The 72,089-nt window shown below is 38.6% G+C and overlaps 3 protein-coding genes, 1 long non-coding RNA gene and 2 pseudogenes across 8 annotated transcripts in view; 2 read left to right on the top strand and 4 right to left on the bottom strand.

Annotated features, from left to right (window-relative positions):
* The window catches only part of LOC117160581 (translation machinery-associated protein 16 homolog), a 3,777-nt gene extending 1,475 nt beyond the window's left edge, over positions 1-2,302 (bottom strand). For both annotated transcript variants that reach the window (XM_076626639.1, XM_076626640.1), the window contains exon 1: positions 2,186-2,302. In XM_076626639.1, coding sequence (XP_076482754.1) covers positions 2,186-2,230 — 45 coding nt within the window. In that variant the 5' untranslated portion in view covers positions 2,231-2,302. The remainder of the gene's footprint in view (positions 1-2,185) is intronic.
* Positions 2,303-21,073: 18,771 nt separating this feature from the next.
* On the bottom strand, positions 21,074-22,665 carry LOC143304262 (uncharacterized). Its single transcript, XR_013061007.1, has 2 exons — positions 22,094-22,665; positions 21,074-21,096 (listed from the first exon to the last, which is right to left on the bottom strand). It is a non-coding gene; the product is annotated as an uncharacterized LOC143304262 (long non-coding RNA).
* Positions 22,666-24,781: 2,116 nt separating this feature from the next.
* LOC143304265 (omega-amidase NIT2-A-like) lies at positions 24,782-70,070 on the top strand. Its single transcript, XM_076626671.1, has 5 exons — positions 24,782-24,860; positions 29,455-29,639; positions 30,020-30,188; positions 30,384-30,669; positions 69,994-70,070. Exons 1-4 carry the CDS (start codon positions 24,782-24,784, stop codon positions 30,521-30,523), a joined length of 573 nt encoding a protein of 190 aa, XP_076482786.1. The 3' UTR covers positions 30,524-30,669; positions 69,994-70,070.
* Positions 41,129-43,622, bottom strand: LOC143304244 (survival motor neuron protein 1-like). 2 transcript variants are annotated; one of them, XM_076626633.1, is made up of 4 exons: positions 42,102-42,210; positions 41,954-42,033; positions 41,602-41,784; positions 41,129-41,476 (listed from the first exon to the last, which is right to left on the bottom strand). In XM_076626633.1, the coding sequence occupies exons 2-4, from the start codon at positions 41,996-41,998 to the stop codon at positions 41,375-41,377; spliced, it is 330 nt and encodes a 109-aa protein (XP_076482748.1). In that variant the 5' UTR covers positions 41,999-42,033; positions 42,102-42,210; the 3' UTR covers positions 41,129-41,374. The 2 variants fall into 2 exon arrangements, with proteins under 2 accessions (XP_076482748.1, XP_076482747.1); XM_076626632.1 differs by lacking the exons at positions 41,954-42,033; positions 42,102-42,210 and adding an exon at positions 43,343-43,622.
* Positions 42,973-44,799, top strand: LOC117163149 (adrenodoxin-like protein 2, mitochondrial; annotated as a pseudogene). The gene is made up of 4 exons (XR_013060947.1): positions 42,973-43,282; positions 43,698-43,810; positions 43,975-44,103; positions 44,469-44,799. The product of XR_013060947.1 is annotated as an adrenodoxin-like protein 2, mitochondrial (transcript).
* Positions 46,577-69,999, bottom strand: LOC117163147 (uncharacterized; annotated as a pseudogene). The gene is made up of 5 exons (XR_013060948.1): positions 68,777-69,999; positions 50,255-50,340; positions 49,361-49,401; positions 48,916-49,017; positions 46,577-47,852 (listed from the first exon to the last, which is right to left on the bottom strand). The product of XR_013060948.1 is annotated as an uncharacterized LOC117163147 (transcript).
* Positions 70,071-72,089: the final 2,019 nt, after the last annotated feature.

The raw sequence follows: 72,089 nt of genomic DNA, 5'->3' as shown, positions 1-72,089 counted from the left end.
AAACTTCAAAATTGGTTTCTTTTGTTTCAAGATATTTTTAGCTATTTTTTTTAATCTTATAATGATAACCTATTTTAAAATGTGCAATGTTTGATAAATGTACATTAGTAAAATTTCATACGAAGAAAGTTTTTGGGAATCCGTATTATATCCAGCGAGCAGAAAACGAAGACTTGACGGAAGTTGACAACAATGGAGATAAAAGTCTTTATCGTAATATTGTTTTTATTGATTTTAACGTCAGATGGAACGGGTTTCGACAGAAAACGATCCACCAAATTTCAAAGAGGTAACGAGCAAACTTCAAGTAAAAACGAGCAGAAGTCAACACCCGATTATTATTATTACTGCGACTCAACAGAGTTTGGAGTAGTATTATACAAAAGATTCCGTATTTGCGTTCTTGTTCGCCGTGCGACATGATAGAAATTGATTTCTCTTCCGCTTGTATCAGATGCGGGATGTTGGTTGATCCTTTTTCACCGGTCTCGATTATCCTATTTCTCTTTATTCGCCTATTTTTTAAACACAAATATAGATTTTTTACGATTATTTATATTGTTCATGACATCATTTGACGAATTCTTCGAGAACTTCGCAAGGGAACCAAGACATAAATGATATTTAAAATGTTTATAGCAGTTCTGAAGTAAAGAGAAGCGATATTAGTTTGAAATGATGGATCATTTCAATGACTTTATTATTTATTGCCTTAATAGCTATCTACATATTATTTTAGTTGCGTTTTTCTTTTGGATCGGAAATGACTATCCTGTGTTTCGTCAATAATTTGTCTTGCTTCTCTTGGTGCATTTCTAAAAGTAGTATTGACATAAATGAATTTTTTACTGCAAGAGTCAACATCACTTTTTTCGACTTCTCTTTTAGGTTACAAGAGTACAAAGCTATATATAGGCCAAAACATGTATGTATTTTTCGATAAAAGATAAATTTTTATTCAAAACCTACGAGACTGCACGCAGATATTTCAAATTGCAGCGAATATTATCACGAATACTTCGCGTTAAACATGTTATATCTTTTAACATTTTCAGAGACGCGTAAACATCTGCAAGCTATTTATCACTTTATTCGATTGCATATTGTAGCGGCATATGAGTCATAGGACGATGCGAATCGAGAGTAACTCATGTTGTTGTTTTGCCTCGGGGCATTGATACCGTCTCGAGGTACGAAACTTGATAATAAACAAACTCCGGACAGAACAATATCGCCGCTACGCGCAACCGTCAACCGAAGTTGAATTTAAATTCGTTAGAGGGAGATCGTTAGAAGAGTACTGCCGATAGTTTTAAATACATTTGACTACACCAAATATCAACTCGTCTCATCACTATATACACCAACGCGTTTAATCAACCTCCACATAATCGAGAAATGATTTCAAATTTGACCCACGTTTCTATCGACTTCGCTTTCTTCTTTATTTTGGAAGAAATGCACATTCACTATTTATCAGCTAAGTGAACTCGAAACGAATGAAAATTCCCAACCACCACGTAGACCAAAGCCTATCAGCCTTTTCCGAACCTGTAGGTTACAACGAGATTCTTAATTAATTAATTCGTTTCTTACAGGCTACAGAGTCTGAGAATAAAGAATTTTTTTGACCGTTTTGTTACGACCTATGTTAAAACCACATCATAGGAATAAGATAATAATACAGATCGTAATCATTATATATCGGCACATACTATCAAATTGATTGTGCAATTAAATAACATAATATCAAAAGTAATCAAATGTTGGGATACTTTTGCGCGATAGTGTATATGTGTAAAATAATATGATTCTATAAATTCATTCACAATAAATCAAAAACAATGTTGTGTTGCTTATTCTAGTAAACAATCCAACCATTTAACTGTAAGATATTTGGAAAGTTCATGTAACAAGCATACAATATGCCACCCGGAAGGTACCAACTACGTTCCTCTATAAAATTAGTACAAATGTTTCAATATTATTAACATTTCACGCAACGTTTTTATAAGATACGTTAATCCGTAGAAATGACCCGTCGCAGTAAATTTATACATAGATCAGAGTTAGAAAATACAAAAGAACGATATTTTCTCTGAGTATACGAAGTTAAAATGGTGTTGGACGCAAATTAATTGGTTGGAAAGAGGCGCCTTGAAGCGTACTAAAAGAGGTAGCTTACCTCGTTGAAATACCATGGAACGAAACCCTGTTGGGCAATGGGCATTCTGCTGTAGCCTGGAATTCCTTTTGCTCCCGTATTCTTCTTCTGTTTTCCGTGGTTTTTGTTACAACACTCGCGACGTTCTCATTCAAACGAACACACAACGCATAAACGGAGAAAAATAAACGTTGAAGGTTGCGTCGCGTCACGCGAATCACTGACGCTACACTTATACGTTGGAAACAGGAACGAAACCGACGCAGGTGCAACACGGGGCCCGTGAAATGTAAACTATCGAACTACGTATAATAGCACACGAAAGTATTTCTATTGTTTGTATATATATATGTGTGTGTATATTCGTGTGTGTGTGTGTGTGTGTGTGTGTGTGTGTGTGTGTGTGTGTGTGTGTGTGTGTGTATTCATATATATATTATAAATTGGTTATATATATATATATAACCAATATATATATAAATCTTATATATATATATATATATATATATATATATATATATATATATATATATATAAGATTTATAAAATGAATGCTCGGTAAAATGTCTGTGATAAATAATACCAATTAAAATGGAAAAATTTTTAATTGCATTGCTTCGACTATACATATACATATACTTAATGTGACTTACTTTGTATGAAAAAAATTCTGTTTGTCAATTCGATATCGAGAGCTGATAATGCTAACATACGATGAAACGATAACAGAAGAATCCGAATATTCAGAACTTTTCACGATATATGTTAAATAATATTATGAAATAAATTAAATAATTACCCCGCATTGCTTCCAGCGTACGTGTTCACGATTCTCGGCGAAATCGAATATGGCAGCAGGAAATCAACCAATCACAACTTCGGAAGAAAGTAAAGCGCGGGAAGAAATCGCGGCATCCAGCTTCCTGCGAATCTATTCTCGATCTCGATCTAAGCAGTAATCTTTCGATAATCGTTTTGCAAAATGGCGTGCCTTAAACGAAGTGTATAGTAAAATTCGTATTTGAGAAACGCATAAATAAACGATATCAGGCTATTTCCCGCGAGAAATTCACGTTCGGTTGCAACATAACATGTCACGTATGTATTTTCGTCGAAAACTGATTTCGAGGGACGTGTATATGTACGTATCAAGTTACTTGGCGAAAGTTCAACGACAGACTGTGACTTTAAAACAGTAAGTATGTAAGCCTATGTTTGTTGTCCGAGAATTGGAAGAATCTGTCATGTTTTGTTTACGTCGGCTGTAATGGAGTGGTGTTTTTGTCTTGTGGTAACTGAATGTCTCAAACAACAAACTCGAGATTTCAATCGATCTTCGAAAAGAAGTCATACCCATTGGCCTTGGGTGAGTTGTGATTTCATTAACTTTTTAATTCATAATTGATAACATAAGGTTATTGTAAGACCGATGAAAATATGGATAGCAACCAATTGCAATTGAATATCTGGCCCGTCTTGCACTATTGAAATTTTGCAAGTCACTAAAGTTACCAGCATTAATATGTTCCCTTGCACAAGTTTGACGATAAAACAAATGAAATTTTACTAATTGCAAGTTATTTGATTATTCTATTTAACGAAAAATTATAAAATCATAAAATAGAATTCTATATAACCTGTAAATCGTAACTTGTCAATCTACTAGTACATATATTATAAATTGGTAAACTTTTGTGTGTGGGGGAGGGGGTGCTAGATGTAACACTGATGCGACATTTTGAAAAAATATTTAATTATAATCATGAAAGGCGTTATTGAAATATTGAATTTTTATTAATGTTCCTTGCAACTTCGAGTTTGCGTACTATATTTAAAATGTACATAAGATATAAAGTATATTGACAAGTAACAGTCACAAAATTGTTTCAAATGAGGATAATCATCCTAATATCAACTTATCAATTGTGATCTGATAAACAAGAATTCAAAATACAGTTAAACTGTGTTCTACATACAATAATCTTTTTCGGATGAGATTTAAATATATGAACATATTGTGATATTTTGTCCATAATAACATTAATAATATAAAGTTTCGTATTACATATACTCTATTTTTTAATATATTCTGCATATCTCATTTTATGACAACAGACAAGCAAACTATATTCCCATTATAAGCTTCGCTCTAATTTCGCATCGTTTCACCTGAATATATCGTGAAATTTCATCCCGTCAAAATTTTGCGTCAATCTTTTTTATCTTAAAGGATTAAAGACAGTTGCAAAACGCCACGGTGTTTCGGGGTTTGTTTAAATTTCCGCCAAATGAAAAAGAAGTTTCGCGAAAAATGGTAGTTACTAACGGCACGTCTGGTTACAATTTTCGTTTACAATACTTTTGGCGAGTAAATATGACGTACTGGGTCGATACTAAGTAGTCGGTTGTCCCTGAAATTTGAACTGTTGAGAACGAGGTAATAACAGGGCGACTGGTTTGTTGCTGTGTAACGTATACACGTTTCTGAATAGTTTTCTACTTTAAATGAAATTAACTGCTACCCGACGGAGTTTCGACGTAGCGATAAACACGCCACTGAAAAAAGCGACGAATGGGAATGGAAAATACGTAAAGATTTTTTTGACAAAATAAAGAATCATTTTGTCAGATTTCAAGAAGAGTTTGGGTAAATTCAATTTATGCTCTTTGCTACTTGACTTATGTTTATAACACTAAAAGTTATCTTTACAAGCAGCGAAGTGATTTAGTTTCATCCGTAGTTCGGTTGCTTCCAATTTTTTCATTTTCACATTGTGTAAATTTCGACCAATTGCGGGGAGACGTAATCGCGAGGAGAGACGTCAACGGGGGTCGTAAATCCCCGCTACGATTATAACAATCGACACCACGAATTGATCGATCCCCTGATTTCCGTTGAGATAATAGGGGTGATTGAATTTGTATAACACTGTGATTCACAGAATTATAAATTATATATTTCCAACACTTAGATTACACTGACGTAGAGAAATAAATAGTTAACAACTTGTCGCACGAAGATGCGATAGATATGTACGCTAGAGCAGGGCTCTTATAATGGAAATTAATGTATTAATGGACTTAGCACTATAATATATTTAGGAGAGAAGATGTGTGTTCGACAACACCGAGAACCGACAAAAGATTTGCGTGAAGTATGCGACTCTCGCGCTATGTGTAGACTGCCGCGTTAGGCGTTAGTTTTTAGACTGTCTGTCGCTCTTTTTCTAATACGGAAGAAAAGTTCGGTGTGGGTGTGCCCCTGTGCCTAAAGAACGCGGATTCGTTGTTCCCACTTTCGTTAGGAAAAGTGAGGGCAACGAACCGCGGTGTCGATTGGTCATGACCTGCACTACTGCTCGAAGGGATGAGTAGGGAGTCTCCTACCATCGTGGTGGATAGATGACTGTGTGCGTGAGAAAAACCTAGCTTGTTTTATTACAGGGCTATTCGGATTTTCCTAATGGGTGCATACCCGCTTTCTCCGTGTTTTAAGTGCGACTAATAAACCCAAGGACCTCTCTAAAAACCGACTGTGTTTCGAGAATATTTTTAAGCTTTAGAAATTCTTCAAGACAAACGGATTGAAGACACATGGCGAAACAATACAGGGAAGTGAAAGTTATGGTGGGTCCTTAGGTTTATTGAGGGTCGAAGTGACGTTACGCAGGTCGGTTGTTGTCCGGTCGCGCGGGCTGGCGTGCAGATGTTTTAGGCGGCATAACATCCTCCCCCCGTTGAGAGGGCACCGATCAAATTCTGGCTGTGGAGTCAGGTGCGTCGTTGGTGACCTCCTTCGCTCCGTGTGGACGTTCGGCTTCGTCTGGATCTGGGTGGATGGGTAAGGGGACCAGTCTTTTGACACCGCGGTCCAGGATGCTTATTGCCGTCCGCACGGTAGCGGTCCGGATGATTCCGTCGGCTCCTGAATGGACCTTGATTACGCGGCCCAAAAGCCACTGCATAGAGGGCACGTTATCCTCCCTGAGGATTACTACGGTGCCTTCACGAATGTTATGTTTGCCCTTGTCCCATTTGTTGCGGCGGGTTAGCTCATTTAGGTATTCTCGATACCATCTGCTCCAGAAGTGCTGCTTAATCTGGTGAATGCGCTGCCAACTGGATAGCCGGCCTGATGGAATTGTCCTGAAATCACGCTCCCGTAAACTGCTTAGTGTGTCACCGATTAGAAAATGTCCGGGAGTGAGAACAGGAGGATCTTTCGGATCGGATGAGATGGGAGTCAGTGGGCGTGAATTGAGAATGGCTTCAATTTCGATCACAAGGGTGTTGAGGTGCTCAAAGGTCAGGAGCTCCGTGCCGACCACGCGGATGAGATGGCGTTTGAACGCTTTAACCGCGGCTTCCCATAAGCCGCCAAAATGTGGTGAGTTCGGAGGATTAAAACGCCATTGTATTTGTCGGTCGGCGAGAAAATTCTGTACCCTATCCTGGTGGTCGTCGGACTGCAATAGGGTCCGGAGTTCTTGCAGCTCCCGATTAGCCCCGACGAAATTGGTGCCGTTGTCGGTGAGGATCGTTGCGCAGTATCCTCGCCGCGAGATGAAACGGCGTAGCGCGGCCAAGAAGGCGTCGGTGGTTAGGTCGCTGACTAACTCTATGTGGACCGCCTTTGTCGCCAGACAAACGAATATGGCGGCGTACGTCTTGATTTTACGTCGGTTGCGGTCCCTCCTCTCCTTCATGTAGAATGGGCCGCAGTAGTCGATTCCGACGTTCGTGAACGGCCGCGATTCGGTAATACGCGCCTCTAGCAAATCACCCAACAAGTATTCCACTGGTGGAGGGTTGGCTCTGCAACAGCGGACGCACCTTCTGAGAGTGCGCCATACCTGGCTACGGCCGTCGATCGGCCAATAGCGCAGTCTCACCGCGTATAGTGTAGCTTGTGTCCCCGTGTGATGATTGTTCCGGTGCTCTTGCTCTATAATTAGCTCTGTCACCGGGGACTTTGGTAGGATGATCGGGTGTTTTTGGCTGAAGGGTATGGCGGAGTTGGTTAGTCGTCCTCCTACCCGGAGTAGCCCATCTTCGTCGAGGAAGGGGTTTAATGGCTGTAGTTTCCCTCCAACGTCCTCGCTTCGATTTTTCTGGAGGATCCGAATTTCAGGCGCGAAATGACTGGATTGTAATATTTTTATTAGTCTGTTGTGCGCTGCAGTCAGTTCGTCTGTGGTGAGATGGGCAGATCGGTGTTGCTTATGTCTCCATCGAAGACACCGGGCGACGATTCTTATTAGTCTTGGCCAAGACGAGTAACGATGGAGGAGTGTGTTGTCGTTAATATTCAGACAGATCGTCTTCTTTTGCTCCGGGAGGTCGACTACCGGTGTCGGGCTCCAGACCGGCCAATAGTTTTCGCTTAGCAGGAGCCACCTTGGCCCGTTTTTCCAAATGGACGGACATAGGAATTCCTTGGGCATCTGGCCTCTGGAGATGAGATCCGCTGGATTATCGTCGGTAGGCACATGACGCCAGTCGGAGATATTGGTCTTGGTCTGTATCTCAGCGACTCGATTCGCCACAAATGTTTTCAAGGTGTGCGGCGAAGACCTGATCCAATGGAGCACGATGGTGGAGTCAGTCCAGTATACTATCCGCGATATCTTGGTCGTCAGGGCCTGTCGTATTGACGAAATCAAGGACGTCAAAGGAAGTGCCCCGCTTAATTCGAGACGTGGTATGGAGAGCGATTTGAGCGGCGCTACCTTCGACCGCGCCGTGAGGAGTCGAGTCCAAATATTGTTCTTTCGGTCCGTCGTCCGCACGTAGACGCACGCCCCATATGCCCTTTCGCTAGCGTCACAGAATCCGTGTAGCTCAATTTTCGTTGCGGATTCTATGACGGTCTTCCGAGGGAACCTTGCCGCATTTAACAACGGCAATTGGGTGTGGTATTTGATCCATTCTGTGTGTACGTCTGTCGGAAGGGATTCGTCCCAATCTACCTTCAATGTCCAGACTTGTTGCAAAATCATTTTTGCTCGAACGATTACCGGCGCGAGCAATCCTAGTGGATCATAGATTTGTGCGATGACTGAGCTGATTGATCGCTTTGTGACTCGGGAAGTGTGACTGTTCGTCTTGACCAAATATAGTATGGCATCGTCGGCTGAATCCCAAAAGACGCCGAATGTTTTTAACACGGATGACTCACCGAGATGTAATTTCTGGTTGGTGTCCTCCTCAGGTAGCCCTCGTAGCAGATCCCGATCGTTTGATGCCCATTTGCGGATATTTAGACCGGCTAGCTTAAGTAAGTTCGTGAGATCATTCCTGACTGATAACGCTTCGTCCTTTGTATCGGCTCCGGTCAACGCATCGTCGACATAGAAGTCTCGCCGTAGGATCTGCGCTGCTCTCGGAAATCGAGGTCCCTCGTCTTCTGCCAACTGTTTGAGACATCGGATGGCCAGATACGGGGCTGCGGATAGACCGAACGTTACGGTGTTGAATCGGTATGTTTCGATCTCTCCGTTGTCGGCACGCCACAGAATCTTTTGATAAGAACGATCTTCTGGACGTAGGATGAATTGACGGTACATTTTCTCGATGTTGCCGGTAAGGACATATTGAAATGACCGGAATCTCAATAGGATGTTTCTCAGGTCTTCTTGTAATTTCGGGCCCGTATGAAGGGCGTCGTTTAGAGACACTCCCGTGGTACTTGATGCTGAGCCGTCGAACACAACCCGGAGCTTGGTGGTGTCGCTCGATTCCTTAATCACGCCGTTATGTGGTAAATAATATCCGTGGTCGGTGGCGTGATCCGTGTTGATCTTCGTCATGTGACCCAAGTCTAAATATTCTTGGATCACAACATTATACGCGGTTTCATATTGTTTGTCGCGTTGGAATCGACGATGAAGAGAGGCGAGCCTGCTCATTGCAGCGGCCTTCGATGACCCTAGTGAGGAAAGCTTTTCGTTGAATGGTAATGCAACGATGTATCTGCCTTCCTTGGTTCGTCGGACATGGTTTCGGAAATGTTCTTCACATAGTCGTTCAGATTCCGAAAGATGAGTAGTGACCGGTCCCTCGTCGATCTCCCAAAACCGTGCGAGGTCCTCTTGCAGAGCCGTTGTGGTTGCGTGGAACGTATTTATCGCGGTTTGGGACGTTGGACTCCCCCCGATTACCCAGCCGAACCGTGTTTTTTGTAGACGTAGTTCAGGTTGGCCTGGTTGCGCCAGATTGACCTGCCCGATGCACAGCGACGCAAATGTTGATCCGGTACTAAGTAAGACATCGATCGGGGCTGGGCAATGGAATTGTGGATCGGCTAGTTGAATATTTCTGGGTAATCCCAGACTCGAGGGGTCGATGGGCTCGCTTGGTATGAAGGTCGATATGGCCGGGATAACAAGAAATCTCAATGTTTTCTTATACTTGCCGTCCGTCGACGTGATTGTGGCCGTGGTGTATCGTTTTGCCGTGGTGCTCAAATTGTCGAGGGCTCCGATCTGGATCGCACATCTCCTTTGCTTTATACCGAGGGAATTCGCGAGCTTGTCGGTCATGAAGTTCATGCTCGACCCAGTGTCGAGTAATGCTCGGGCTCGGATTGGTTGTGCCTGTTTGTTCAAAACCTTGATCTGTGCTGTGGCCAACAGATCATGATGCAGAGGGGTGTGGGGAGATGTGTTTGTTAGTCCGATCCCCCTTGCTGTCGTAGTCTCAGACAGTCAGTTTTGCCCCAGTTGGGTCTTGGACAAGGAGGTTGGGGTGGTGTTCTTGATCGGGGCTGAGCATGACTCGTACGAGGCATGCTCTTTCGTACCTCTTGGCGCCGAAGATGTATGTTTCCGTGAAGTGTCGGATGTTCGCCTCGACTTGTGGGACGACCGCGACTTCGATGATCCAGATGGTGATTGTTCGGTGGAGGCTCGCTTGTGTGATGAACGACTGCCCGACGACCGACCGCTCGGCGCGCGATTGCCCGACGACCGACTGCTCAGCGACCAACCGCTTGCCGATCGACCGCTTGACGATCGACCGCTCGAAGATCGACCGCTCGACGACCGTGAGTCTGCCTGGGTTTGTTCGCGGTGTAGATGAGTATGGTGTCGGTGAACGCAGATACGACACGAACCCGATGTACACTGTGTCGGCGAATGTCCTCTGCCTAGGCAATTTATACACAACGATGCCTTCTTCACGATCTGAAAACGTTTGGTCGATGATTTGGCCTTGAAGATTTTACAGTGCCTCATCTCGTGAGGTCCGTTGAAGGTCGGACACACCACCGTTCTGCTGGTTGTAGCAAGGGTTCGCCCATGCGGTATGGTTGTTCGCTGACTGTGGTGTTTGTGGGTTGACCCTTTTGATTCCTTCTCTTTAGAGAGGAATTGAGTCCCGTTCGCCCGTGTTTTGGGAAAGTCTATCAGATGCTGATAGGATGGCACCTGTTGGCGGGGCAGTGTGCGTTGCCATTTACGCAGGCTGGACGAGGGCAATTTCGACGCGATCAATTCGATAATCGCTATATTTGATGTGACGGGCTCTTTTAGGTGTTCGAGCGCCTTTAGATTTACGCTGATGGTTTCCAAAAAATCCTCTAGGGCTTCTGGAGTTTCCTTTTTGATTTCCGGATAGTTGCGTATCAAATTCCAATGGCGCATGCAGATTTGGAGGGGGCAATTGAACTTATCCTTCAGTGTGTCAAGCGCGATGGGATAGTTGGCCTCTGTGAGTTCTAATGACTGGATACTCTGTGCGGCCCGTCCAGTTATAGATGAGCGTAGATGCTGGAACTTTTGGACATTCGTCAAACTTTCGTTACGGTCCACTATGGATGAGAACGTGTCGTAGAAATAGGTCGAGTTCTCGAGGGCACCGTCGAATTGGGGCACGCGGACCTCTGGAACGGTGGTGGGCTCTGGTTTCCGGCATGTCTCGCCTGTTTTTGTTGTCGACGGGGTTGTTGCTGACATTTGCTCAAAGAAACCTAGGAACCGCATGTCAAGCTCCCGATGCTCTTGCAATAACGAAGCTACACGCACATCTTCCCCCTCATCTAACCCATCTAACTCTTCTTGAACCGCGAGTATCCTCCTCCAAAGTTCATCGAACGAGCTGCGGCAAGATGTTAGAAAGATTCTGTTTGCCTTCCCAGACGCTTCGTATTCATCGAGTTCGCGCCTTATGGTTGCAAGTCGACCGGCTAGGGTGCCTCGTCTCCGCCGTAACGTGCTGATTGGTTCAGCTTGGGCCATATTTGATTTTAATAATATGAACGATCTTACCTTGATCAAATGGACGTTGATCTGGGATTCGGTTGACAATCGTTACGATGCGGCGCGGGCTCGTGTAGATGCTGAGCGACGGAGGTGCTCCTCTCCGATGGCGGTTCCCTTAATCAGTTGACTAAGTGGTTGGAACTTGGATTTCACGCGACACTGTACAGTCACTGGTCAGTGCACTTTTTGGCGGCACGAAATCCGGCTCGAAGAACCATGTAAATTTCGACCAATTGCGGGGAGACGTAATCGCGAGGAGAGACGTCAACGGGGGTCGTAAATCCCCGTTACGATTATAGCAATCGACACCACGAATTGATCGATCCCCTGATTTCCGTTGAGATAATAGGGGTGATTGAGTTTGTATAACACTGTGATTCACAGAATTATAAATTATATATTTCCAACACTTAGATTACACTGACGTAGAGAAATAAATAGTTATATAAAATAGTTAAATAAATGCGACAACTTGTCGCACGAAGATGCGATAGATATGTACGCTAGAGCAGGGCTCTTATAATGGAAATTAATGTATTAATGGACTTAGCACTATCATATATTTAGGAGAGAAGATGTGTGTTCGACAACACCGAGAACCGACAAAAGATTTGCGTGAAGTATGCGACTCTCGCGCTATATGTAGACTGCCGCGTTAGGCGTTAGTTTTTAGACTGTCTGTCGCTCTTTTTCTAATACGGAAGAAAAGTTCGGTGTGGGTGTGCTCCTGTGCCTAAAGAACGCGGATTCGTTGTTCCCACTTTCGTTAGGAAAAGTGAGGGCAACGAACCGCGGTGTCGATTGGTCATGACCTGCACTACTGCTCGAAGGGATGAGTCCTACCATCGTGGTGGATAGATGACTGTGTGCGTGAGAAAAACCTAGCTTGTTTTATTACAGGGCTATTCGGATTTTCCTAATGGGTGCATACCCGCTTTCTCCGTGTTTTAAGTGCGACTAATAAACCCAAGGACCTCTCCAAAAACCGACTGTGTTTCGAGAATATTTTTAAGCTTTAGAAATTCTTCAAGACAAACGGATTGAAGACACATGGCGAAACAATACAGGGAAGTGAAAGTTATGGTGGGTCCTTAGGTTTATTGAGGGTCGAAGTGACGTTACGCAGGTCGGTTGTTGTCCGGTCGCGCGGGTTGGCGTGCAGATGTTTTAGGCGGCGTAGCACATTGCGTATTACAATATTGATGTTAAAATGTTATTATAGAAAAACATGTTAGCAACTTAATTTTCTATTTGTTCGTTTCTCTGTTTTCCTTATTCTGTTTTTGGATTTGTGGTGGATGATTTAAATAAGGACGTGACGAGTTGATACTTGATATTGTCAAATATATTTAAAATTATTCTAAATACAGAATTAATCGCACGGGAGACAAAGATTTTGTAACGAATCCTAGCGGCTGCCATTTGTCGTTCACGCGCTGTTGCCGATACCGGATGCGCTAATGTCACGTAAAATAACAAAATGAAAAAAGAAATTTGAGGTGTAAATAAAAAAAAGAAACTTTATTTTTTTTCTAACAACAATTCACTTTACAATCCACTTCCAAACTCTAGGCGTGACTTTCCAAGACTGAAGCTCTTATGATTTGACTTTCGATCGAATCCGATTACTTTCTTTTGTCATCCCTTAACATCCCCACCATGCATTTGCATTTGCTAGGCGTCCGCGACCGTTGCCACGTGCTCTTTTTTCTAGAACCTTCGGCGGAAGGACCGTTGGGATGTTGATGGTTCATTAGACACTTCAGCGATATTGCCGCCGATTGTCGCCGAGTGCCGCCACATCTTTATCTCCATCGTCAGTCCATCGGATTTGAAGTATGCCGGTCGTGACACTAACATTGTGGCGTCAGAGACGATGCGTTTTGACTCGCGAAAGGCGTTTTCGGTTTGCTTCGACCACTCGATTCGCCGCGAACAGCTCGTACGTATCTTTGTTCGCGGATCCGCGTAGTTTGTTGCACGGGTATACGTTTATATTGACACCGGTGTTCACAAGGAAAGAGATCCTTGGTGCCCTGTCCGTCACGAAAATGCGACGGGATACTAAAGCCATCGCCACATGCCGCGTTTACAGACGGCTGGTCTCGTTTCACTGGGTCCAGTTGCAAGGGGCCCGGCACTACCTTGCGCGGTCTCGAAAGGTCTCGTGGTAATAGCAGAGACCAGACTTCTGCGGTCTGTCCTTCGAACTTGATATCAATCTTGCCTTCCGTATGTAGAATAACGATGTGAGGTGGATAGTGGGTGAAGGTGCCCACAAGAAATACTCTTGATGTTCAACAAAAAAGTTAATTAAATTATTATCAATCAACAGTCAACAATTTATGATCAACAATTAACGACTAACGATTAACTGTCAACAACAATTAACGGTTAACGATGAACGATCAAAAACAATTAACGATTAACGATGAACAACAATTAACGATTAACGATTAACGATTAACTATCAAGAGTCAATAATCACGTATCTCTAATTGTGTTTGCTTCGCTATGACGCTTAACCTTTCGCACTCCGCAGCTCGGGGCAGAATGAATCTTTGATTCGAAACCAAATGGATTCTTTTCTTTGTTGCCCCTCGATATCTCCACTACGCACGCGTTTATTAGATGTCCGCAACGGTTGCCGCGTATGCATTCTTCCGAATATTCGGCGAAAGAACTGTAGGGTTATCAATGGTACATTAGGCGTGTCGGCCTTACGCTTTAAAGGTATAGCGCTTTGTGTCGCGAAGCCGTTGGAAAGTTCCATGGTCGAGTGCCACCACAGATGCATGACGATGAGATACAAACGCTTCCAGTATTACAATTAATAGCTGATACAATTGCAACAAAACAGATGTCCTTTATGCAAGACTACTGAAATTACACAGCTACAATAAAATAAGGAATACGTCTGTACTATGGGAAACATAAATAAATATACACATAGTAGCTTATACAACATGTATGTGGAGGACGATTAAACGCGTTGTTGATTAATGACCAGACGAGTTGATACTCAGTGTAGTCAAATGTATTTAAAATTATTTGCAGTACAGAATTAGTCGTCGTTCGCTTAGTGTTGCTCGATATGTGTATACAAGGTAATGCTTACGTTCGTTCGATATTAATTCGCTATAAGAATGTTCGATACTAACTGCCTTAACGATCGTGTTCTTTTATTTATACTCGGGGGAGTATCGAAAACTTTAAATTCAACCTCGGTTGACGATTGCACGTAGCGGCAACATTGTTTTGCCCGGAGTTTGTTTATCGTTACGCTTTGCTTGTCACGTAAAAGTAATGGGAAAATAATAATAAAAAAATGTTGGGTTCTTGAACCAGAGTTCGAGATACCTCTATTCTATAATAGGATTACAAGTGTGCGATTAAACTGTTACCGAAAGACTGAAGCCTCGATCAAGAACCAGCCCTTCTAGATGTTCGTTTATCTTATGCCTACGTGCCGAATTCATAATCCTTTATTTTGGGAGTCGATGTCGTGTGCAAGGCGGTTCAAGTTTCCTGAGTCGGTTGGAGATATTTGTTGACGTTACATTCCCCCAGTGTTAGAGTGCGGCTGGTCCTCCAGACTCTTATTTTCGGTGTAGTGCCTCCTTTTGTATGCCCTTTTGGAATCTTACATGCCTTGCTTCGAGGATGACTGAATTGGTGTCTTCAGGTAATTCTCGTAATGGTTGTATTTCAGGTGTGGAATATGTGTTTAAAGGTGCGCTAGGTGTCTCTATTGGTCTAGAGATATTGCTTATACCTGTGTCTTTTTTTTTCTTTGGTTTTACAACATAATACGCGAATACATAATTTGGAAGGTAGGCATTTGCTTATAATATCGAATAATCCTATTTTGTTAAATATACATATGTTCCTAGTAATGCTAGATCAATATAACTAATAATTTATAAGACACTTAGTTCCTATTTCTTAAGACTTCTAATTCTATGTTCATAATTAAGAGAGTTTACTTCGTTGGAAATTTGATTGAGGTGCATTCTATACGATTATACATTATTAATGATTTTTGGAGCGTTTTCAATTTTTGTTAGGATTTCTTCTAGACTGTCAGTTAAGCGTAAAGCTATAGTTTTGAAATTTGTTTTGTAAGTTATATTGGTTTTTAAGTTATTGTTTTCATCAAAAAATTTATCTATATTTTTATTCATTAATTCTAAATTATCGTTATCCAGAGTTACAAATAGACTTCTAGAAATGAATCCAACAAAATTCAATGACCCTCTTCGGTAACAAGTGTGTGTCATAAATTTAATATGCATGATTACATTGTCTATATTTCTTTTGCGAGCGCGTGTAATCATTTCATTGGAATACGGGCATTCACTTTTAAAATGTTCTGTTAACATTAGTCTAAATCTTTTAATTTCGCTGAGTTTTGCATATATATCCTTAATGTCCAAACCTATAATTACGTTTACAGATTCGCTATATAAGTATGCATGAGCTAATTTTTCTTGATATATAGAACTACCATTAAGGGGTATAACGTTTAGCTTAGCTAACTATGAAGAAGGTGAAGATCGTCCTGGAAAGTAAGGTTTAATACGGTTACCATGTATTTTCCTAATCGAGTGATTTACTATTATTTCATAATAAGGGGTTTTTCACTTTTTCAATGGTGTATGGCCCTGGCCATTCAGTATCTATCTTGTGTTCTTTATGATCGTTATGAATTAATACTAAATGTCCTTCTTTAAAAATAGATTGAGGTTTGGCAATTTTAGAGAAGTTTCTAATAAATTTTCTATAGTATCCAGCTAGCCCAAGGAATGATTTTACATCTGTAGGATTTTTTGGTAGTTTGAAATTCTTTACTGCTTCTATCTTTTTAGGGTTAGGTTTTACTCCATCTACTGTCACTACATGTCCTAGATATTCTAATTCGGGCTTTAAGAATTCACATTTATCTGGTTGTATTCTTAGACCTACTTTCCCGAGTCTTTGGAATATAATGACTAAGTTTTTAGTATGTTCTTCTATCGATTGCCCGAATATAATGATATCATCGAGATAAACGAAACAATGATTGTTAATCAAACCTCTTAACGTGGTATCCATCATTCTTTGAAACGTAGCAGGTGCGTTCTTGAGCCCGAATGGCATTCTATTATAGTGGAAATGTTCTTGTGGTGTGCTAAATGTAGTGTATTTCTTTGAATTCTCGTCCATGGGTATTTGATGGAACCCTGAGGATAAGTCTAAAGAGGAGAAATATTTCTCATTTCCTAGCTGTGATAGTATATCGTCAATGTCAGGTAGTGGATATGCGTCTTGGTCTGTTAGTTCGTTTAACTTCCTAAAGTCAATCACTACTCGCCACTTTTGTTTCCCTGATGCGTCGATTTTCTTTGGAACGACCCAGACAGGAGAGTTATAGGAAGAGTCGGAGGGTTCTATAATCTCTTTGTTTAACATTTCAGTCATCTGTTTATTTATTTCGGTTTTATGATGTTCGGGAGGACGGTAGGATTTTACGTTGATGATCTTGTTAGGTAGATGATACATTTACACAGTACACGTGAATGTGTGTGTAACCGTCAGAGGGCGTCCAGGTCTCAGTAGAGACAAAAGAGGAGGCGGTTGACAAAAGCGTGCGTGCAAGAAGGTTATCGAAGTCTTCAGAGTGTAATATATATATGTATAGCTGTTGTGTGCGAAATAAAGTAAACTATTTGTATTTTCGAATCCTCTCTATACCTTAACATGGTAGCAGAGCGTGGTTACTAGTTTTGCAAGCTATTTAGTGCGTGGTTTTTAGTCTTGCGAGTTTAGTAAGGGAAGAAACGTTCAAAGAATATAAAATAAAAGAAAAAATACTTCAAGCACGTAGGAACGCTTGAGTAAAGAATAGGAAATCAATTAAAATGGAGAGATCGGAAATTATGCTATCGATATTTCATGGTGAGGGTTACGGTATGTGGAAGAAAAGAATAACAATGTTTCTGAGATATAAAGAATGTGATATTGTTATAACTAGAGTGAAGACTGAAACAGACAATCCAGACTGGGATAAAAAGGATCTGAAGGCGATAAATATAATTTACAGTGCCTTCTCAAATAGACAATTAGAATATATTAGGGAAGAAAAAACAGCGTATGAAATAATGAAAAAGTTCGACGAAGTGTACTTGAAAGAATCGACGGCACTAGATCGTGTGCAGAAGGAGATTGGAGAAGATAAGTCTTGATAAATATAGTGATTCAGCATCGTTTTTTAGCGATCTTGAAAAATTAATAAATGAATTAAAAGGTGCAGGCGCAAAAGTGAGTGAGAGGGAAAAGCTGAATTACATGATAAATACGTGTTACGTCGCGTAACACTCTACCTAGCCCAGGCCACACACCGCGGGCAAGATGGCAACCAGATGTCTTCGGATACTCACTGCGTACCCTCAATAGTCTCAAGTATCTTCCATAAATCTTAGGAATTTCCTAGTCGAGGTCCTTCAAACTGAACAAACGTCTGTTTCCAAAGCATTTCTAAAGACCTTTGTCTACTACGGCTTGATAAGGAAAAGTCGGTTTTTCTCACGTATGATGCAACTTTCCTCCCACGAACCACTTTCTCTCGAGGGCGGTTAAGACCCTTCGTTTAACCAATTAACAACGAAGACTATTTCCCTCACTCCCTTAGTCAAAATCGTCACCAACAAATCCGATGGTCCCGTGCGCTAGACACACCCATCCTTAGCTTTCCTCCGCCACAGCATCGTCTCCGAACATCACTGATTTTACATCCTTCGAACAGTCAACATCCTTCGACCGGGTTTACACCCGAAGATCAGTCAGTCTCAATCAAGCATCTCGTCAAGCGGTCAGCAATTCGAATACAGTGAGTCGACAAATCCATCAGTATACGCGATAATCCGTCTAGAGACTCAGGTCGCACTCATTCGTAGTCATCTCATAACAAATATTCATTTTGTGTTACACCGAAGTTGTTGGTTTATGAAAATATATAATAACCTGTTAGCAACAGCGTTATCCTTCATTTAACTACCCTTATTATCCTAAACGAAATAAGGGATCGAGCGATTCGCGGCGTTGATTAGCAAATCGTAACGGGAATTTACGACTCCCGTTGGCGCGCTTCTTCGAGATCGCGTCTCCCCGCGAACGTGCGAAAACAATACGTTACCCGAAGAGTATAGCTACATAGCGGATATAATAGATGCAGTGAAAGAAGAGAAACAAACGGTAGCGTGCGTGAAGAATAAAATAGAAATAGCGGAAAGGAAAGATAAGTCTAATCGAGGAGAAATGAAAACTAATGCCTTTGCTGCAAAAAAGGAAGGATGCTTCAAATGTGGAAGAGTGGGATATTTTGCATGAGAGTGTCAAAATGGCGTCCAAGCGGGAAGCAGTAACAGTTATCGGCGTGGGTCAACACGTGGTCGCAACAGAGGAAGAGGAAACAAAGGCAATACGAACAGGGAGCGTAGAAACTTCCATCGTCAATCAGCAGCCGGCACGAGCGAATATGGCAACTCAGGAGCAGGCACATGGATGGCAACAGCGCACGCAGCACACAGCAGCGAGATGAACGAGATAAGTGGTAACGAAATAACATGCCTATTAGATAGCGGTTGTACCGATCACATTATTAACGATGTAAATTATTTTGATAAATCTATCGACCTTAAAGAACCGGTAAATATATATTTGGGCGATAATAGATCGATAAAGGCAACAAAAGAATGAAATGTTATAAGCTATTTTGAAGCATTTGAAAAACGAAATAAAATAAATATGAATAAAGTTTTTTATGTGAAAAAAATGTCCGCAAACTTGATTAGTTTCGGCAAGTTAACGGATAATAATAATATGGTTATTTCAAAAGGAAATATTGCAAAAATAATAGATGAGAACAATAAACTTACAGCTTTAGCGGTCAAAGAGAATGGTACATATAAAATGAAAAGTATATTGAAAGGAAGAAGCACTTAGTAAACAGTGGCGAACGTAGTGATGAGTAAAAAGGAAAGATGGCATAGGATGCTAGGACACGTAAATTTTAGATACTTAAATATTTTGGGCAAGTAAAGAGCAGCTAGTGACAGTCATACCGAATAAATTTGAAAAGGAATTGTTGAAATGTAAGGTGTATATAGAAAGTAAAATTCATAATTTATCTTTCAAAAATAATCGAACTAGGGCTAGGGAGATAATGGAAATTATTCATACGGACGTGTGCGGTATCTTTAAGACTACCGGATTAAATGAAGAGAAATATTTTATTTTATTTATCGATGATTATAGTAAAATAGCTAGGATCTATTGTATAAAATCAAAAGATAAGGTCTTTCATTCTCTCGTACAGTTTGTAAATGAAGTTGAGAACTTAACGGGCAAGAGGTTAAAAATATTAAGATGCGATAATGGAAGAGAATACTTAAACAATCGAATTTATAAATTTGCTAGGGATAAAGGTATCATAATAAATAATTGTCCAACCTACGTACATGAATTAAACGGGACAGCGGAAAGGTATAATAGAACAGCGATGGACATGGCGCGTTGCTTGTTAACGGAAGCGAAAGTACATAAAAAGTACTGACCGGAAATAGTATGTACAGCGGCGTACTTGAAAAATCGAAGACTAGCAAACACTGCAGAGAGAAAGACACCTTTTGAAATATTCTTCGAGAGAAAACCAAGTGTTGAAAATTTGTATCTATATGGAAGTAAAGTTTTTGTAAGAAGGCCAGAACAAAAAAGAGTTTCTAAATGGGATAAGAAGGCAGATATGGGAATTCTGTTAGGATATAGTGAAGTAGGTTAGAGAGTCCTATTAGGTGTAAAAATAACAGTAGCGACATGTAGAGGTCGTAGAAACAGACAAAAAATGTATCGGTTTTGAGGAGAATTCATTCGATGCAGTTAGCGATGATAGTAAAGATAATTTATTGGACAGCATGAATAAGGAAGAGTTAGAAAGTAGAGAATATGAAAATGATAATAGTTCTGAAAGCTTAAAGATTCCTAGGAGATCTACACGTAATAAGAAAACTCCAGTAAGGTATCCAGAAAAGGAAAACAGTAGTGAGATTCACGCAAATTATTGTAGAGTAGATATCGTTTGTACATTTGAGGAGGCGATTTGTTGTGAAAATAGTGAAGATTGGAAACAGGCTATGGATAAAGAAATAGAGTGTCTCTATAAAAACAAAACTTGGAAATTGGTAGAGAGGGTAAAAGGCAAAGAAGTATTAGATGTAAAATGGGTTTACACGAGAAAATCAGATGACAGGTATAAGGCTAGATTAGTGGTAAGAGGATTTCAACAAAGAAACGTAGTCGTTGATGACATATATTCTCTTCTCTTCTATCATATTGTTGTCAAAATGGATTAATCATTGAGCAAATGGATGTAAAAACTGCCTTTTTAAATGGCGAAGTAAGTTCGGAGGTATATGTAAATCAAGCAAAGGGATATGCAGACGGAACGAATAGAGTTTGTAAATTATCGAAAGCGCATTATGGGTTAAAAGAAAGTCCGAGGGACTGGTATGAGTGTTTTGATAGGTATGTGACGACATTGGATTTTAAGAAGAATAACATAGAGTTGTGCCTATATACTCATGGAGAGGGGGAAAATGTTGTTTATTTGCTAATATATGTAGACGATTTGTTAATCTGTAGTAAAAACAAAAAAAGGATACAAAATGTAAAGAAGCTATTACCTGATAAATTTAAAATGAAAGATTTAAGTGAAGTAAAAGAATATTTTGGAATAAATATAGAGTATGATTATATAAAAAATGAAATGAAACTAAGCCAAACGAAATACATTGAATCATTAGCGAACAAATATAAATTACAAAACAGCAAATTGTGTACTGTACACCAACGGAAACAAATTTAAAAATTGAAAACGCTGAGATAAATAGAAATGACATTGGATACAAGAACTTAATTGGTGCATTGCTGTATATTAGTACAAATACCAGACCCAATATAAGTTATAGTGTGAATTATCTTAAGTAGATTTCAAGATTGTTGTAGCGAGACACATTTTAAATATGCTTTGCGAATATTGAAATATTTGTACCGAAATATTGAAATATTTAATATTAAAGATTTCAGGTTACATTAGAAAAGGAATGAAAAGTGTGAAACGATAGATTGTTATGTGGACGTTGATTGGGCAGGAGATCATTTAGATAGGAAATCTACTTCTGGATATGTAATTAAATTGTATGGAAATGTAATCGGTTGGAAATCTAAAAAACAAAGGTGTGTGACAAAAGCCTGGACGTATGCAGAGTATGTAGCTCTATCGGAAGCGGTGAGTGAATTAATGTCTATTAGAGAAATTATGCAGGTCTTCAATGTAAATCTAGACAATAACCCTGTAAAAATTCATGACGATAACTCTGGAGTGATAAGTATAGCAAAGTACGGAAATTTCACAAAAAATTCTAAACACATTGAAGTTCATTACCACTACGTTCACGAATGCCTAAAGGAAAATAAGATAAATATAATTTAAGTAGGTACAGACGAAAATACTACATAGGTTCTCTAAGAGGTTTTTCTATGTGCGATAGTCGAATCAAAGATTTGAATTTTTCGATTTGATCTACAGTGTTTATATTTTCAATAATGTTAGAAATTTGGACTGAAAACTTACCACCATTGATAAAGCATACTGGCGTTGGCTTTCCGTCGAAGTATACAATTTTTTGAACGATTTCTCCCGATGCGAGGGTTGGTTCTTGCTGCAGCAGAAGGGTATTATTATCTAATTTTAATGTTTTATTGGAGAGTTCGAATCGATATTGATTTAAACCGTGTAAGCCTAATATGCCGTCTTCTATGATAGGGAAATTATCATCTACTAAGGAAAATTCTATCTCTTTGTTGAATAAATTTAGTTTAATTTTGGAATTGGATTCGTATTTGGAATGTTCCATGGAGAATTTCTATGTGTCTGGTATTATTGTTCTTCCTGGGTAGCATCCTCGTTTAAGCAAGTTGATTCCTGCTCCCGAGTCAACGAAAAATCGCAATCCTCGTCGTCCTGGTAATTGTAGTCGTATTGTGGATAATCTTCCTGAGGTAGCATTGTTAATTCTGATTGTTCTTGAATGTGGTTTATTCCTGGAGGGGCTTTTGTTTGAGGCGGTATTCGAAAATTTTGGCATTGATTGGCAAGGTGTCCCAATCGATTGCATTTGAAACATTTCGTTTGTGGCCTTTCGTTTAATGGTCTATTTTCAAGCTTTGTAAAATTATTCATTCTTGGTTGAATGTTTTGTGTGGGTGGAGTTTTGTTATTCATGTTACTTGTAATCGTGAAGCGGTTACCTACTGGACGAGACGTCTGGTTACGATAAGATGGTGGAGTGGTTGTTTGTCGTGTCATCCGTCTGCGAGCGTTGTCTTCGCGAAAGTATTTTTCCACGTCCATTGCCTTTTTTTCTGCATCGATGATGTTTGGGGGGGGGGGGATTAGCCAATAGCACGTGTCCTATTTCTGAATGCAGGCCTCTTACATAGTCAATCACAGAAACCATGTATAGTCGATCGTTCATCGCTCATCGAGTTAGTTCGTCTTTATATTCATTGGTAATGCTGTATTGAAGTTTGTTGAAAACACGTCGAAATCTAATGTTATAATTTTGCACGCTTTCGGTTATTCCTTGCTTTATCACTCTTAACTGATCTTGGTGTTCTCTTACTGATGCTTGAGTAGCTACGTTACGTCTTAATCCTTCGTACAGAGTTTCGAATTCGTTAATATGGATATTGCGGATTGTCATTGCGGCTTTTCCTACAATTTTCTCTATTTTGATCATTTTTAATAATAACGTTTGTTCGCTACACATCATTCTCATTTCTTTTATTTCACGAATAAAATCTTCTACACTTATATCGTTTTCTCCGTTTAGTATCGGAGATACTAAACAGCTTTTAGATTTTCAGAGTTTGCAGCTGTTGGATTGGATGGTTGGACATATGTTGGTGGCTTTTGTGGCATAGGTGGAGGTGGATTAGTATCGTGTTTTAATTCTGATATATTATCGTCATCGTCAGTCATCATAGAACCGAATTCAGTTGATTTTACGTTTATTTGTGGTAGTTTAACACGAGAGAGGTTTCTACCTAATATTTCCATTTCGTTAGCGCGTTTTCTATTTTCTTCGTTCGCTAATTTTAAAGCATTCTTTATTTCGTTAAATTGTTGTCGAAATTCTTCGTTCTGTCTCTGTATTAAGTCTAAAATTGCTCTGGTAGAGGAATCGAGTGATCCCGTTTTATTTTGGACTCCACTTGTAGAGGGTAAACTTGTCTCGGCTTTTGAGTCTTTCTTGTTGTTCATATTGTCTCTTCGCTAGAGTTACTAGAGAAACTAACTTTTCGCGTTCTATATTGTTTAAAAGAATTCCGACTTTTCTCACCTTGATACGTAAGTTCGTAGAATGAGGTTCCCTTGCGGTGTTTTCCTCTGTGGCGCGTTCAAATGTGTTGTTTGAGTGTCAAACTCGTTCTGTTGATTTGTTCTATGCTGACAGTGGCCCCGTTGTTTTGGTCCACCGTGGTAAATTATTGGCACCAAAGTTCATAACACAAGTAGTTCGAATCCTTCGATCTTCAATAATGTCCGTAGACCGAAATCGTAACTTCGTTTACACTGAAGCGAATGGATCCTGGCAGGATCGCCAAAATGTCACGTAAAAATAATGGGAAAATAATAATAAAAAAATGTTGGGTTCTTGAACCAGAGTTCGAGGTACCTTTATTTTATAATAGGATTACAAGTGTGCGATTTGACCGTTACCGAAAGACTGAAAGACTCGATCAAGACTCAGCCCTTCTAGATGTTCGTTTATCTTATGCCTATGCGCCGAATTCATATTCCTTTGTTTTGGGAGTCGGTGTCGTGTGCAAGGCGGTTCAGGTTTCCTGAGTCTGTTGGAGATATTTGTTGACGTTACATGTACGTCAAGACTGTGTAAGTGTCACGAGGCAAAACAATAATATGAGTCGCTCTCGATTTGCATCGTTCTCTAACTCATGTGCCGCTACATACTTATATAGCTATTATTTCTTACAACCTAGCGTATGCAGTTGTGTATGGGGCCTTAGGTTCACTGTTTATAGATACTGCTAGGAATTAATCGAACGAATTCAACGCAGTCGCGTTTACAGTGTTCCGTATTATCGGAAATGCCGAATTCGCGTGGTTTCGCTTTGACGTTCGTCCACGTTGACGATTGTTCAAAGAACAACCGAGTGGCCTCCGCGTCACAGCTACGAAAGACATCGAAGCCGCGACACCCTTGAGTGACTTCCCTATCTTTTCCTAAAACCAAGGATGACGCAACTCAGGCAATCGTTACAAGCGTTCGAACTTCACATTTTCTTACCATACTATCAACAAAAAATGAAAGCTGGTTTTCAATGAGTCATTATATAATTATATGTCGGAGATGAAAGAACACCGGAGCCTTTGGAATTTTGGATAATCCCGCAACATTGTAACCTAGAGTCTACTATAGCTGTAATTGAACAATTGTAGTTATTTAATTCGATTGTAATTGTTCGAGAGTTGTGATAATGAGCTTGGGCTCGAGGCGACAGTCAGTCGCCGAACGTAGCCGCGGTCGCGGGATTAACGCTTTTCCTAGCAAAGGTATGGAGTAATTCTATAGCTCTCCTTAAACGAAATATTCGTGGCGACACGCGACAGTAAGCATTCCAACGGTTTCTGTCCCGTGGCTCGCCACACGCGGACCCTATTCTTCGAGTAAGATGATTGCCAGATGTCGATGCGCCTCCGCAGTACATGTTCGGCTAGCCCGAGGGCCCGTTATAAATCTTAAGGTTTAGTTAACTAAAGTCCTTCAAACAGACAAACAGTCTTTGTCCCAACTACGGGAAGATAGGGGAGACATATTTTTCAACGAGCGGTGTCTCCCACTAGCAACTTTCCCTCGAGGGCGGCTAGCATCTTTTTCTAACCACCGATATGGAGATTGACCAATTAGCAGCAACGTCAATTTCCCTTACTTCCTAAACGAAGACTTTCCTCGACGAATCCGATGATCTCGTGTCCTTAGACACACCCCATTATAGTTTTCCTCTGTGGCATCATCGGGACGGGAAGGGCATTCTTTTACGCGCTCCCGTCGACCAAAGAGTAACGTCTTCACGCTCAGCAATTATTTTTACGAGTCAGACTTAGATTCAGCGAGAACGCCCATCTGTCATCCCGTTGGCCGCGGATTCGTTATTGAACCGGAGACCACTGTCACTAGTGTCGCGGACGTGTCACACATGAGGTGTGAGAAGTGGGCAAAACTATTGAATTGTGTTTATCTATTATTTCTAATGTTTAAGACGTCGATTTGATGTTAATTCGAATTGACGTGTCTTCAGATACCGTATAGTTTGTAGTAACTCTGTAACTTAATTACCGTACAAGAATCCTTTCCACCCTGAGCATGTTCGGCGCATATTATATCCATCAGTGATATCAGGTGCATTAGGAAATTTGGAATAAGCTATTTTGCATTCGGCGTTCTTAATCACTGGCATTTGTACTTCCATTAATGCATTACGTCGTGGTCGTCCTACGAAGAAAATAAGAAAGATATTTAAGACTGGAACTGTTTAATTTTATTATAAAATTGATATCACTTACTATATCTTAACGCTCCCCATCCAGCAACAAGGGGGTTATAGCCGACGAAGTTGCTCTTTCGTAGGGGCTCTTTCGTACAAATGGGATATACGTACCCTGAAGAATAAAAAAATAAATGAAAATGCAGGAAACGAATGACCAAAAGTATGAGAAAGAATTGTACACGCTTTATGACACAATATATGTGTACAGTAAGAAATTTCAGGATATGATACTTCAGTAATACTCAATAGCATATATATTTGAGGACTTACTCGAAAATGGCACCTCCTCCACCAAACTAAGAATGGCAACATTATGATTGTGTATGTTTTCTATTCCATCCATATGTGCACAATGTGCTGCGGTCAAAACATGCCTAGCCGATATCAGGGAACCTCCGCACTTCCATAGTGGTTTGTCTGGGTTTCGGGGATTAAGAAAACCTAATGCAGCGATCCATGGCCAAGCGCCTAAAATGCAATAGTCATAGTTGTGAATATACATAATTTTTTCTCACATAACGAGTAACAACGATTATTACCTATTCGATATTCGATCATACAGCAGACAATAAGTACATACGTACAAATACTATGAAATAGAGATTTGATAAAGACAGAAATTAAATTTTTATTCCAGCGGAATGCAAATTATTAAATAATTCTATATAATTTCTATTTGAACTATACTGAACTATAAAGTTCAAACGTGTAATTTCTGCCCTAACAGTTTTTGATCTCTATCCATATTATTACTCCTATATCAATTCTTTATTTCAAGCAAAAAGATACTCTTCCTAACATGAAGTAAAAGAAAGAAATAATTCAAGTTAATAAGTAAAGTTACTACCGATGAAATCATAGCATTATTATTTAGTCTAATTGAAATGTACATTGATGTGCTGTTTAATGCCTTTAAAGTTCATTCTTTGCAGTAAATGGCTTATTATTAATCGGAAAGAAAGACATAAAACGTACCAAGTTCAGCTGGTTTACCATCGACGAGCCTGGTATGAGAGACGTTGCTAAAACCACAGTATGATGGTCGCAAAGCCTTATACTTGTACACAGTTTTTATTAAAATTTCTCTCTTCTCTTTGTTTGGATCGTTCGGACAGCAAACGATCGTAACATTGCCCTGGTATCTGCACACTGATCGTCTATAAAAATCGGTGGCTGTACGGTACTGTATCTGCCATATTTCTTGCAGAGGTTTACATTTTCTGTAGTCAAGGCACCTGCCTTCTTGATTGTCCGGTGTGGTACATTCTGGATCAAACAATTTTAAAACATTTATACAGTTCAAAGATGCGTAAGAAAGCGACACCGATTACTCAACTTTCGAAGTAAAAAGCCGATCAAGTCCACCGGATTGCCCTACAGACACGTATTAATCCGTAAGAGTTAGTCATCATGTTGATAATAATTATCTAAAGAAACTTTTCACGTGAAAATATAAAATTTTAATTGATTAGATATTGTGTTAGCCATACTTAAGAAAGAAAATGAAAATGAATGAAATGAAAGAAAAGGACTACCTTCAACCTCATTTTTTAAATAAACACTTTGTCAGTTTTGCGGTAAATAAATTCTTAGGAATTCAGGACAGTTTTTAGTGAATCATTTTGTTTCGACCGTTCGCGGAGAGACGCGATCGCGAGATAGCACGTCAACGAGAGTTGTAAGTTCCCGTTACGATTAAATAATCGACGCCACGAACTGATCGATCCCCTTATTTCGATTATGATAATAAGGGTAGTTCAATGAAATTCCACAGAATTAACACAAATAAATTAATGTTTATTTCAACAACTTATTAACTAGAAAGATATAAATGGAACAAAAAAAAATGTAACTGCGTTTTGGTTGATAAGTAATGCGCGACATACCACATGTGTTGACGGTTCCACTTCTCGAAAAGTTCTGAACGCCTTTCGATTTTCTTCGTTTTTTCTGGAAGGCGACCCCCACTACGTTCGGATCACGCCACATTCTTTTACGCGAGGTAAAATACGGGCCACGAGTCGACGTTTCTGGAAGTCGCCCTGCTTAATGAACCACGCGCTTGCCACTACAATGTTTGTTTGCCGGGCAGACGCGACGATCCGTCTGCAACATTATAGTGGCGCGATCGATAGTTAAGAATATGACCTATGGTAAGCCGCATGGCGTAACATTCTCCCCCCGTTGAGAGGGCACGGATCAAACTAGCGAGGTGTGGTTGAAGTTCCCATCTTATTTCGTCTCGGTGGCTAGTTGTTCGGGTTTCTCGAGATCGGGTTGAATTGGCAGTGGGACAAGCCTTTTGACGCCCCGATCCAAAATGCTCTTTGCCGTCTGAACTGTAGCTGTCCGGATGACACCATCGGCGCCTGGATGAACCTTGATAACTCGGCCCAGAGGCCAATGCATGGAGGGAACGTTGTCCTCTCTGAGGATGACGATTGTGCCCTTTTGGATGCTGTGTCCACCCTTGCTCCATTTATTGCGGTTGGTTAGCTCGTTCAAATACTCCTTATGCCAGCGGTTCCAAAAATGTTGTTTAAGCTGTTGGATATGCTGCCATTTGGAGAGTCGGTTCGATGGAATGTCCCTGAAATCTCGATCACGTAAGCACATTAATGAATCGCCAATGAGGAAATGTCCGGGAGTGAGGGCTAGGAGATCATTTGGATCGGTGGAGATAGAAGTTAGCGGGCGGGAATTGAGGACTGCTTCTATTTCTATGATAAGAGTATTACGGTGTTAAGCTCATATGTTTCTGTTTCTCCACTCGCGCTGCGCCCTAATATCCTTTGATATTTCCGATCCTCTGGTCGTACGAGGAATTGCCGATACATTTTCTCGATGTCGCCAGTGAGTACGTACTGATGAGCGCGAAATCTAATTAATATACAAAATAAATTGTGAATTGAGTCGAGAATATAGGATTTCCCCATTTTCATGATTGTCGTGATTTTTGTATAAATATATTTTTTAAGATACTAATAATTAGGTACTTATAAATTAGTATTATCAATTATTTTGCATTTATAATTCCGCCTCTAGTATAAGTGTTAATTGAAAACTAACTTTATGTTTCAAAAAGTACTAGCAAAGTCGTTGAGTAACAAGCCACTGATGCTAACATAAATAGCATTGTCGTAATTAAATATTTCTAAATATTCATTTTTCATTTTGAACCTGTAGAAACAATTTATTATATATACTATTAGCTAAGTAATTGCATATTTAATTAAGTCGAAATATAAAACTTAGTTATTTTCATAATTTAAAAAATAAAAAACTGACAAACATTTCAATTTAATTTATGGTTGGAACAAAAGACAGTTATTTTTCATTAATTGAAATATTGCAATGCAGAGTACTTTCCAAAATACGCCGAGAGTATTCCTGATGGTGAAACGAGCGTTGCTTCATCGAACGCAGCTAAAGAAAACAACATCTATGTAGTTGGTGGTACGACGCCTGAAATAGAGGGCGATAAATTGTACAATACCTGTACTATTTGGGGTCTCGATGGAACTTTGATAGCAAAACACCGAAAGGTAAGTAATACATTCCTTTATGGCTTTGAATTTGAAAATATTGGGGTGAAGAAAGTGACTCTATCTAGGAATAATTTAGGAATATACATATGTACATACGTATACTATAACCAATTCTATAATTTACGGTTTATAAAATACGTTATGATACGGGAAACGCCCATTTTTGTTGTAATGTGTAATATAAATTTTTCACATACGAAAATACTTATTTTTTCTCCTTTTTAAACATTATTAAATGATAAGGTTTTTTAATAAAAGAAAGTGATAAAAACGCTGTCAGTTATTAAATAAAAAATAATTAAAGTTTAGGAGTTGGTTGATATTAAATTACAAAAGTTGCAGCAATAGAATTAGCGACTACATTTTTATGTTATTAGGTACATCTATTCGACATCGACATTCCTAATAAGATTACTTTTCGAGAGAGTGATTCACTCAGTCCTGGTAACTCCCTAACAACGTTCGATGTGAAGGGCTGCAAAATAGGTATTGGCATTTGCTATGATATTAGATTCGAGGAAATGGCACGCATTTATCGGAACAAAGGTACAGTAACTTAATCGATCAATACTTAACTAGCAAAAAATTAAATATCTTTCTTAAATATATTCTATATAAAATTAATATAATCTGTAACTCTGTATAAAAAGAAGCTTAATTTAAAAAACCAGTATATTTGCTGAAAATGAAACAAATAAAAGAATTAAAAGCACAATAAGAGGACTGTCCTCGCATATTCAGAAATGATGGAATGTGAACCGTGCAACTACGAAGTTAATTGGTATTCGGTGGCTTCATATTTCCTGCTTCTATATGACCTGCTTCAATATGACCACTGGACCACTGCACTGGTCATTACTTCAGCGTTCCAGAGCGAATGATAATCAATTATACGTTGCCTGCATATCACCGGCTCGTGTTCCTTAAGCAAGTTACGTCGCATGGGGACATACACAGTTGACCAATCCCTGGGGAAAGATTCTTTACGATTTGGAAACTCAAGAGAATATGGCAGTCACCGATATCGGTAATTTACAGCTTAAAATTAAATGCGAGAGATCCATGATGTAATTAATTTTTAGTCTCCTTAATTTATCGACTTAGCCATCTTCCTCTGTATTTGTTGAATTTATTAGTAAGCATTACTTATTACTTCGTATGTTTCTTTTTTCTATCAGATCTAAAAGTTGTTGAGGAAGTAAGGGCTCAGATACCTACATTTTCTCAGAGACGTACAGATTTGTACGACACTGTCTGTAAGAAGGAGTAACTCTACACTAAAACAGAAAATGTTTTTTTATAATATTTCTACTACGATATCCTTTTTTTGTGAATTATTACTAATTTCTTATCATTTGTACTAAATGAATGACTCAATTAAGAAAACCAAAACGTTATAAATAATAATCTGTATATCTTGTGTATCAACATGTAATTGGATATTATAATAATATAGGAATGCTATAATAATATAGGATAATAATATAGGAGAATAATAATATAGAAAAAATACATGCTTTTAAACACCTTTAATATCGATCACATAAATTGTTATAATTCACAATGATTACGCATACATAAAAGACCCCTTGATAGTAAAATTTACGATCAAAAGGCAATTACGTATCGTTTAACAACATTTAATTTATAACACCTTTTAAACATTTAGACAGATTAACACATAACACTTCTTATATATAAACATCAATTCGAAGTTATCAGCTTGGAGAAATTGGTCGATTAATACCTGTAGATTGTCTGTCTCGATGAAAGACTTAAAGAGAGCAAAAACATGATAATGCCGCTAATATAATATTCCTTCTTTCTTGTATCTGTCTGCCTCTCAGGTCGTTTTACTAATTACAATAAGTAATTTCGACTTCTTTGCGCTCTCTTTTAACGCATTCGAGACCGAAAGAAATTCATATCAGTCAGTAGGCAAGGGTATAATATAGATATTTTATATATAACTTATGTAGTAATGTATATATCATGTTAATTTCATATTTTTTTCAATATAGAATTATTATATATATATAACTGTACATAATACATTATAGAATAACATAGTATATAATTTTATATTTTAAAAATATGAGGCATACTATTTAAGATTGTCATCGATTTAAAATCAAAGTATGAAAAGGATACCCTGGAGAGAGTAAAACACAGAATCATTCTAACTAAACATTCAGATCGTACCGACACCTAGGTATCGTCTTACAATTAAATCTCGGTCTCGAATGGATTAAAATGAAATACATACTTGCAGCTTCAACATCTTCAATATCGAGGAGATTCAAACTTTACAAATAAATGTAAATTGCGATGTAGAACAAAGCGATGTAAAAAGGGAAAAAGGAGGAAAGAAGGAACAGGGAAGCAAAGAGAAGAAACGAATTTTTCATTTTCTCGAAACTGGATCAAGTTTCAATGCGTTAAAAGAGAGCGCAAAGAAGTCGAAATTACTTATTGTAATTAGTAAAACGACCTGAGAGGCAGACAGATACAAGAAAGAAGAAATATTATATTAGCGGCATTTTTGTAGCCATTATATATGGTTTCGATCGCATAATTAATCAGTATCAATTTACCAGTCTTTAACGGAAGGACAAAAAGAAGAGCAGACGGCACACAGACCGCAATCATGATCATTTTCAAGTAGAATCTCAAACTGCCGTACATCTTCGAAAACTTCGTTAGTCGTAAGGGATCAAAGGATTATGTCCGCGCTGCGGAAAATAGATGAGAAGCGGCTATTTCAACAACCACCGTGTAGGTACTGCACTAGCCAGAAGTATCTGCGACAGAAATCAGAATACACTCGTTTTCGCATGGTTGGATCAATTTCGCGTGGGACTAACGCGGGATAATTGCTCAACTCACGACTTTAACCAGCCCGCTTGATTCTCTGTAAATGCTTGAAATTGACGCTTGGATTCTTTCCAGATTAACTAGCTTTGCTCCTCCCTCCCTTTATCTATTTTCTTAGATCGACTTAGACTGCCACAACATATTATCTTTCTTCTTTTCTTTTCTTTTCTTTCCTTTTGATCTTTTAAAGCCCTAAATCGCTGACTATTTTGTATACTATATATTTTGTACACTCAATTACTCTGTAAGTCATAAGTACATATGTTTTACAACGTTATTTGTCATATTTCAGTTAAACGCCAGAAAAGCCAGAAATATATTTTCAGCATGTTTTAACGCGCCCCTGGCAAAGATCTCAAAAACGAGTTGCGGCACAATTTAAAGCGACAAATAGCATCGCGTGTCTCGTTGTGGTAACACACGGTTCGCCAGCTTTTTAAAAGCGCTCTCCGCCTGCTTTTTCCTCTCTTCCCTATCTCTTCGTTTTTCCTTAACAAGCGAAACCATTTTCGCGAGGACGAGAGTACGGAAATGACGTACTGGCAATTTTGTTTTGTGATAATACAAGCAGCTCGGTTTCAGTGAATTAAACTTGGCCCCAAGCTTCTACTTATCTACCTTCCTTTCCTTTATTTTCCCTTCTATATCGGTTTTGCGGTTTTCCACATTTCCATCACAATAAACCATGTTTTTTCTCGATTTTACATGTTAGCCAATGATTCACGGCAAAAGCGTCGACTGTAAAAATATTTGTAGTTGCAACAGCAACAAGTATGTTTTCTCAAATAGAAAATATTGGGAGCGTACACGCTGGCAAAACAATTCATGAATAGCTCGTCCTCTGCTTGTTATTTGTTTCGATACTGTTAGCAAACAAATTCATGAAACATACTGGTATAGCGTAAAATGAACATAAAAGTTTTGCGTACACTTGAGAGCTGAACTTTGGTTGTTATACGTATATTATACATATACGCACACAGTTATGTATATGTATATATATATATAGAAAATTCCTTAGAACTTTGAGCTTAATAACATATTAAAATCATTAACATTAAGGAGGTGAACTGTACTTACCAATTACCAAAGTTTCTTCCGCCAAATAATACATAAAAATTGAAAAAGATAATGTAACTAGTTTTAACTTTTTTTTGTGTTATAATTTGAATCACTCGATTTATCCGACTGAGGATGGTCGATCGCAATCTCAATTTATACGTATTCTCATCGCATGAAATAGATCACACGAGGGATTTTCAAAAGTCGATGGAATATTAATCGCGATTAATTATTTGTAGGTGTATTCTGTGCGGCTAAAGCAGTCACCTAATGAATTATTGAGTACCAGGAATGTTAGCGGTAAACAGGATTGCGGCTATGAATGATTCTCTAATGTCTATATTAGAGATGAATTTGATAATTTATCCTCATAATATGCAATCCGCTTTTAAGTGGAAATCATAATTAACAATTTCTGTTTGATTAAATATGAAGAGCAGATAAATCGATACGCTTAAATCAATATTAGAATTTCTTAACATTTTTATCAAATATTTTAGCACTGTAAAAGCGTCGTAGTAGAGAAATATTAGGTTGTTCCAAAAGTTTCTTTCGTTTTATAAGAAAGTAATAGATGTACAACATTTTTCGTTTTATATTATTTTATTGAATTACGTGTGATCCACCTTTTTCCAATTTAATGTAAAATAATATAGAATAACATAAAACAAAATATGTTGTGCATCTGTCATTTCTTTATAAAACGAAAGAAACTTGGGACAACCTAATAGGAATTTACTTTTATTATCCATTATAAAAATGGATTGTTAATCCTCTAGGAGATACGAACAATATAATTGCAATTAATAAGGAATAAGCTAGCATAACTTAAACCAGCTTTTGCAGAAAGCTATTAGCTAAAGATGTTTATTAAACAATGACAACATGAATTTTCTTAAGTACCCCATTTGGTACTTAATCTACTTCGTAAGTACTGTGTGTCCTAGCCTTCAAAGGATGCAATTTTAACCAGAATGTTTCACATTACTTACCCGTATTATTTCCTTGTAATATAATTTATATTTACATTATCTACGTTACGTTACATTCTACGCGTTAATGTAATGTGATTTTTATTTCTAATCGAAGTTATTCAAAATTTGTAGTATCTCAATAAAAAATTAACAGCCCGCAAAAACTTCACAGAAGCATTAGTATCTTCGAAACTATTGAATTCAAATGGCTAATATTCCTTAACAATATGCATTCGACGACGTTTATCGAGAGAAGTATGTGGCGTAATAGTTAAACTTTCAATTCATATACATATATCGTTTATGAAAAAGTAGTCATTCTGCTTTTGTGATCTGTGACACACTATAAATTCTCATAAGCTAACTAACGCCTAATCTTCTGTAACGTATTAATATAATATAGGTATGTATATCTCGACTTTGAGCAACCAATTGGTGCTAAATAAGCTTTAGTACATACTTCTTACACGTAACAAAAGACCAGTTAACATCTCTGCTCTTAAAAGAAAAACGAAAGGAGCTCTGAAAAGCTGCAGAGTTCAGGTCGAATAACACCAGCTCAGATAAATGACCCTCTAACTTACCTTTGTCCTCATCGACGTCAGTGATTTTAAAGCTAGTTATAAAGTGCACTTCTCAGCCAGCGTCCACGGCAGTCAATATTATTTAACGGGTCTTAACGCGATGTAAAAAGGGAAAAAGGAGGAAAGAAGGAACAGGGAAGCAAAGAGAAGAAACGAATTTTTCATTTTCTCGAAACTGGATCAAGTTTCAGGCTGCTCGCCAAAGAGTCTGTAGCTAACGAGACAAGATTAGACAAACCACGCTTTAAAATTCCCACAGAACTATAATAATCCTCGAAATCAATACGATTCGTCGATCCATCGCCTGATTAAAAAATGAGATAGGATGAAGCTCACTAGTCGGCCTTTGAACTTTCAATAGCGCTTACGGCTCGTATACTCTAGTTTGAATGCTACAATGTAAGCCAAGTCAGCTGTAACTAGCGTTCGCGTGATTGTCGCTATCTATTATTCACGCGTTACACGTTCACCAGACAAACGCGTCTACCGGTTGACATTGTTTTCTGTCCTGAGTTTCAAAGCAATTATGTTGCTTCGTGTAATCAAATCTCGCCAAACTAACGATAAGTTCTTGTTTGATCTTACACAGTTATTAAAACTATACAAGTTAAACCAATCTAGCCTAAACAAGTAATGTCGTTATATATTCTTTTTTAAATCTATATATTGTTTAATAAATCGTGTTTAGGATATAGTAGCTGACAAAAATATTCGGACAAATATATTTGTAGAAACATTTTAAGAGTGTATTATGCATAGTGGCACTATTTAATACTGTACTGTGACTATCATGGTCGTGTTGGTATTATTCGAAACTAATCTGAAAATCTGTATGGAATTTGTAAGATATTTAGTCCGAGTACTGTGCATTACTGATATGTACACAACCGAGACGAGATAACGAAGGTACTGCTCTCCATCGTTCATCGCTACGCGTTGCTAATAGCAACGTATAATGCATATATATCTCGCAAAGACCATAAAAGTACCCAATGGAACCACGTTTAATATTTGATAATAATGTCCCATTACAGTTTCGTCATTTTCAATTAATTAAACACGACCCTCTCTTTAAAAATTAGAAGATAAAATACGTAATACAAATCTACTCGAAATCTTTTAAACCTTACGGACGACCTTACGGACCTTACTTATGGTCTTTAAAAGCAGCAGGGATTAGCAGAATATTAACTGCGAATTTTTCTTGGACCGCAGCATGCAATATGAAATATGGTTATTAAAATGTACACTGAAAATTTCCATTATCCATAAGATACTCGTGCTTGTAGGACCTTGAAAATGAATTCTTAACCCAAATAGTCGACCGCGATACTCGAGAAATTTTGTGAAGCTGACGTCAATACCAATATGTACCGTCGTTGTGCTATTATTTCGTGATAAGCCGTATTGATTGCACTTCCATTTCACGGAATTAATTTTTCCACACAAAAAGTGATAACGATAATCGAAAAAAGAAAAATATACTACCACTTTTCGTATCAGCATACACAAGCGCACTCGATTTTACACGAGTATACAATTTGCAAATTCGACGGAACGATCGGATTTAATTATTTTTTCGATATTTCAGGCATCAAGTTTTATTTACACATCGAACGTTGAAATACGGCGAAATACAAAATGTACAAACCACTCTGGACATTAATTAACTTTAAACGTTATTGATTAATTAAAGAAACCAACCATTGTGTTGATTTTTACATTTTGAAAAATTGTTATCCACTTTTGCTTTGTTTAAAAATTGAAAAAAATACTTTTATTGTAAGTCACGAGTATCTCTTTTATTTATTTAAACTTTAGATCAAATATTACAATTTATAAATATATCATTTATTTAGATATACTTGTAATATCTGTTTTATAAGTTTGTACTACCATTTATCTATTTATCTATTTTATTTGCACATAATCTTTATAGACTGATTTTGTAAAGAATAAAAAATTGTGATTCTATTTAAAAACGATCGTGTCAGACTCAAGTGATAAGCGATATATATTTCAGCGATATATATATATATATATTCAGATTTCACCATCACATAAACGGTGCTATTGGAAACGTTTCACAATAGACGTCTTATAAGCGCCTGCGATGTCCGTCATATGTAAAGCTATACCACTGAATCACGGCCGCCATTTAGTGATTAAGGTCGATCACTTAGAGTTGTTAATCCGACATAATGGCGAGCAATACATCGAAGACATTATTGGAAACACAGTTACAGTTTAATTTCATTGAGCTTATTTGCAAATAAATGTGTACAATATATTTTAGAGGTTTTAAATATTATTGCTGACTAAACTTCGCGTCTGCGCATCATCTTTCTTTAACTTTTTTTGCATTTTCTTATCGACGCATGAAGACGAAATGCGTAAATTTTATTATTTATTTAAACATTACTATATTGTGCTCAAAGTAGCGGAATATCGTTCTATTATCAATATATGAAGAACTAAAAGAATTAAAAAAGAATTAAAAAAAATATGTAGTTCAATCAATACTTCGTGTATTTTTCTATCTCCACAAGACAATATCCGGACCAGTTACGCTTACAGTGTCAACAAAGATTTGTCCAGCCATACGGAATAAGTCGTACTCAGTAGTTTAAAAGTATTAACCGCACGAATTCCAGAAACACTTTTGAAGTAACTTTCGAACCAATAAATCCCCGAACTAAGAACTGTCATATTTCGTCTCTATTTATCGAATATTGTGAGAAAATGCAAAAAAAAAAGAAGTTAAATAGAAAAAGTACTTGGAAACTTAAAAGAAAAAATCTCGAAAAATCTCTTAATACTTTTTACTGTCGTCTTGAGACGCACCATATGTTAAGCTTCTTCGTAGTTACAACTTTTACCGCAGATGTAACGAACTGACAAATGCTTCGAATGGCGCGCGCGCGTCAACGCCTACACTTAAATTTTAAATAAATGTTTTTAAATAAATGTTTAAAATAATACATTAAATGTATTAACTTTCTTGCGCAATTTCATTTAATTTCTTACGATATGGAGGGTTTAATTACGTTTAAGATATCTATTTGAATCTTTTAAATTCGAAGTTTTTTAAAAAATTACCTTAAACTTTATAAAATTAAATCGTTTTTCCACTTTGTTGTATCATAAAATAGTTGCTTAAATTCAAACCTTACCGTCGTCTTGAAATATTCTATATTTTCCTCGTCTTAAAAAATCTCCCTACAGAAAGAATAAAGAAGAATAAAATCCCATACGTTAAATTTCACGTGATTGATGGAATACATAACGATAGCGAGAACTAACTAGCGACAACAAGCAACCATTAGCAAGGACAACTGGCGACTATAACTGTCGTCTCTATGATGTATGGCGACTAAGGAGAACAGCCAGCAACTACGGATGACATGTAACAACCAACTGCCCCACTTCTAAAAGGCAACTAACTTGCAAACCCTTTGATGGTTTCTGTAGCGTGATATACCCCTTGAACGTGGTTAAAGAATGTGGTCGCCGCTGGACGGCGGTTTGACAGCAGAGCGATCTCGCCAATTCAAAGCTTGACATTACAAACTACCGAGAATCATTAGGCTCGTTATCGAGCATCTAGCTTTCAGAAGGTGCTTTATCATATGATATGACTTCACGATATTTTTATAGCAAGAAGAATGGCCAACCTCTAACAAAACAAATTTTTACTAAGTGCTGCATGTGAGCTGCAGGCCGGCCTACTAGGGAAATTTGACGAATGAATAAACTAAAATATATACGAATATATTCGTTATATCATAAAATGCCCGCATTATGTTCTCTAACACCATAGAGGAAACTAAATTTATATATTAAAAAATTGGAATACCTGTTATAAGAGAGTTAATTAAATTCTAACCTATCGATGACTCCATAAAAACCTTTATTTCCTAAAAATGTATATCTTCCAAATTCTCCTTAGAAAGTCTCATAGAGAAAATATGAAACCTGAAAAGTACATCACGCTGATGCCTCGATCAACCCTCGTGTTTCGCAGTCCATGTGTCCGAGCGATGAATTCCCTCCAAACAAGGAAAAACCAAGGGGAGGTCTTCTTCGAAGGACATGAGAGGGTAAGGGAAGCAACGGGAACGATGATCACGCGATATACTGGCGGCGTACGTATAGAACGGCTGTTGCGAGAGAGTTCGCAAGAAACAAGAAGAAAAAAGGAATCGTAGGCCGACGCGACTATACGCTGTCGACGGACAAACAGCGACTGAGCCTAACTGAAACGAACTCTGTCGCAGTATGAGCACAGGCTACGTTCGCGGGTCGATCGAACACGTTCTGCGCCTTTCCTCGGCACCAGCGTCAAAACCACCCTCGACGAGCGCAATGCACTGGTGCACCTGCAATATTAACCATTGGTCTTTCCTTTTTCGCGCGATATTATATCAGCACCTATGATACCATTTCAAAGACTGCAATCAAAACATTAAATACCGCATTAAAGCCATACAATAATTCGCAATATTCATTCGTAAACGTTATTGTATATGTGCTTAATTAATCGTTATTATGTTTCGAATGATTTACTACCTCATATTCCATAAGCAGATATATGGTTCATTTTCATCTCAAGTACGATATAATTTGTAACAAATATTTATAATTCACAATGTAAAATATTTATAATTCATTGGAAATATTATTCTATCACGGTATAGTGGTCAAATTTCACATAAATCACAAACATATGGTAGTCAAAAGCTATACTCACGACATGACAAATCATGATGATGTCATGAAAAATGGCGTCCGTCCATATATATTCAAACGCAACGAACAAGTTCGAACTTTTCGAGAATAAACGATTTGTTCGATAACATCTGTCGCGAACTTCTCTTCCTTTAACGATAACAATTGACAACTAAAGCTCGAGAGGCTCGTAAGGATGAACAGCGACGAGTATCTAGAAGCTATGTACTCACCTGGGCAAAGAGACTCCAACACCAAGGACGTTGGAAGTTTCGAGAAGCGAAGATGGAAACTGAAGTAGCACGTCAGGTCAACTCTGGCAAAAACTGCTAAAGAAAGAAAAATCCAACTAATTTGTTTCCAACAATAAAATGAAATTAATTTGTTTCACAAATTATTAACTGGATATTATTCAAAAATTATTCAAAATTCGCTTCCGCTTAAACTTATTCCAAATTACTTATTAATATTAGAAGTATTCAGCATTCCATTAGAATTTTTAAATTGTACTTACTTGGCCATTAATTGTGGTGGTAAAGGAGGTGCAGGTGGCATTATATCAGTCATCGAATTGAAAGATGGTCCCGGTATGAAGTGATGTTTATACGCATTTGCTTCTTCAGAGTCACAATCCATTTTTTCTACATTATATTTTTTCGAATTTACATTTGTAGAAAAATTAGTCTCACAAGTCGCATCGTTCTCTTCATTGAATTTCTCTTCCAAAGCTTTCTTTTGTTGTGCTATTTGACTTTGCAAACCTTCTGATTCTAAAAGAGAACTCAACTCGACTTTCTCTGTATTACCATAGCCTAAACACAGAGTAAAAGAAATTTTTGTCATTTAATAGAATGACTGAGTGCCATTCAGTTACTGTCCTTACAGGCAATGTATTAGAATTTCCCGTGCATAAATGTATATGTATAAACGTTTGCCTTGATATATGTAGTAATAATCACTCGTCTAATGAGGAGAATTATATTCCAAGCAGCTAATAATGAACAATAAGTAACATGCACGTTTATGGTTCATGACCCTATATCCCACGGGTCTCCCCATAGACATTGACAGGTACTCCTGCCCAGTTAAGGACCTGCTGAATGACACTGTGATAGACTATGCGAAAGCCTTTACTTCATATATATATGTATTTTTAGTACATTTCTTAATTGACATAACCATCATGCTAAAGGTATTACCTACAAATTTTACAACACACGTGCTGTTGAGGTTATTCGGTGTGTAAACAGAGAAAACACGTGGATAAATTGTAAGGTAGAAAATATATTTAAATAGAAGTGTAATAAGTAAAAATACAATTTGAGCTGGTCCAGATCCGCACGCTAGCTGTGTTACCTAATAACTGAAAAACCCCGAAGCCAACGTCGCCTGTCTACTGTTTATGGCCTGACTTCGTCGCAGTCTTTTGTCTACACGCTGTCGATGGCTTCAGTGCTTGAGAAAACTAAAAAAGACCAGATGTAGAGTTTTCTTAGAAGTGGTAACCACTTCAACACGTGCCATTGTTTTCGTAAATTTTTGATATTATAGCTTCATAAATTTCTCCATCCTCTGAGTATATTGCACGATAAGGTGCTCCTATGATCCATTTCTATAGAGAAAAGATGTGTATACAAATAAATATAAGTAAATAGCAAAATAAAATAATTTGCTTCTTAATCAATATATTTAATAATATTCTGTATCAAATTTGTAATATTATATCAAAATCACAACCTTGTGTAATTTACTTGCGTGATTAGGCTGCTTAAGATTTTGTAGGTTTTCTTTCGGTTGAGAATTTCCAACATCCATTCCCATTCGCTTGATAACTTCTTCTTTTGCTAAATTTATTGCTTTATCATATGCTTCTATTAATGCACTATCATCCCAAACATTATCATTGGCTGTGTCTGTATCCTTTTGAGATAGCAAATTATACGTTATTAATATTGATACAAGTATTTTATTATCAAACTATTGCAAATTATCATATATGTCATTTTTCAAAAATTGACTAAAAGGTAGTGGATACTGTTAATTACTATTATGCTAAGATCTTGTACTAAAATAATGTTAAAACCATTACGTTTCCATTTCCTCGTATAAAAAGAACATTCATATCATCTGCCATTTTAAAATAACATCATTTAAATATTGAATTTGCTTCTCAAATATTAATTTGTCTCATTTCTTTAATTCTAACACATTGTAAACAATGATGACATTATACCAACTATAATACTAAAAATCTATTCCCCATTCATTCGAAAGATTATTTTTTGAAGCAAGGTTAACATTGAATGTTCCCAAACTTCAATAACTGTATTTTACTTTCTTTACAATATCTAACGATATATTAGAATACTATAAAAAAATATTGTATGCACAAAAAACTGTTTATAGCGAAATAGCAAAAGAATTAATCACATATTATAACTAAAACGAGATTGTTAAGTAGATTATATTATACTGCATATGCGTTAGTGTTTCAGCTGGTAAATATAGTTTTTATATCTGAAGATAAATAAGATTTAATTCTATAAAATTGCATAATGAATTATACATCTATCTATTACTATTCGTATTTCCCCTTAGTTGTATGTTGTCAATAGCATCAATCACGAACATATAAATAAATATAGAAGAAACCGTTCGGAAATGGAAAGGGAAAAATGAACATGGAAGACAAGAAAGTTTTCTTCAGGTTTAGCGTATGCGTGATACGCTTTGAATGTCTCAGATAAAGATAAAGATATTCTGCTCATTTCTATTTGTTCCGCAGAACGAGAAATTTGTTGTCTTTCATATTGGTTTTTACGATTCAATTTTTAGGCAGTTTTCCCTAGCGAGTGTCAGTCCCTGTTTGATATAACCAGACCGTAATTTATACAGATATGTATTATAGATATATATTTGTAAAACTGAAATCAGATGAAATAAATGTTGCCTGAGGTTTTAAACGTTTAATAAAAACAATATTTCATTTGGAAAAAATGTAAGATATGTAAAATTACACATTGATCATTTTGCTGGTCTTGTATCATTAAACGTGTGGCCCGAAGAGCACGTGTCCGGTAGAGATGCGTCACTTGTGTTAGGAATCGTTTTATAACCTATCACAGTAAAGGAACGTCCCAGTATAGCAGCCGAAGAATGCCGTGAAAGTTTTTGTACAAAGTACAATTGATCTACAATTGATATTTTCCGCAATACTTATCTGGTGTTCGGTCAGGGTGTCCCATACTCATGATATTTATGACAGTGGAATGGCGTTAGTAAATCAATTACAAAAATTTTCGAGATCAATTCTCGGTATTGCATCAAATTATTCAAAATATACAAGCAACACAACGTTGCCCTTTTTGCAGGCAACAAGAGGAATATCGACCACGCAACCACTTTCAGAAAAACAAGAGTAAGTGATACAAATTTTCTTGTGCTTTCCTTCTTTTTTTAATAGAATTTCAGTACTTACCTTCCAATATAAAATTGGTGTCAAAATAATAATGCTAATAATAATGTCTAAGAAATTTTTCTCTTTGTAGGAGTATAACATCTAGAAAAATAACATAGTATTAATAGAATAGTATTAATAAGAACAACATTGACAGTGAACAACTAAAAATATAACACTGTTATAAATATATGATATACGAATTTTATTTATGTATTATTAAGACAAGTATATCTTATTTTTAAATTATTTCTATTATCATAAGTGATACATATAATTAAGGTATAATTAAGAGAAGATTAATTGAAGAAACACAAAAAATAAAGAAAATAATTATATTGAGATAATTTTTATCTTTCATAAATATTATTTTCAGAGTAAATATAACGTTTGTTAAAGCAAGTGGAGAGAGAATCACAGCAAAAGGGAAAGTTGGAGATACTATATTAGACATAGTAGTAAATAATGAAATTGATTTAGATGGATATGGTATGTTTTAAAGAAGCATAATTTACTTAATTTAAAATAAATAATTTTGAGGTAGAAAATATTTGAAAATTTTCATTTTTATCAAGTTTAATATTCTTATTATTTTTAACTTTTGATACTTTATTATATAAGTATGTTGTAATCTTAAAATATAATTGATATAGGTGCTTGTGAAGGAACATTAACTTGTAGTGCCATTTAATATTTTCGAAAGAAGTTTATGATGCACTTCCTGACAAACCAACAAATGAAGAATTAGACATGTTGGATTTAGCATATGAATTAACAGATACGTTAGTTCATAATAATCAGTATCAAATCATTCACATTATTAATTCTATTACCTTTTAATATTTTATAAAGTGAATTTTTCTATTTAAATTTATGTAAAAACAGGTTAGTATTGGGTATTTCGAAATCTGCATCTCAATGTAGAATTTCAAATCGCTATCTCTGAATACTACGAAACTGAAATTATAATAAATTTTCATAGTTTTTTATTTATGACCCTATAATCATTACAAATATGTTGGAATTAGCATATTTACAATGTTGATTTTCAAATGGATAAATAGAAATCTTATTGTGTATTAGTATTAATTTGTATAGCAATAAATATATTTATTGACATATTCAGTTATATAATATTTAATTTCAGGTCACGGCTAGGCTGTCAAATAGTAATGTCTAAGGAACTAGATGGAATTGAGGTAAGAGTTCCATCAACAATTAATGATGCAAGAGCATAACTGAAATTATCTATAGGTTTTTGAAAATTTGTATACAATGTTATACATCTCTTGTTAAAAAACCCTTGTTATAATTATTAAAATATTGGTATTAAAAAAATATAATAAAGAATCTTGTGTTTAAATGTGAAGCTTATATATATACATATGTTATAGTATAATTGCAATTTTGATATTTGTACATTGCCATTGTAAAAAGCCTATCCAATTATGAAGAAAATATATCTTTTATTTTTAATATACAGGGTGTCAATTTTAAAACGTTCATCTAAATTATTTTCGTTACTATTAAAGATAAGAAGAAATTACTAAGGAAGACTTAAATGGTTTTAAGATGTGTATTTGGTTATGATAAAAAAAACTCTTGTGGAATAAATTTTGCAACTTCTGAAAGATTAGATAAAAGCTTAGAACCTAAAAAATAATTTGAAATTAATTTCGTTTAGATATACTGTTTGATTTCTTAGCTATGGGCAAGTTTAAAAGATCATCAAACTCATGGTCAACAAAACAACAGAAATGTACATGCAATGCTTTTTCGTTTCACAACAAGTTATCTGACACTATCATCATTTTCGTGGCACATGCAACATTATCGATTCAGTATAGTAATGTTTTGGATTAAAACAAATGGACATTGGAGCAAAATATTTCAACCTTTAAGGACTAAAATTAAAACTTATGAGTTTGTTTATAATTTTAATAGATTTTATTAATATTGTGTTTACTGGTTTATTAATTACAAGAAAGTTTGTAAAAGACTGAAGTTTTACGTAAAAAGTACAAATATTCTTTCAACAAAATTAGTCAAATCACATCATTATTTATACATATTGTATATAAATAAAATATGCGGATATATTACTTTACCCTAGAATTAAAATTCAATAATATTGAAGAATCTTATTTATTCAGATTTTGTACATTATCGCTTCTAACCTCGGATAATAGAACAACAAATTAAATATTTTTAAACAAAAAAACTTTGTTCCTTTGTTTGATTTCCCTTGCTCGCGTTTCTTAACTACTTAGATATAAAATACTTACGTTTTCGAAAATTCATACTTCACAAGCTACTAAACGCTTTATCTGTTCAAAATAATTTATTGTTTTCTTAACTAGGTACATACCAAATACATCTATTAAGTTGGTATTTCTCATAATTACCAGTACATAAAGCTAAAACACTTTTGTACTATGCTTGTTATACATGGATCTAACAAATAATTTAACTTGTGTATTGTCGTTTGTATATTTTGTTACGTGTAAAATATTCTATTTCTACACTACTTACAAATTCGATAAAGTGTACATTACACATCGTGAAATTTACATATTTTCACTTGGTTACCCTGCCCAATTCGAATATAATTCAGAACGTATGTGCTATATTTATATATTCTGCATTTGTTTTGTATATTATGTACACTGATCTGATCTTTGTAAACGCGAGTTTTACGATATTAATGAGAAATTTGCCAATTTAATGGAAGTTGTTAATTTTTTCTGGCACGTTTCACGTTAGCAGACATGTTTCTTAAGTTACAGTCGAAAAGTGTTTTTATGTAAAAGAATAGGAATGATCAAGTTATTTTAAGATGACAAGATATTTCACGTCTTCTATTTAAATATAGCGTTAAATTTTAATTCCGTCAATTCGTATATACTCATACATCGAATTTCCTTTTCTCATGTCATTTCTTTTCTTTCATTTCACATTTAATTACAAAGATAAAGTGTAAGTACGTTCCTCATAAAATTAATATCAAATGTCGCAAAATATACAAAAGTAAACTAAGAAGAGGGGTACATATTATTACACAAACTGTCGTTCATATTGCATATGTACATATGCAGTATAAAAACAATACTTTTTAGTTTTTAATCTCTTGTTTAAATAATCCTAATATCTAAATTTGTATCGGTCATTGATTCGATATAACTGCGTTTATTGGAAGTAATTAAGCTATAGTCTGCGCACAAGAGAAGAAGGAACAAACACGTACAGTATACACGCTTAAATAACAAAATTAAGTCAGTTTACGTTCAATGTGAACTTGATCAAAGTTCCAGTCTCGAATTATAGAGTTTCTTACTATCAGTTTACAAAATTCGATATTACGATTATGTACCGTATTTGAAAAACATAAAATGCTTTGTTCAATTTTAAATAAAACTAATATTTACCAAAGCGAATACGAAAAAAATGTTATCATCAAACTCAATTTTCAATTATCAAACTTAATCCAGCACAAATACAAATGTTATTCGTGCTTTTTTACTTTTACTACTTTTCAACTCTCTATAGTTCGAGATTTGAGTTCCGCTAACTTTCTTTCTACTGCGCATGCGCAACAGGAAAACTTGAATTACACGTAATAGTCAAAAATTCGAAAATCTTATTCTTTCGTGGCAGCGAAAGTAACCTAGGACTAGAGGTTCCATAACATTAATAATAATAAGGCAATAATATTAATATTAATAATAATGTAATCGAGTACTACTAACAATATTAATAATAATAATAATAGTATGGTAATGGCAAGATACACGCGGGTATAAATTAATCATTCCTTTCGTAATATCTACGACGTCTTCGGGATATTCTTTAGAAATTACTTTATTTCTGGTCAATATTCATTAACGAGCAACTTTTCTCTCTGTTTCTTATCACGATTTTTTTCACTTCATCACAATTGTACAGTTAGAAATTATTCAAAACATTGTTAAAATGTCCATGAAATATATGCAATTGCCGTATTGAATAAGCGAGTAATGAAGTTGCTGTTTCACTGAATAAAAGTGAAATCTCCAATGCGTGTGCTCAAGTATATAAGTTAAAAAAAGATTGGTACATCAATGCCTATTATTCTTAATCAATATTTATCATTTAACAATTAGGGCCGAATTTTTACAAACCAACTCTAAACCACGACCCAATTTACAAATAAAAAGATCGATGTGTAAATTAACTATCAACTATTAATCTCCAATCCTATGTGAAGATATAATGTTCGGACCAAATTTCTAAACTAACGTGGACAATTCATGCGGACTATTGGTGGTTGCTGCGCTACTTAGATCCAATGTGGCAGCCGGAAGACCAGGACTGACGCTGCCAGTTGCTTCCCGTGGCAAATGCTGCGATCTATTTAGCTTATTTCCAGGACTAGTTGTTGTTGCTGTTGTAGCTGGGGCTGGTTCTGGTGCTGTTGCAGCTGCTGCTGACGCTGCAGCTGTACCGCCGCTTCGCACTGTTCGCGCGCTAACGCCTTCACGGCATTCGTCTTCTCCTACGAAATAAGAATGATAGGTTAGGTTGTAGTCAGGGGCCATAACAAATTAAAAAAGTTATAATATAAGAATTTACATTTTAGTTGAAATGATTCTAGTTACGAATAAGTATTAAAGATGATTCAAATCTTTTTCGTTACCGATAAACATGGTGAAAACTCTTTTGGATTACTTTCAGCCATTGTCAATCTTATTGTCAATACTACATGCTTGAAGTAGAAGGAGGGGTACAGAGAAAAAGACTTTTTCTCAGCAAATATAATCGTTACTCAATTATTTTGTTCAACAGTTTTACAAATCTCCCAAAAATAAACGAGAATACGAAAATACACTGAATATCGTATGTATGGTTATTTATAAAATCCCCTTGAAATAGTTGCGATCGCGGATCACATAAACAAACGAACTTGTCATTCTACAGAGTATCTTTTTCGGTGAAATTATGCAAACGTAAATGTAACTTCGGTAGAACTGCTCGAGAACTTGTAAGCTTATATCACTCTGACCCAACCAGTCCACTCTAAAGTGTATAATTTATAAAAGGGGATTATATTAATACGCGGAGGATGTGGTAGGTGGTAAGTTTTGCATATGAATGTTTGTTGATACAACGAATGGTTAAATGGAGGTTTTCATGAATGTGATAAGGACTAGATCGAATGTTTTAACACTTATAACTAGAATGCGTATTTTTATACAAGTTTGTAGTTTTACAAACATAATCAAAGAAATAAAATTTTAATCGAGATTTGTTTTCTTATATACGTATATTTTAGCGCATTTTATGCATTTTGCACCATTTGCGTACTTTTCAATTTCGCACGAACGTATAAAGATCAGCAATATAATTATAACGCTCCTTAAAAATGTGAAAAATCCTGGTTTCCTAAAAGCTTGCAATTGATTTCAGAAAAATTTTTATGAACTCTACCAGATAAATTATGGTAACTCTGAAAAACAAAATTTCACGATAAAATGATTTCCGGGTAAAATACACATAAAAGATGATTTAGACGTGTTTGAACGTGTTCGTTTTCTTTTTTAATAGCGATATGTTCTTACCCTCTGCCACACGAAGACGTTATGGACCATTGCGCATCCACAAAACACGATGCCAAGGCCTATGAAAACCGACGTAACGATTGCCGGTGTGACACCAATTACCTCTCAGAGAAAAGACATCGACTCCCGACTGTCGGACGCCAACGCCGCGACGCATCTTAGTCCCCATCAGAGATAAGGCCCCAACCCCGACTTTCGGACTCCTTGGAATCCACACCAAACTCCCCAACATCCCCAAGCCAGGGTGTATATAAGCCGAGACTTCACCCAGCCCGGGGAGTTCTCGTTCTAGTTGCTGTTCTTGTACAACACTCCTTTCTCTGTTCAACGTTATTCTACTGTAAGTGCCAAAGTCATAATAAAGTTCGATAAAAGAGAATTAATAGTTGGACTACGACTCAGCTTTCTTTTCTCTCGCAACCCAAGTATCCATTTTACGTGACACCGGCGTCGAATGAAACTGGATGAATGTATACAATATCATACCTGAAAGCATTGTTAGAGGATCATTATAACACGTATGCCATAACAAGCGGGACAAAGAATCAGCGCAAATACATATTCTCAATACATATAATTCTCGAAGCGTAAACTATATACATATGCTTTTCATTGAAATTTTCAATACTAGTCGCAAATTATTTTTCAATTAATTTATTATTTAAGTCTTTATATATCAATTCTCGACGAATAAATTACTTAAATTATAGAGAATCTATCTTCAGACAATAGAGAATTCAATATTTTTGGTCGTTAAGTAATTTACAAATTTCTAAAACGATTACGTTCGAAGTTTTGGACAGTATTTGAAGTTTCTAACATGACATTAAAAAAAATAAATAAATTTTATGATATAATTAAAAAAACATTGTAGTCTATCATAATTTCTATTCCGTCAAATTTATTAAAACGCAGTTTTCTTCTGAACAGAGTCAAAATGTCCGTCTTGAATCGAGTTCAACAGCTTAACGATCGATCGAGCGAATGATAGCTGTGTAAACTAGCATGACACAACGTAAACTTTAGATTAGATCTCGATCCATCCACCAGCCGTATTCATGCATGACATGAATATTCTGTTTCCGCTCTTTATAAATTAATCTGTTAAAACTTCCCTAAAAGACGATCATTTTTTATTTTTCTAAGAAAAATAATGACTATTCGGCGTTAAAATTAACTTTATTTCCATTGGATTTCTAAACTGATTTCATACACTCAGAGATAGTTCACAGTATCTTTTAGATTCATGCCTGAATTCAAGAAAAATTAAACGTATAACTTATGTACTAGTATCTTTCAAAAGGTTAAAGTTGACAGAATTGAAGGAATTGGTTCTTACCAGTTAGAAAGACGGGAATGTTAATGAAAAACCCTCCGACAGCACATATCCGGCTGATGGATGATTTTTGCAGGTACTTGTTACTCCTGAAACAGACAAAATTTGAAGTGAATGTCAGTTTCACGATTCTATGATAATTGAGCGAAATATAAAGGAACCAGTTTTTTGTTTAACAGCCAAGAATCTTTCAAAAATTCTACTGTAATTGATACTTCAAATATATTTAGTCAGACAAAGGATAATCATAATCGCAACGTTAATCTTAACTTTAATTCAAGGATCAAACAGTATCATTATACATATAAAAGTAAACATAAAGTCTATCCACATTATTGTTATTATTATTATTATTATTATTATATGTTATTCTATAATTGATTTTTATTTCTTTATTATCAATATTATTCTATTTTCTATAATGATTCAATTATAGATCTTATTTTTTGTCAATCATATTTCACTGAAAAGATCACTTTGAAAATAATCTAATAGTAAAAAATGAAAAATAATCTTTTTCTACCTTGTCTTCATTTTTTACAAACTCTGTCCACCGCCGTAAACCTATTAAATGCATGAAACGACAAAGCAAAGCTGCTTCACATAATTCCCCGCTCACGCAGTGTCGATCAGCTCACGACCGCAAACGATACTGCTAATTTCCAGCGACCACGAACGATTTCACCGTAATTGCCGGTGTGAAATTTACCAATACGTGCTCGAATTGGACAATAATGGATAGAGCGCTCTTGCACACACTAATCTACCAACAAATAATATTGACTCAATTGAACAACAGCGCATAGATTAACGGACAAACCGCATGTTCCAAACAGATTTACAATCACGGCAGAAAATACATGCCGCTATAGATGTTTCCTGGTCAAGATTAATTTCCATGCGTTAAGAACATTGTAACCGGAATCTAGGAAGAACTAGCACTTCCTGGAATAATACTATTGTGTCCTCGATGAATGTCTCTCCGCAATGCCCTCGAGTGAGTTGTTTTTGTCTTTGGTCGTACGACGTCCGGGATGAGAATTCGGGGAACGGTTTTGCGCTGCTTTAATACTCGCACAATCATCCATCCATGGGACTGCATCTTTTTAGGAGGACCAGTGATTAATCTTTTCCCACTCATTTTCATCTCTAATTTCTCATGAGGCTAAGATTCCTGCATCTTTTATCATAATAATTTATTAACACTATTAATAAATTGAGACAATTTTACACGTCGTATTTTGCGTTATAAGATGACTTGTAATTTGTAAAATTTACCTGTAAAATTCCTTTGTTTGTTTTACCGAAGCAATAGTTGGCATTTCTATACGACAATAAGAATTTGTTAATACTAATAATTTGTAAGGTTATCATGTTATCATTCTTCTAATGGATAGTATATTATTGAAACTTTTTTAATATTGAAACGCGATATTTTTTTGGAGAAGAAGTGCATAGTAGTAAAGAGTTGAATTTTACGGACGTAAAAAGTGGACATAACATTTTCTGTACATGGAGTCGCCTGGCCTAAACATTTTATGATTTCCGGGCAAAATACAGACGAATCCAGCGCTGATTTTAAAGCAGCTTCATCCAAATAAGCCACAATAAGAAATTCCCACGAAACAGTTGCGTTCATCCCCTTTCGAGGTCGCCGACCTCTTTGAATGCGTTTCAAGAGCGTCGTACCAATGAAACTTCGAGTTCTAAACTAATTTCTCAGCCGTTTGCGTTAAATTTAACCTTCCGCGTTAGTGTATTTCGGACGAGCTCCTATTTTACGCTTTCGTCGACTTCACCAACGTAACACGCAGCATCCGCAAGTAAAACTGTCTCTTAAATTTGATGTGACACCGATACACGACGAGAAGAATTACAATGCCATTTTTATTCCACTTCGTTAATTTTTCGTCGTAAGGTTTAGCTGTAAATAGGATTAAAAAAATTTAGATTAACGAGGAATTTAAAATTGATCTGTTAAATCAACAATTTCCATTAGTTGTCAATAGATTTTATAAGCCTCAGATTACTGAGAAATTATACACATTGCAAAATATTTACCATTGGTTACCCACGCTACACGTAAATTTGATCAATCTACCAATGCACTAACACTGCAATAAATTTCTATTGCAACATTCCACGCTCCTTTGCCGCACCTTAAACTCCTCGCTAGATTTATTCCACCTTAAAGTGTCACATAACTCCTACGACACCGATATCAAATCTTAAACTCCACCAAATTCCAGAGAAACTTGATTTCGTCGAAAGTAAGAGATTAAACTTAAAAAGCAATTTATTTCATCTTTAAACTATCCCAAACTTCTTAAATATAATTTATATATATAAAATATTATACACTTATTGTGTGCATTATATATTTCAAGAACTTTGCAATAAAAAATAAAACTTATTACATTTAAGATATGGTTATATCGCACAGGCTCGAATATGATAAAGAGGTTAAATAAATGTCTCGAATCTCCGCAACAAACTCACACAAACCACCTAAAACACGTATACACAATGTGCATTCACTACGAACTCGACTCCCATTCCCTGTCAAAATCACAGGCATGCAGAGTCAATTTCACTGCTCGAGCTAGTTGAATAGGGAAGAAGGTCGAGAGCTGGAGTGAAGGAGCATAGTTGGTAAAGAATCGCGTGCCGCCGCGCCATTAAGATCAAGCCCACGATCTCAACAATAAATATTAGGCGGTTCTCTGACCTGCATTTCGCGTGCGACTCGGAACGATTCAAAAACGCGTAAATTTCCCATGAGTCGAATCAAACGTTCGCGATTTATCGCATTTAGGTTATATCGATATTGTCCACGAGTGGAGGCATTCAAACACAGATTGCTTTGTGTCACTCTATCGTAACTGCCCGTAATACATGATAATTTAATTTCGAATTCTTTCGAATATATGCACGTAACGAAAAATTTGTATTGGTTAGTCAATTGCAGACCAACCAGTTGTTAGCCAGTGAAAATAATGTAGATAATAATAGTGAAGAATTAGCTCGAGAAGAGTAAACAAACAAGGCGCCTTAATAAAAGGCACAATGTGGGTCCGCAAAGTGGTGGGATTTCGGCGCATGCGCATTGTTTCGCATCAACTTACAATTAGACATGCACGAAAGCTTCATTTCTGCCGCATACATACTTGGATTCGCGTGCATGAAATTCACAAAGTAGGTTATTGCTTGAAAAACAGCTTTAATCGAGCGAAGCTTTTAACCAGACTGAAATCAAGTCTTGGTTTCTTTAGAAATTCAGATGGAATAAGAGAAACCTATTTTATCTGTGGATAAAGGTTAGGCTGCATCGGTTGGCTTATATGACTTTCCGGTGACTTTGAAGGGTAATACGGCGCCGGCGGTCGAGAAGGTAACTTCTCTATTGAACGAGATCTCATTGATCTCGTCTAAGCAGGAAGAGTCTGTCGGCCCTTTGATTTTATACGAGTCTTTCCATTCACGATCGTGCGAGCTGGCTACAGGCGACGACACGGACCCCCGACAAAACTGTCTGAGCCTATTCAAGGCGACGTCAAATAGTTTCACTCGGAGAGATGAATGGAGATAAGAATCACCGGAGCGCCTCTGCGCTTCGATGACAATGATATTTGGTAAATCCTTTTCTTGTTTCTCGTTTTGAAAGAAGGTTGTAAAGAAGAGTGCTACTAGATCGTCTAGGGAAATCACACGGTATATATTGCGTAATGCTATTGATTTATCAAAAATAACAAGAGGTTAAGGAGCTTTGGGAAGGTTGATTCAATTTTTTATAACCTGACATCTCTTTGAACAAATATCTTAAGAAACGCTTGAATAAAATGTTAAAAAAATAATAATCTTTTAATGAAATAATCATCTAAAATGAAATCTTTTCCTGTATTTTTAGACAATAAGATTTACTATATCCTACGCCATAATAAGAATCAATTTGCTATGAACTGGTATCTCGGAAATTGTAAGAATTCAGAAAATATAAGGAGGCCGGAAGAGGTAAATGAAATCCACAGAAACATTGACCCAACCTCAGCCCAGTTAGCCAACAAACTAAAATATCTCGCTGCCTTTTCTATATTTACGACCAGAACGTGGTCATTAATTGAGTCTAGCGACTGCACCGTAGACGAGTCACTGACCGATGTTGCTTTAATGGATATGCGGAAAATCACGTGTTCCAGGTTCCAGGGATGTAGTTGTTTTCATTTCCGGAGAATACGGTCGACTCGCGTGTGTATACCAATCTATCTGAGGATAGGTGTTCGTTAGAATTACTAACTATATTACTTTCAACCTTGTGATTAAAATTTTTAAACGTCACTTAATAGCAATTCAGTCGAGTAAGTACAAACTTTCAAATGTCCTAATTTTCAAATCTTTATATTTTTTAATCTCAAAGATATTTTATTATTTGCCGTAGATCAAGCTTCGTGTTACCGGTACTGTAACATTACAATCCTACGAGAAGCAGAAAATAGTGAAAAAATCTGACCTAATAGATAGTAGTCAATATTCCTTTGACGCGTCTTATGCGAACCGCAGTTAGAGGAAATGCAAATAAGCTCTTGCGAAACGGTTTGCCGCACGACAAGCCTACGAACAACGCCCAATGCAAGTTCGGTGGGAGTTACAGGAAGAGGGACGTCTAAAATCAACTAGGAATCCCTATTCAATCGTCTAATTTTCGATTCCGGCATTGAACTTCCCGAAGAAAATTAAATACAATTCCGACTCGAGATTTAATTTCAGTCTCGTAGCTAATGCAATCTAATCGCGTTTGCAAGGCTACGCTTCCGGTCAGAAGCCACGCGCTTCGATCGCGTACTTTCCGCATCGGAAGCGTACGCTTCGGTACGAACCGCGTCGATTTTCAAAGGAATCATTGGACACCGGAAGAAGAAGGAGGAGGAAGAATAAAAGCACGTAAACCGGCAGGAAGTCAATCGAGACAAAATCGATATCGTTGAAAGCCGAAAAAAGACCCGAATTTAGGCTACAGTACATATTCGAATTGAATATATTCAAGGTTTAGATTTTCTTCTCCTGAAAATTATAAACATAAATGAGTCGACAAGCGATCTTGAAAAGCGTCTGTTCCATCTAGATTATGTAAATTGCGTGAATTACCGTTAGCCATAATTCATAATTTATCGAAAAAGCGCGCTTCTTCTCAACCACGCTTTCCCCTACCAGCACCGACATTATCGGCAGATCGATAAGTATCAAAATACCACAAAGATATTAATCTCATCTTTCTTCTAACCGCGAAAAAATGCCGCGCAAATGATAAAACAACAGATCAGCCAGAAACATCGAATTCTCCACGCTTCCGACTGCAAGAAGAAAAACAAAGTTATTTGTGTATGATGGAAACGTCTCTGGACGATGCTCTTGTCACAGACGAAATTCGAGCAGCTGTATATAACAAATCGAAATTCCGAACGCCTTATCGCGTGTGACCGTCCGGTCAGCATCCGTTCTCAGCCGTCTGAGTGGCATTCGATCACTCCAGCCGTTCTCCGAATTTTACACTAAGTATAAACAAAACCTTCTCCCACTCCAACGAATGGAAGAATATAAATGCTCCCTTCAAAATCATCCAGTCAGTCTAATAAAAAAATTCTTAACTAATCCAAGTATCGAAAGTGTATCATCGCGAACCGAAAAAATTGTATAAATTGAGTAAAAAATAAAAAGAACTTTATCTCCTTGTCGGAAATTAACAAGTTCCTTACTTTTTACCTTAATTTTACACGACACTCTTAAGCGGTCGAGTGCGCGCGAGAATAGCATCGCGGATCGGCATTTCCACGGTGAGGAATGTAAAACGGTTACGCAGATGATGGATCATACGCATGGACCGTAGAGACTATCGTGAATGATGGATCAGACACACATACGCGTTCTTCGCTCTTCCGATATTCTTCGTAACAACTGCTGCGATCTCGTCATTGGAAACGATCTCGGGAAATTCAATCGAATATCGAGGAAATTTATAGAAAGCTACAGCTGTGTTCGAGTATTATTCTAGAGAAAAGTGGTTAACTCTATGAGACTAACGATACAATACGTCTCAAGATAACTTTTAGGAAAATGATTGTACCTTTAAAATTCTTTCGACACTTTTCGGTATATTCTTGTCATTGATTCTGAAAGTATTTGATTAATTTGCTGGTTAATAGGAAGTTGGTTAAAACCGAAGTTAGTTAAAGAAATAAGTAAACACGAAACCCGTGGATACTCTAGACATATGATTCTACCTGCACGCGACAAAAATATTCATGATCTGAACAAGGAAAGAAGTATTGTTAGATTCGCGTCATGCTGCAAATGAAAGATTTACAGCTCGAACCCAATTATCTGCTACATTACATTCTCGGGCACGTGTAGGCTGAACGTCATGATATATGAACACAAGTATAGAAAGAACAACATGGATATTTCGCGCGAAGGAAACGAAGCTTCACATATATAGTGTATAACCACTCGACAGTATTTGCTCACGAAAAATACGAGTTGTTAAAGTCTAACAAAAATTACGTATACAGTGGCAAAGAAGAAAACTGTTATGCCGTTTACTCTTATTTCTAATCGACAGAAAGTCGTCAACGAACAAAGAGCGCTTTTTCTTATTCTCTGTACCTTCGCGAAGCAATCACAGAAATTCTCCAAAATGCTTCGTGTCGACTAAACAAAGAAAAAAAATGACAGCTGCTAAGAGCAAACTACCTCCGGAATTTTCTTCGTTTCTAAGTGAACCAGGAAGAAAGAAGGGAAGGGTTAATGACGCCGAAACTGAAGGGTGGCCACGGATCGTTTGAAAGGGGTCACGACAACCGTTACAATTTAGTCGCACCTGTTCCTCTTCCTAGTTACCACGCCGAACCATTGCGCGCTTTTACGAGCGTTCCCGCGATAGTTTCCTGGCACTTGCTCGTCCTTTCAACGAAGGGTCGATCGGTTAATTTAAACTCTCGAAGGCTTTGTCCAGTCGGTAACATCGATAAGCTTAAGTCGAAATACGGATTTCTCGTAAATTCAGAATTTTATTGCCACCAGGATGTATATGGAGGCGACAGATGAAGAACACGATGTAAATTAGATTTCTTGCTTTTATAGAGAAGCAATTTTTAAATTGAACACCAGTCGTCGATCGGTTCTGTAGATCGTTTTTAATAACAAAATAAATTTGGTTAGTCCATAAAGGTTTGTTCGTGTGAATCTTCCCATAGATCATCCGTAACGTAACTACCGCTATAACCGGCTGCAGATACATTTTCCTTGAACATGTGGCGACACTTGACAGTAAACTTCCCAACAGTTTACGTCGCGTGACGCACGACACAAAGACCCTATACCTGCGGACAAGATGATTGCCAGATGTCGATACATTCGTACCGAATATTTCCAGCTAGCCTAAGGACCGCTATAAATCTTAGGATTTATTTTAGCTAAGGTCCTCCAAAGAGACAAACAGTCTTTGTTTATCAGTCTCGAAGTCGACCACCTACCACGGGGACACACGAGAAATCTGCTATCTCTCACGTACGACGCTGCCCGCTAGCAACACCCTCTCAAGGGCAGCTAGCATCCTTTTCCAACGACCAACACGAATTAGCCAATAAACATTAACGTACATTTCCCTCACTTTCCGAACCAAAGCTTTTCTCAACGAATCCGATGCCTTCGCATCCTTAGACACATCCCAACGAGTCTTCCTCCGCAGCAGCATCGCGACAAAAATGTCAGTCTATTACCGCGAGTTACCGCAGTATATCACGATCGTTATACTTACACGGTTCGAGCCGAATAATTATCTAAGTTCTCGACATCTCGTGCAATCATTGTCCGCACTCGCAGCGTATCTCGAATCGTAGCTATCCAAGCTCTATCTTATAACCGCGCATTCGCGAACCGAATACAATCGCGAATCCTGCATCAAGTGTACTCATTGACATTAGAGTGAATAAACATTTATCGTTCAAGAAATCTGAGTTTTCCTCCCGACCCTATCACGACATACCACCTCAAATTGGTGACCCCGACGTGATTATCCCCGAGTGCTCGTGAAACGTAACACAATGAATCTAAATCAGTTCGAAATGACCAATAACGCCCACTCCGCACGTACGAAGGCTGGCGGGGACAACGCAGACTCGATTAGCGCCCTTCTCCGCGTGCCACCGTTCTGGTCTGACAACGTCGACTTGTGGTTCAAGATGCTGGAAGTGCAGTTCGAAACTGCCCGGATCACTAGTGACCAAGAAAAATACCAGGTCGTCATCGCGAATCTCGACAAGTCGCACGCGAGATTAATTCGAGACGTATTCGACGCCGCACCGGCGACAGAGCGTTACGAGTACGTCAAAAAGGAGCTCATCAAGCGATTGGGAGAGTCGTACGCCAAGAGACTCCGACAGGTAATCGAGAACGAGCAAATGGGAGACAGGAAGCCCTCTCAGTTTTACCGTGATCTCAAAAGCCTAGCCACCAATTCGTTAGCAGACGATGTCATTTTCACCGTCTGGGAAGGTCGACTTCCATAGCGCATACGGAGCATCCTAGCCTCTGTACAGAACAACGATCCGGACTCCCGCATACAAATTGCCGATAACATTTACGAAGCCACCCTGGAATCAGGGCAGATCGCCGCGGCCAGCGCAGGCCGACTACCTGCGATAACCCTCCCACCTGGCCAGAATAGCGGAATAGGCGACGCCATGGCAGCCTTCGCCAACTTGGTCACCGAGCGGGTAGCGCGAATGGACGCCCATATGAGCGAGATGCGAGCGCTAGTAGCCGAGCAAAGAAGCAATGAACACCGTAGGGCACGAGTACAATCACGCTCGCGTACACGATCCCGCCGCCGTTCGCGCCCTCGCGATACGCTGCGGCAAGACGGGCTGTGTTACTATCACACACAGTTCCGAGAAAGCGCGAGAAAGTGCACACCCCCTTGCTCCTGGAACTCGGGAAACCGGACTAGCCGTCCGTAAAAGCGGCAAACGACGACGGTTTGGCATCTCGCCGCATATTCGTAACGGACAAGAACTCGCGGATCTCCTACCTCATCGACACCGGCGCAGATGTTTGCGTATACCCGCGCAACAAGCTACACGGACACGTGAACAGAAGCGAGTACGAGCTGTTCGCGGCCAACCTGTCCCTACCTAAACCTGTCCCTACGCAGAGCATTTAAGTGGGATTTTACCGTAGCCGACGTCAAAACACCCATCATCGGCATGGATTTTCTAAGCCACTACGGGTTGCTCGTGGACCCGCGAAACAAAAGGCTTATCGATACGATAACACAGACGTCATCAAGGGGATACACCGCCACAACAGACGAAGCGTCCGACAAGACCGTCATCGGCGAATCACCATACCACCAACTCCTGGCAGAATTCCCGGACCTCACCCGCCCACCGATCTTCGGAAAAGAGAGAATTCGACACGGTATGCTACACCACATCGAAACTACACCTGGTCCACCAGTCTACAGCAAACCGCGTCGGCTTGCACCTGATCGACTTAAAGAGGTAAAAGCGGAATTCGAACACATGATCGAGCAAGGCGTGATGCGACCATCGAAAAGCCCGTGGGCATCACCCCTGCACGTAGTGCCGAAAAAGGACGGAAACCTGCGACCATGTGGCGACTACCGTGCGTTGAACGCCCGCACCGTACCCGACAGATACTCACCGCCACATATCGAAGACTTCGCGCAACATCTGCATAGTAAGCGAATCTTTTCAAAAATCGATCTAGTCCGCGCTTACCACCAAATTCCGATTGCGTCCGAGGACATTGAAAAACCGCGATAACAACGCCTACCGGACTTCTCGAAACAACAAATATGATGTTTGGACTTCGGAACGCCACGCAAACATGTCAGCGGTTCGTCGACGAAATCATACGCGGGCTCGATATCGTCTACGCGTACATCGATGATTTTCTCATAGCCTCGGACGACGAAAACCAACATCGAGAACATTTGAAAATCTTGCTCAACCGTCTCAATAATTACGACGTTGTGATAAACCCCACGAAATGCGAATTCGGCGTGCACGAAATCACATTCCTCGGATACTCGGTAAACCCCGACGGAATTAAGCCGCCGCCCGAAAATGTCGAAGCGATTGTAAAATTGTCGAAGCCCGCGAACGCCAAGCAACTACGTAGATACCTCGGTATGATAAACTTCTACCGACGTTTCATACCGGGGGCCGCAAAAACACTTAAGCCGCTCAACGACCTGTTAAAAGGCGCGAAAAAGGGCAACGCGCCCTCGAGTGGTCGGAGCAGTAGGAAAACAGCTTTCGCGAATCGCAACGTGCACTCGTGGACGCCACGATGCTGTCGCATCCGATACCAGGTGCGCCTATCAGCCTCACGGTAGATGCGTCCGACTACGCAATGGTGGCAGTATTACAACAACGCGCGAATAACCAATTACAACCGCTAGGATTCGCAACGAAATCTTTGACCCCCGCTCAGCAAAAATATAGCGCGTACGATCGCGAACTACTCGCGATATACACCGCAGTCAAACATTTTCGACACGCCTTAGAAGGCAGAAACTTCACAATATAGCGACAACCGTTGCCTCGGCCCTCCTCTCTACATAGATAGCTCGTTTCGGCGTACCTTCAAAAATAACGACTGATCAAGGACGCCAGTCCGAATCAAACCTATTCAATGAACTATGCCGGTTGCTCGGCATTAAGCATTTACGCACAACAGCCTATCACCCCGCATCCAACGGAATGGTAGAGCGCCTACATCGACAATTAAAAGCAGCAATAAAATGTCACAATACGAGCAACTGGGTAGAAGTCCTACCAATTGTTTTATTAGGCATAAAAACCGCTATCAAGGAGGACCTGAACGCAACGGTAGTCGAAATGGTTTACGGTACTGGCATACGATTGCCGACAGAATTCTTCGTACCAACGAAGCAACAGGCCAACTCGGAATTCGCGAACCGTTTAAAGGAGCGAATAGAGAAAATCAGTCCTCACCTGATTACGCGACACGGCGAGAAGAAAACCTTCGTGTTCCGCGAGCTCGAAACATCACCATACGTATTTATACGCCATGACGCTCCAAGCTCTATCTTATAACCGCGCATTCGCGAACCGAATACAATCGCGAATCCTGTATCAAGTGTACTCATTGACATTAGAGTGAATAAACATTTATCGTTCAAGAAATCTGAGTTTTCCTTCCGACCCTATCACGACATACCACCTCAAACAAATAAATCAAAATCGTAAAGTATGTTATAAATAAAATCTGACTTCACGAGGTGTTGAGCCCTCATAAAAGAAGTCTTTTATATCTCGCAGATGATTCATAACATGACGTCTACTTTAACTTGTTCCTTATACCTCCTTGTCGAAAAAGTTAATAGTTTACAAATTCGAACATTACATATGTGACGGAAGAAAAGAGAGAGAGAGAGCGTTTCGTCCCGGGACTACCGGTGGACTCGTCAGTAAGGCTATGCCCGGTAGTCCCTGCCTTAGACGTAGAGGGAGTCTCGCTAGGTGCGGTATTTGTATCAATCGCTCGTATATTCGACCGCTAGCGAGTTAGACAGATAGACTCGTTGTCGTCGTAGCCCTCTGGTGTTGGCGGTTGGTACCCGCGGATCGCCCGGGAGGTGTTGCGCCGCGTTGATGCCTCGTCCAGTGAGCGTCCTGTTGATATCGATTCGCCACACAGCCTCCCCCTAGCGCTATAGCGTGACCTCGAAGCCATATAGCGCGATACAAGATAGAGGGAATGGCCCGTCGTCGATGATGGAAGGCTGATCGTCATGGGGGGGACGAGGCGGCTGGCTCCTTCTGACTCCTTCTCCAGAGGTGCGTGTTCGTCGTCGGTGGTCACCAATGAGGCGGATGAAAAGAGAGAGAGAGAGCGTTTCGTCCCGGGACTACCGGTGGACTCGTCAGTAAGGCTATGCTCGGTAGTCCCTGCCTTAGACGTAGAGTGAGTCTCGCTAGGTGCGGTATTTATATCAATCGCTCGTATATTCGACCACTAGCGAGTTAGACAGACAGACTCGTTGTCGTCGTAGCCCTCTAGTGTTGGCGGTTGGTACCCGCGGCTCGACCTGTCGGCGTCCTATTGATACCGATCCGCCACACATATCTACATAACATCGGCCATTATATTTGCCAAACCAAATTTGTTTTCTTGTAACATTCTGTGATTAATTAATGCTACAACAAACTTAATATAGAGTGTCACGTGCAAAATTTGCACGATAAATCAGATGACTACGATACAATCTTCAAATACGATCGTATCTTTCGTATACAAATTGATAATTTCCACCTAACTGACAGATTTTTATACCCTTGGAAAAATAACGTCTTGACGAACAATTCACGCCAATCAACGCCAAGAATGAATCACGCAAATTCTACTGGAAGTCCTCTATTCACTTTTTCGATTTATCATCAGCTGGAAACATCAAAATTATCGGCTGGTGATTGGGAATTAATCGAAAAATAAATTACAAGCATTGAGACACGCGAGTGCCCGTTTCTTTCTCTATTTTTCTGTCTGCTTGTTGGAATATTAAGGCGCAATCACGGCCCGCCAAATTTATTCCCGTTCCGTAGTGCCCTGTGTCGGTGAAAAAATTTGAAATGCCGGATTCGAAGGCGTGGAATGCCAACAGCCACGATAGAGAGCCCTCTTCTCTCTTTCTGGTGGAAAGACGAACGGGTGCACGCGTATGCTCGGACGCTCTGACGCACGAAGAACCGCCCGTGAACAGAAACCAGACACGCGTGTAACGTTAAACCGGGCCGTCGATGAAAAACGAACAAGACTTTCGCGACCGATGGGCGTTTGCAATGACAGATCGAATCGTTCAGTTTCACGGTTCGTTCGGGGTCACAGTAGCGTTCATCTTGGCATAAAAACGCGCTAGAGACGATTTCTCATACATTGGTTAAAGTTGATGTGTGTTTCGGCGAATTGTCGTTTGGAGGAGCGATACACCTAAAGAAACGCACATATTCATAAGAATCTACGTTTCGTATTCTTCGTATCGATTTCTTTATTTTTATTGGTCGTATCATGTTCGATGTAATAGTTGGTTTTTTAGCTAGTGAATTAACAAGATTTAATAAGAAATTTAGTACAAATGCTCCATGCGTCGTGTTTGACACGTCGTTGTTAAACTCTCATTTATAGGAAATTCAAAGCTGTATTGTCTCACCCAGCTTAAACCTTACGAACTCTTTTCACGCGTTTCACCCGTCATTGAACGAAACGATGAAAACGTTCATCCATCCACGTCTCTCCAGTAATAATCCAATTAACCTGTTTCCCCAATAAGTCGAAATTCGCGATCGAAACGTGAGATCGCGAAGAAAAATGCGCGCCTACTTTAGGATCGCGCCATCTAACAACGAAAGAAGAAAACTTCGTGAGCCAGCAACTACTTTGTCCAAAAGTGGCTTTATTCGAAAAGTCTGCTGTTCAGCGTGTTCGCGCCAGCAGCACCAGAGATCCCTTATCACGGACCATTTAAGTAATGAGCCGGCACTTAGCAGCGCCGCTTGTCTTTCATTCTTCTCGTGTCTCTGTGATCGTCATCGCCGTCGTTGGTGTCGTCGTTGGTGTCGTCGTTGGACCTGTGTCATACTTCGGCTTTTTTTCTTTCATCCTCGCGTCTCAGACTCGGTAGCGTGGTACGGAAGGAGGGACGGGCACCGAGCTTCGAGTGACAATGAGCAAGCGAAGAGGAACGGCCGTCTACTACTGGGACCCACCATTAAAGTTCGTGCTTCTTTCGGAGCACGTCTGCACACCCCAGGGCTCCTTCTCCTTCGCTAACAATGCCACTTTGCAGACTTCGCAGTTATCTTCAGCCGGACGACCTTCGGCTGAGGCTTCCTAGCTGGCGTGCACCAGAGACACTGACCGAGAACCCTCTTGCTTTTGGTCTTTCGTTGCCAGTTGACTCATTCATAGGGATCACCATTGTCGGAGAATTAGTTTCAGAACGAAGGAGAATTGTTGGTGATCTTTAGTTAATTTAGAGCGGAAGGTTTCGTAATTTGCAATTTGTAGTTTACAACAGAAATTCCTATTGTTTATTAGGGAACTTATGCCGCAGTTCCTTACATTTGAGGGAGGTCTATGGTAGAAATTTTTATGGTAGAAAAATATCGTAGGAGTCAGCCTCCATTATTAATAATACGGATACAGCTGTGCATATTTTACTTTGTAATTTTAACACGAAAATATCCAGTGATCTTCGGAGTATTTGAAAACATTTTGGAAACAATTAATTTGTTAACTGCGAAGTTTATTTCCTTACATATGGGGGAGGTCTATGGTAGAAATTTTTCAGGAGCGCGAGTAACCCGGAGAATATCGTAGGATAATTAATTATTAATAATACGGATACAGCTGTGTATATTTTACTTTGTTAATAATTTTAACACGAAAATATCCAACGATCTTCGGAGTATTTGAAAACATTTTGGAAACAATTAATTTTTAACTTTTTAAAGTTTAATTTCAAAAATGCCTCTATGGGGTGAGCAGGTAAAATCAAACAATAACGAATAAACACGTCGAACGTAGTTAAGTGGTTAAGAGCACAAGAAGACAGTTCTTCGCATACCCGTCGACACTCGGACTATTCCTTTTAGCTAAACAGCTCTCTAGGAGAAAATCGAGCATTCCAATTCAGCAGAATCTTGAATTGTCTGGAAGCCCCGGAAGCAAAGCAGGGGAAACAACCGTTGAGCGAAAGGACGAGGAAAAGAGAGAAAGAAGGGAAACGAGAAGCGTCCGGTGACGTTGCAATTTTAATCGTCCTCCGGTTATCTCTTCTGGGCACACTGCGATAGTGTGACACAACCGGTAATATTAACTTGGCAGACAGCTGTAAAAGTTAGTCGTGGTGATAACGTAGCATAAAGAATGGCTGTGTCCTGTGTCATCGAACGATCGATAAACCGCTAGTTATCAATGTCCAAGCTAGATCTATTGTTCAGAAAAGAAAACAAAGGATGGTCGACCACAGAAAACGGTACACTTTCTTCCCTAAAGGCCATTCTGCCAGATGTGGTTAATCGAAGCAGTAGCTCAGATGTAAACTGTCCTCTTCTCTTTACTCTTAGTTAACCAATAGTTGGGCGAATCACCAGAAATTTACAACAGGGGCCCCAATCGGTGACCTGGAAATTCTGGGGCCTGAATACCTGTCTAACGAACACCTGTCTACTTCGATCAGTGTTTGCGTTACCGTTGCTTACCACCAGCCAAAATAAATAATTACAAAGCATGATTTAACACTAACTCTACCAGGCCTGGTCAAAAGGCCGTGTTTCAACATTTAATTTAGAATTGTACAGTCATTGTTGTTTCTTCTCTTCTTCTAACTTTATGTAGATTCTTACGTTAACAAAAATTGAGAAATTGATTAGTCGGATAATATAAGAATTTACATAAAGTTGGAGGAAGAATAGAAACAACGACGAACGCACAATTTCAAATTAAATTTTGAAACCGGTCATTTGACCGGGTTTAGCAAGGCTAGCGTTAAGATAATAAATTCGCACTCTTATAAACCGATTTATAGAATACTGCTCCCACTATAGTAAAATGAAATATACTATAAATAGACGAAGAATTTCATATGTTGCTTAAAAACGTTTCTCGCAAAGAACCAATCTTTAATCTAAATATATATATATCCAAACTCCGGAATATACTCTGCCCGTTCCCAAATCTCATTCTATGCTAATTTGATTATCTGAAATCGCAGTGCACGAGTTTCAAGATCGACAGCTAATTTCGTCCGTGTCCAACCTTCATTATTCTCTTCTTCTCTGTTATTTGTTCTCGAAACAAAAGTTACGATACGTCTCTGTAGTTGCATACATTACAATGTTAACGGCTCGTTCTCCAACATTTCGAACAGCTTGAACAAATCTCGTTCCAATGGCCTGCCAATCAAGCCTAGTTGTGGAATAACGCAACACGCACAATATCAGCCGCATCTTCGTAGTTTGGTACATTAAAATAGTCAGTGGAATATAGTGGCATAGATTTGACTGCGAAATCCTGGGACACTCTATATAAGGAAAGGACCCTATCAAGGGAAGAACAAGATTCGAGTAAAACCTGATCGAACAGTAATATTCGTTGGAAAAACTTGTTAGATGGTAATATTTGCAGGAAAACATCGTCGCACAATTACGGTCACAAGGGAGACATGGTCACACGGTAACATTCGCAAGAAACTTTAATATGCCAATCACGCACAACGTCTGGATGCTTTAAGAAACAATGATCTTTCTATCTGCCGAAGAGCACACGACATTTTCCCACGCGAATCAAACTCGCCACGCGATAAAAGACCCGCCACTGGCCAAAAAACTGAGCGAAAGAAAAAGGACGGAATTAAAGAACCGAAGAGAAAACTCAAAACGACGTGTCCGTTGAAGGTAATCACAGTGTTACGACCGTTCGCGGAGAGACGCGGTCGCGAGGAAAACGCGTCAGCGAGAGGCGTAAATTCTCGCTACAATTCGGTGAATCGACGCCGCGAAGTAGTCGTTCCCCTGTTTCGGTTAAGATAACAGAGGTGGTTAAATGAATATGACACAGCAGAGTAAGTTATATTTCACCGTTTATTCTAACAACTTATAACGAAAACAGTTACGCTGGTGCGTATGTACGAGATGAGTGAGTGACTGATCTATGGGTGTGTATACCCGGTTGAAGGATGTTGACCGTTCGAAGGATGTAAAATCAGTACTGTCTTGGGAGACGATGCTGTCTCGGAGGAAAGCTAAGGATGGGTGTGTCTAGCGCACGGGACCATCGGATTTGTTGGTGACGATTTTAGTTAGGAGAGTGAGGGAATAGGCTTCGTTGTTAATTGGTCACACGAAGGGTCTTAACCGCCCTCGAGAGAAAGTGGTTAGTGGGAGGAAAGTTGCAGCGTACGTGAGAAAAACTAACTTTCCCTTGTCACGCCGTGGTAGACAATAGTCTTTGGAAATTCTTCGAAAACAGACGTTTGTTTGGTTTGAAGGACCTTTACTAGGAAATCTATGAGATTTATGGAAGGTACTTGAGACTGTTGAGGGTACGCAGTGAGTATCCGAAAACATCTGGTTGCCATCTTGCCCGCGGTGTGTGGCCTCGGCTAGGTAGAGTGTTACGCGACGTAACACACAGTGATTTGGCCGACGATTTCGGCCAATCTGCATAACTTAACGCGCGTTTCCATTCGCTAGTAATTAGAGTCGGCGATGCTTACTTTGTCTCGGTCGGCAACGAAAAAGATAAAAAAGAAATCCGATTGACCAACGATAAGGGAACTTCCGAGCAGAAACCACAGATCCCATCTCGAGGAGTATGTATCGTCTTTAACGAGCCTTATTTTCGCTTTCGAGTTGCGTGTCACGGGAGGCGAGCACATCTATATTCCCTTTGTAACTTGATCTGCACTGCACTGTGTGTATTCGATAATATTTTTCGCGAACGTGCGTGCTGAATTTGCTGGGAGAATTATTAGGTAAAACGGAGAATATTGCAATTTCTACACAAAGGGCGTGTCACGATCTTTCAGCTTGGTCACAAATTAATATAGCGTAGTCTATATAAAAAAAAATCTTACTAATAAAATTATTATACGATTTCCTGCGTGCATGACGCTCGAGGAATAAACGAAAGTGTAATTTTCATTTTCAAGGTTCGCGTCACGAAACATACGCATTTACGGATACATCTCACCACACAGTATCGTATTGTGATTGCAGACACGTGTTTGATCAGTAAAAACGGGACACGCGGTCGGTGAACGCTTGCACGTCAAGTACAGGATGTGAATTTTTGCGTTTCGTCCTCCAGGCCGCGTGAGAAGAAACACTAGACAGGCCTCTGATATATCGCACGGGATACGGGACACTGCGTTTGTTCCAGACGCACACAGGTAGGCCACGCATGGACGAATGAGAACTTATATTCCGGCACAAGGATAATGACTGAGGATAGCGTCGCCAGATTATAGAAATTAATGGTAATCATCGTTCGACCGCGAATCCCGCGAATTCCCAGCTACCAGGAAAATGCTTATTTTTCTTTTCTTTATCAATACCTAAGTAAGTTTGAAAAGTTACATGTACAACAGCAACAATGTAAATATGGATGCTGTTGACATTTAGGAGGGAAAATGTCGATGACTATGAGAGTCCTCTTTCCATCATATGTATAGTTCGGATTAAAGGATATTTGTATCTCAACGTTTATTTGCACTTTTAGAAGTTTCTCTTTGTGTATTTTGTTTGACTTCCGGATTTTCAAAGACAACAGTATCTTAAGGATACAAACTTTAAACGTATATATTTTTCACACCTTGTTCGACCTTCGGGTTGAGTAAAGTACGGATTATGTACAAAGGTATTTAAAGCGTTATAAATCACAGATTTACCCAGCGTGGCATAAAACGAAAACTCTACTCACCAATGTCCTTGATACGAAGTCTTGACGAGTTTCACAGTGAAGAGGAACTGTATAGCGCACATGAGGAGACAACAGAGGTTTAGGGAGAGGGCGAGTGCGCACAGCGCTAACGTCACCTCGTAGACAATCGTATACTCTTCCTGGCTGATCAGGCTACTCGGCGTCACCGTTAACGGTGAGATCTTCAGCAAGAAGATCAACGAGAGTAGCGCCAGTAACAACGACACTAGACACAATAAACCCAAACTAGTCAACGTCTCTTTCGCGCCAACCTCGTGGTCCTTGTGATTCCTTGACAGGGACGACGACCAGGAAGCGTTCAAGGGGTACGCCGTGGAACCGGGACCGGTTAACTGTCCCCCGGTAGTCGTACCCTGAAGAGCAGGTGCAGGCGAAGGTGTCGCCTGACTGGGTAATCTGGACAGTCTCGAGATATCAAAGCCTCTATTCGCTTTTGGTCTGCTGTCCTGGTGCAGCGGCGCCGGGGATATCACCCCCAATGTAGTCGACAGATTATTATTATTGTTATTGTTATTCTCACCGGCAACAGGACTGACGCTGTTCACAGAATGCTTCGACGTGGACAACGTGGACAGATTAAGAGCGTGCGAGTGATTCAATCGTTGCGAAAGATTGTTCACGCTCACCTGAGAATGATTCAAAGGGTGTCTGTGAGTGAAAGATGGCGTGGTGGCAGCCTGATGCACGTTGGCTCTTTGATGGACCACCGAGTCGTAAACGTCGACTCCCCGTCCTTGGCTGCCCCCTGTCGTTCCACGAACGTTACTGTTTTGGTTGTAATGATGGTGTTGCTGTTGATCCTGTTGGTGACCAGAATGATGGTGGTGGTGGTGGCCGCCGTGCAACGAGCCCGAGCTCGCCTGGTAGTAATTGTGCTGGTGCCTGGAGCCCGCTGACGACGGTTGCCCCGTCAGGATATGCTTCAGCATTACTCGACGCTGGAATGCCTGAGGAAGACTGCGCTTCTTCCTGCTCCTCTACATGGCGCTACGCGGGACTCGCTTCTGAGCACGTCTTTCTCGTTGGAGGCTTCATCTTTCTTTTCTTTCCCAGTAGAATTTTTACACAATTCTTTCTCTCTTTTATCATTAAATTACCTCTAATTCTTAACGATCTTTAATCTTTGTCTCTTCTTCCCTATATATATATATTTTTGTTTACTTTTCTCCGTAGCGAATTTTGTCTTTCTGACGCAGGATTAGGTTCCTGGACTTAGGGAGTTGCTACACGCCAGCTCCACCATGGCGACGGCATTCACTAGGCAGCCTACATAGCCACCTTTCAGTTCACGCTTCGGGACACTTTTTTCGCTGAGATTCTCCGCGATGAGGCATGAAAGCAGAGACCACCGTCTGCGGAGGCATGATTATTCTATTGTTTCTTTTAACGAGTAATCGTTTTACTCGAGTCCTCTTACTAAACCGTAAGTACAAAAGACTATTATACTTAGATAGGTACTTGGTCTCGAGAACCAACTTATTTTGGTCTTTCGATTAAGTTCTTAATTAAATGCTCAATTAGATATTCATAAATATATCTTCATAATATTTCCCTCATCTATTTCTTTGACATTCTAGCAACCTCGTTAAGACGTCCGCCACTTCAACTTCTATCTACAAGTGGCAAAAACTGAAGCTGACCTTCTTCATGGAGAAACATGCCGGAAATGGCATCCGCACGTGTGAATAATTATACTCAGTGTCCAAGTAGTTCTTTCGATCATCCGATAGAAGTCGTTTCTGTTTTTCAGAGTTCGTTCACGCCTCCAGAATGTAAAAATATCCAAGGAAGTACCATTAGGAAGCAATGAAATTCAGAGCTTCTGTGGTTATTCCTTTTTCTGATTGTTTCTTTTCTTTGCCCAAAATGGATGATTTCTATATCAAATTGTTTATTCGTTATTTTTTTTTAATATTCCTTGAGATTTTCAATCAACTCGATTTCGAATTTTTTAGCACCCGATCTTCTGGTTGACGTCGTTAAGAAAGAGGAACGAGTGCACAGGAAGCATGGTCGGCGTGAGCATGATTAGATCCGGTCTGCCCGATGACCTTGCCAGTGATAATAGCGGTTCGTTAAGGTGGTTGCAGTCTTGGTTTGCTTCTGTTTCGATTTCCAGCGAACTCGTCAGCCGGCATGGCTTCCGAGATGCTCCCCCTGAAACAAGTCGAAGGGAAATAATTAATGGACTCTCTGTTCGATTGTACGTGGATGACAAGCTGACCGTAAAAAGAAATATACAAATACGATTAGAAAATATAATCCGAACCCCTTTCGGTTTGATCTGAAGGTTTCTTTTTCTAGACGGAACCAAAGATTCTTATCTGTTTTATGGTGAGCTAAGGAACTCCTTGAAAACAGCATTTATAACTTTCGAAAAAGAGACAGGTATTTCTTGCGCGAACAATTGAATAATTAATTCGTTCTCTAAATATCCTTATTTGTTGTTCCTAAAATACATAATGATTGGAAGCTTCTTACGGGAAGCGCAATCAGCCGCTGATATCATTGAAGTCGAAACGCCATTAAAACCATATTACGATTCGCATGCGACATGCTCCATTCATGAAAACACAAAAGCAATAAACAAGTACAAATCAACGAAATAAATCCTCCGAGAACGAGACGTTACAGGAATTATACCATTGCGAGGATACAAAAGACTTGCTCATGAGCTACTTCCTTCAAGTAGTCGAGCGGTGTATTTTCCGGTCGTTAACTTCCATATAATGGGATATTAAAGAGTACGGACACAACGCTGCTATTTTTCAACTGCTCATTATCAAATTACGCAGCGGGAATCGTTGCAACGACAAAACTGTAACGACTCGTACCTGCGTATCTTCCATTTAGCTACGGTAAACGCTGACTTGTCTGCGTTTTTTTTTCACTTCCTCGTTACGGAAACCAGGAAAAGTGACTCACAATACAGTTTCTAACTGTACTTCTCGCGATTCTTTCTTAGAAACAAGCAATTGCTTCTTTTCAATTTCCTAAACCTATAATAAAACAGTCCATTCCTTGAATAGAAATTAACTTTAAAACTTTAGGCGCATACATTGTACGTATCGTATGTATGTATTTTGATTTGAAAAGAAACGCGGCAAACGCCTTTGAAAAGACGTTAGGTTTTCAGCACCTTAACTAACTTAATTCCAGCGAGTCGTAAATCTGCTGCATCTCCAACATCTGAATATCCATCTTTTACAATGACTTGTTCTCCAACTTATTAAAATTACATCTCTCCCGTTGCACCGACCTTCTTTAAAGGTTCCCGCGGCAGGTTGAACCC

The sequence above is a fragment of the Bombus vancouverensis genome, unplaced genomic scaffold (assembly GCF_051014615.1).
Source record: "Bombus vancouverensis nearcticus unplaced genomic scaffold, iyBomVanc1_principal scaffold0028, whole genome shotgun sequence".
Taxonomy (NCBI): Eukaryota; Metazoa; Arthropoda; class Insecta; order Hymenoptera; family Apidae; genus Bombus; species Bombus vancouverensis.
Note: the sequence above shows the minus strand (reverse complement) of the source record. Positions and strands in the feature narration are given on the sequence as shown.

Bases quoted from the DNA above. Each gene is read 5' to 3' on its own strand.
- LOC143304265 (XM_076626671.1), top strand. From the start codon at position 24,782: ATGACGCAACTCAGGCAATCGTTACAAGCGTTCGAACTTCACATTTTC. The intron at 24,861-29,454 runs GTTTTCAATGAG...ATTGCAATGCAG, and splicing joins TCAACAAAAAATGAAAGCTG to AGTACTTTCCAAAATACGCC. The intron at 29,640-30,019 runs GTAAGTAATACA...TTATGTTATTAG, and splicing joins TGATAGCAAAACACCGAAAG to GTACATCTATTCGACATCGA.
- LOC143304244 (XM_076626632.1), bottom strand. From the start codon at position 43,423: ATGTTATACTCCTACAAAGAGAAAAATTTCTTAGACATTATTATTAGC. The intron at 41,785-43,342 runs GTAAGTACTGAA...CTATCTCAAAAG, and splicing joins CACCAATTTTATATTGGAAG to GATACAGACACAGCCAATGA. The intron at 41,477-41,601 runs GTTGTGATTTTG...TTTTCTCTATAG, and splicing joins ACGCAAGTAAATTACACAAG to AAATGGATCATAGGAGCACC.